The sequence below is a fragment of the Streptopelia decaocto genome (assembly GCF_964273445.1).
Source record: "Streptopelia decaocto genome assembly, chromosome: 1".
NCBI classification, from domain to species: Eukaryota; Metazoa; Chordata; class Aves; order Columbiformes; family Columbidae; genus Streptopelia; species Streptopelia decaocto.
This window is the reverse complement of record NC_138663.1, coordinates 48,404,999-48,477,087: the sequence shown is the minus strand read 5'-3', so window position 1 is coordinate 48,477,087 and position 72,089 is coordinate 48,404,999. Positions and strand designations below refer to the sequence as shown.

General features: G+C 39.6%; 1 long non-coding RNA gene across 3 annotated transcripts; it reads right to left on the bottom strand.

Annotated features, from left to right (window-relative positions):
• Window positions 1-15,049: 15,049 nt before the first annotated feature.
• Window positions 15,050-61,037, bottom strand: LOC309440148. Of its 3 annotated transcripts, XR_014184141.1 has the most exons (5): window positions 60,875-61,037; window positions 46,717-46,964; window positions 34,805-34,914; window positions 23,148-23,406; window positions 15,050-15,088 (listed from the first exon to the last, which is right to left on the bottom strand). It is a non-coding gene; the product is annotated as an uncharacterized lncRNA (long non-coding RNA). The 3 variants fall into 3 exon arrangements; XR_014184142.1 differs by lacking the exon at window positions 15,050-15,088 and having other exon boundaries at window positions 21,248-23,406; XR_014184143.1 differs by lacking the exons at window positions 15,050-15,088; window positions 60,875-61,037 and adding an exon at window positions 47,053-47,147 and having other exon boundaries at window positions 21,248-23,406.
• Window positions 61,038-72,089: the final 11,052 nt, after the last annotated feature.

The following is a 72,089-nucleotide window of genomic DNA, read 5'->3' as shown; positions in this document are numbered from 1 at the left end:
CTAAATCTATTTGCATTCAATGAGGCAGTAGGGTTATCTTTGAGACTTTTTTAAAATAATGAAGATAAGTAATAGAGACCAGTTTATCAAAACACACACAGTGATACAACACTTGAAAACAAAGAGTTTATACAAATAAACTGCTAGTTCATAATCTCTTGCAATGGACATTCTTCAGTATAAGAAGATAGTTCCTCAAAAAGTTTGAAGTCTGTTTTGAAGCCTGTTTATAGACAAGCTGTGGAAATGTTTTCCAGAATAATTTTTCACCTGCTTTTTTATAAACTGTTGAAAACTACAGGCTTAAATCATGCTCGTTAATGAAATCACATGCTCCCCATTATTAAGTAGCTTTACTGGCTGCTTCTGAATGTATGCAAGTTAAACCTGAGGTGTTTGACTGAAAAGCAGTTTCTAAAGGTACCTCCTGACACAATTTCCTAAATTTATTTTAATTCTAACACAGAGAACAAATCAACACTGAATTCAATTACAGATGATTACTGAATATTTACAGGCTACTTTTTGAGCTTTAAAAAAATATCACACATATTAATCACATTATCACATACATTAAAACTCTGCCACAGAATACAGGTGTGTGTCAGCACTCTAAATATGTTGCCAGACAAGTTACGGTTCTGTGGTGAAAGAAACAGGTACAGATTACTTGCACACTGTGTTTTATTATTGCCTTACGTACATTAAATTGACAGATAACTCTGATGTGTGCTCTCGTTTTACATAAACAGAACTGTACCTGTGGCAATCTAGAAAAACTGCAACATAAATGTCTTTATTATGTGCATACCTATAGATCATACTAAGATTATATTAAATATTATAATATTATACTAAATATATGTTGTATATCACAGTATCACAGTATGTTTGGGATTGGAAGGGACCTCAAAAGATCATCTAGTCCGATCCCCCTGCTGGAGCAGGAACGCCTAGGTGAGGTCGCACAGGAACATGTCCAGGCGGGTTTTGAATGTCTCCAGAGAAGGAGACTCCACAACCTCTCTGGGCAGCCTGTTCCAGTGCTCTGTCACCCTTACTGAGAAGAAGTTTTTTCTCAAATTTAAGTGGAACCTCTTGTGTTCCAGCTTGATCCCATTACCCCTTGTCCTATCATTGTTTGCCACCGAGAAGAGCCTGGCTCCATCCTCGTGGCACTCACCCTTTATATATTTATAAACATTAATAAGGTCACCCCTCAGTCTCCTCTTCTCCAAACTAAAGAGACCCAGCTCCCTCAGCCTTTCTTCATAAGGGAGGTGCTCCACTCCCTTAATCATCTTTGTTGCCCTACGCTGGACCCTCTCCAGCAGTTCCCTGTCCTTCTGGAACTGAGGGGCCCAGAACTGGACACAATATTCCAGATGTGGTCTCACCAGGGTGGAGTAGAGGGGAAGGAGGACCTCTCTCGATCTACTAACCACCCCCCTTCTAATATACCCCAGGATGCCATTGGCCTTCCTGGCCACAACGGCACAGTGCTGGCTCATGGTCATCCTGTTGTCCACCAGGACCCCCAGGTCCCTTTCCCCTACACTGCTCTCTAATATGTAATTTCCCAACCTATACTGGAACCTGGGGTTGTTCCTGCCCAGATGCAGGACTCTACACTTTCCCATGTTAAATTGCATTAGGTTATTCCCCGCTCAACTCTCCAGCTTGTCCAGGTCTTGCTGGATGGCAGTACAGCCTTCTGGCGTGTCAACCACTCCTCCCAGCTTAGTGTCATCAGCAAACTTGCTGATAGTACACTCTATTCCCTCGTCTAAATCATTAATGAATATTTACATACATACATGCACAAATATACATGTACATGGTGTATCCAAAACATCAGTATTTTAGGAACTTCCAGGGTTAGTTTTTGCATGTTTGTTATCATTATATGTAGAATGTGAAGATGTCACATTATCTATGTTAGGTATTATATTTTAACGGGCTATGCATTGTAACAGGGTTTTTTTGGTAGGGCGGATAAGTTCTTATGATGTATTTTGGGTTCAATAATCCTTGTAGCAAACCAATAAATCAATAAAAATTTTGTGAATATGTGACTCCAAATGCAATGCATTGATTTTAAGATAAATTATTTTATTCAGGAATGTGAGCAATGTGTTTTCTGAGTAGATTAATTCCAAATAATTCCTGCTCTGTAAAAAACAGTGACCTGCAGTAGAAAGAGAAGTACCAGAAGTTTCCTGTACTTCCATGTACAGAAGCATACTTCCGTGTGCTAGTTTGTAGTAATAATACAACAAACAGCAGCCTGTTTGGCTGACACAGATGTGATGGCACATTCCCTTCCGAAAGGTCTTATTTGTCCTTCATTTGCAGCTATAGTACTCACAGGAAAGTTATCAGTTTGTGTGTTTTGTAGATGAATTGGAGAGAGCAGACTACTTCTAAGTAGAAAGACTCGGGAGCAATTGCCAGGCTAGGAAGTGAGATGCTCTGGGTGAGCCCAATAGGAGAATCCATTCATTTGTATCTCAACAATACATTTATGTTTCCAGCATTTTACCATATATGGTACACCTGCCTCCGCTAGAAACAGCACTAGTGTAAGCACTCTGTTCCTCTCTCTGTCACCTGCAAGACATTGTCAAGGGCTGCACTGCTGATGGTTGGCCAGAGCACAGGCACTGTCAGCAGCCCCAGAACTGCCCTCCTGGCTGTGGGGCACCCCACAAGGAGCAGAAACTGGGGTGGCACCAGAGAGAATGTTCCTCAGCAAGACTATCACCGGCCATTACCTACCAGGAGGGAAAAGTGCAAAGATAAACTTTAGCCTGCCAGGAACAGTGCCGTGGCTGTGCCCACCACGGGTGAAGAACAGCATGAGGCTTCAAACCACTCCTCACCCCCAAAAATGGGACTTTGTAAGTGGGGAAGAAATAAATTCCCACGTGCTGAAGCAGGGTTTGCTCTGGCAAGCAGTGTTGATCTGCTCTGGAAGAGTAATGGCATCTTTCAACGCTGCCAAGGAGGCCCAGCAGTCGAGGTGAGAAACGCAAATATTTTAATTTTCAGTGCTTTTCCCTCCATGTTAACAATCTGAAGGAGATGCTGTTTTATCACAAGTACATTGGTGTGTTTTCTTTTGGCACCAGTTACTATTCCTTGAGATTTCATTTGAAATTAACCAGTTGTCTGGTCGAATTCCCTTTTATTCACTACTGACACAAGTTGGATTTGAATAAAGGTTTAAAAGCATAAGCATCTTTCATTACTAATCTTCTGAGATTTTTTTTATATTATTTCTTTTTTTTATTTTAAAAAATGTGATAAAATATTTATGTCACCTTCTAGCTTCCGAGATGAATACCAGTAATCTGTGCATTTCAGTACATAACATTGCCAGAGGTATTAAAATGAAGGTCTTCCTAAAGGTGTTTGGTGACTCATCTCCCAGTAGTGTTGTAAGAATTAATTAGCTAATGCCAGTACAGCATTATATAAATGCTAAGTATTGTTGTTGACAGCCTCAGGCTGTAAGCGCCAAGTGGCAGCGTGAGCTTTTTTACTGCCAGTTGGCTCCATTTCCAAGCAGAAGAGGCCCACTCTCAGAAATGACATGATAAATCACTCTTCCTCACTTTCCTGTCTTTTTCTCTCACAGAATTACTGACCATGGTACAAGTCATACTGGTGTGTTTTTGTGACACCAGCCCAAATAAAAAAAATTGCAATAAGATGAAAATCAAATAGGTAGAAGTTTCCTCTACCATTAACTGAATCCTAAAGCAATATCTCACAGAGAAAAGCATCAAATCCCATTTGCTATTCAGCAGCCATGCACTGTGCAATCTAGGATCTATAAACCTAAACCTGGAAGGGGCACAAGACACAACACTCATTTTTGCTGTGCCAGGCAGCTAGAAACTGATGCATTTATGGTTTCAGCCCTTAGAAAGAATGAATGCAAGCAGTGGTAAATGTATATTCATCTCATATTCCAGTTGCAAAGACAGCTGTCATCAATCTTAAATTACTAGTTTTAGCCATGACTGCTTAACTGCTCTGATTCAAGTAGCTACTCTCCAGTGTGTTTATATCTTAAATCGTAGTCAGCCAGAGCTGATTTTCTTCAATTTATATTATTTTAGCAAATATAAGCAGCAGAAGTGATGGATTGCTAAGAAAGGCAATTAAAGAGGTTAAAATCTGCAAAAAAATTATAAACAGTCATGTGCACAAGTGTTATGGGCAGTCTCTCTCTTCTTCTCTTGTTTCAGCATACACAATGTGATAAAACATAATTATTTGAAAACTCCCTGACTTCCACTGGGGAAAAATAATGAGGCTGAATAGCACATAGAATTCAAACATGCCAAACTGCATTCTCTTTTATTATAGATTGCTCTCTCCTTCATCCTTTTCTAAATGTCTTAATTTTACATATTTTTCATGTCTTCCTCTGGCTAACGTTACCTGTTTGCGAAGCATGAAAAAATGATAGCATATAGGACACATCAGCATATCTCACAGCAAAATAGAAATCAGGTTTTCATTTTTCACCTGAGAAGATCCTTGGGAAACAATAATGCATTAGCAAAACCATTGCTTAAAATTTCATTTTACAAAAATGCCCACCTTATGCTAGCTCCCTGTCACAACAACAACAACAAATTGAAAATAAAGTTTGTCAATCCAAGTGAAAACAAACAAACAAAGAAAAGCAACCAACCAACAAACAAAACCACAAAAAAAACCAAACCAAACAAACACCACCCCCCCCCAACAAAAACACAGGGGAGCAGCCTAAATTTTGCCTGTTGATTCAAAAGCACAGATTAGGCCCTACCCTCATGATGACCACATAAGATACTGTTCAAAAAGGGGAACTCAGACAAGTAAACTGCATTAAAAATACACCTACATTAAATGCTTGTATAGGAACAGGATATTAAGGCATCACCTGCAGTGAATGCAAAAGTTCTGAGGATGAGAAAAGGAGTCACTCATTGTACAAATCTTAACTTTTTTCTGATTGTTTCAGCATTGGGCCCAATTCAAATGTTAATCTAAAGATATTTTAAATAGATAAATTGGTGTTTCCCTTTGAAGCATTTTCCAGAAGGTAACCACCTTCAGTGCTGGAAAAAAATTGATGATTTCCAATTTAATATTACATGGGTTTAACTTACATCCCTCATTTCTCATAATGCTGTTCTCTGCTAGAATAAAAAACCCTCCAGTTACCACTATTTTCTTCCTACTTGTCGTACTTACACTCTGTAATTAAATGTCATCGTTTTAATAAGCTGAACTCTGAATCTTTACAGTCTTTCCATTTTCTTCATTTTTAAAAATTATTTCTGAGGCTCTTCTTTATGCCTTGCCCTCTGCAGCATCACCCATAAAATACAAAGGAGGAAAAGTTGCCTGCCTTCTACCATTTGTTGTTCTCCTGTTTCTACTTCCAGTGTTATCCTCCATATCCTCACAGCTAAAATCTACTGATTATTTTCTATAATCCCAAAATCCTCCGTAGAGAACAGAAGCCTGTTTCTGAATAGCATCCAAATGCTGGTGAAAAAAAAATGCTTTTATTACATTTGTATTTCCTACTTCTGCATAGACAGTTTAGCTTTGACTGTGCTAATAGATTACTTTATTTAACAGGGACCTGTTTTACTACACAGTACAGGTTGTTTTGTACAACTGTCCTGCCCTCTTCCTTAATTATTGTTCTGCTCTTCTTTTCTTATCTACAGTTTTTTCAGCAGAAGAAAATATTGCATGGCATTATGGCTTAGCACCAATTCCTGCAAACTTCAGTAGAAGCATCTCCATTTGAGGGCAATTCCCTTTGGTGATTGTTTTTTTGGGGCCTGCTGGTTAGGCAGTTCTTAATTTATGTAATGCAGTATGCACTATTTTTTTTTTTAGTCAGAAAGCCATGCCATATTAGCTCAAGTGTCCAGAAAATGACCAAGCAGACTGTGAGTTTGGTAAATGAAGAAGTTTGCATGGAAGTAATCTCCTCAGAGAATGAGAACATATTTGTTTGACCATTTTCTATAAAATAGCATAGAGTTGTACTGATTATACCCATATTACTCAATCAGTGGAATATCAGCTTTCTGATCACATTGCCTGGGAATGAGGACAAGCAGAATTCTCCACAGATATCCGGTTAATCCTACCTGACATTTGGAAAACTGTTACAATCTTAGCACTCAGAATTCTTTAATGTTTCTAGTATGCCACAATTTAGTAATCATACTTAGATCAGAGATTATCTCCACCAGCTTCTTCAGGCTAGTGAATGCGAGTGCCAACATAACATCAAATTTGAATGAAAATTGCTAGTACGCAAAGGTGCTGTGCTCTAGTCCTGTTCCTTTTGATGATCTTGTAACTTCCACTGTATTTATACAGACAGTAACCCAGAGAGCTGTGCTGATATAATGTGATAAAAAACTACTCATAATGAAAGATATATTTCCCCAAAGCCAAAAATGTACAAGCACCATTAGTCTACTGATTAATTTGCTACCTGTGTGTATGAATGAGTGTGTATGACTGAACATGAAAATACTCAGATTTACATGTTTCAAAGTTCGTGCTTTTTTCCCAAGAAAGTTATAAGAAGTTTTTCTGGAACTGTGGCATCCACTTTTGGAAAACAGTGTCTATTTTCTATCCTCTTTTTAACCCCTGTGGTCCCCATAATCCTGCATGGCATTGCCTCTGTGCCAGATTAGCTAAGACACTTTCCACCCTCTTGATCTCCTTCACAAATTATCTTCAGGCAAGATCTCTTGTCCAAATTTCTACTTTAAGTCTTATACTCCTGGACTGCTGCGCAGTCTAGTAACTGTGTATCATGATTCTTACCTGCTCATGATTCACTTTAATTCATTCAAAGAAAGTCTTTTTGTGCCATTCTCTCCAATAATTTGTATGCCACACTGAACATCCTAGAATTAATTTCATTTTATGCAGGATTTTGTTGAAAGCTGGAGTGAGTGTTGCTATACGGAAGACTGCTTTATGGTTATGTGCATCACAGTGAATGCCCACCACCTTGTACTAGGAGACAAGAAGCGTGTGGGCCCCAGTGATGCATTGCCAGGGGATGCAGGGTAAATATTTTCAAGATTAGACAAGGGATACAATTTGTGGAATACGTCTGTATCGCTCGCAGTTAGCGTGTAGGCTGCTGCCAAATGCTGGTTATTGTCTTCCTTCCTGAAGCTGTACCGCTCGAACACTGCAGTACAATGCTATTTTCAGCTCCTTGATGAGATGATTACAATGTAAAGTCATGCTGCGTGACCAACATGCCAGGTGTTTGCTGTTCTAACTCCACTTTTATTACTTTGGAGATGAGAGAATGATGAAGAGAGGGATCGGAGTTACTTAGGAGATTTTCCAACAGCAGGTCAGCTTAGATAGCTGAGCTATTTTTGCTTAAGGCACTGGTATACTCTGTATGTTCTTTACTTCTGTTTTCCATTTTACAAACAAACTGTAGGAATAAAATTAACCAAAATAAAATGCAGTCTATTAAGAATTTCCAAAGCAAAGTTTGCACTTATTAAATGGCTGAACAGGTAGGTTTTTCCTCTGTAGAACAGATATTGAGAAGACTGAAGTGGAACAAACTCCCCAAACTACAGAGCATACGTGCTCACTGGCACACAGTAGGTTGGAAAGGAGAGGAGAGATATAGTACAGATACCTTTTCCTTTCAGATCTTAAGTCCCCTGCCAAGTCTATAAAAAGTGGAAAAACTGCGATTCTGTTTTTTAATATGCATTCTTCTGAGCAGGAATTCAAAAGACATCAGATACACTACTTCAAAATCAAAATTACATAGCTGTAACAAATGGTAATTAACATGTGGGGGTTTTTTTTTCTGAATGTGTCTTTCATATACTACAACCAAAACACATAATTTCCATTCTGATCTTATAGCAGCAAAATTTTCCAATGGGTGTCTCATAACTAATTGTAAGTACAAATATGTTTCAATATATTTATTTTAAATCTAAAACAACTCAAGTCTGACTGTGTTGTTGGATCCAGATGTATTTCTAGATGTCTGTCCTATACCAGAAGTTTCTCTTTCTGTTGGAAACCAGTCAAAGTTCAGTATGAATTTAGGCTCCATGGGGCAACAGCAGATTCTTGCACTGGTTATTGTTTTTTTTTTCCAGGTTTAGGAAGTTAAATACATGTAAGTAGTCCCAATGGAAAGAAAGCACTGAGGATATTAGCTAAAAAGCACTTCAAATATTCTTTCATAAACTAATCAATCTAAGGCCAAACTGATATAAGAAAAAAATAAATGCATGAGACTACAGACAATAAAGATATCTGTAGGAAAAAAAAAACCAAACAATTCCAAAGCTATTTGTGGTATAGTAAAATAGTATCAATACTCTATTACGTTTCAGTCACAGATTTTGATTGCCTTCGAAAGAAGTTCCAGGAAAGTTCCATTATAATTCTAAACTTGAAAAATCCTGTAGATCACAAAATCCTCACACAATTTAGGAAAAAGCCTTATGTTAGCAGGGGTGTCAGAGCAGAAATAAGGTTTTTAATGCTCTATCTTTAAACTACGGTAATAAAACTTCAGTGACCCAACTCCCATTGACACCAAAAGTTTCTTTAAAGCCATTATATGCATTCAAAAGGGCTCTGACAGTGACCAAGCCAGTTTAGCAGCCTGAAACATCTCTATATAGCTTTAGGCTCAACTCAGCACAGATTTATGGTCTTCTAACCTTACTTAATCTTATACTGCACTAAAAGTGGGAACTATCTTTCCAAGGATTCTGAGAACTAAATTCAACCAATCTAGCAGAATTTGGTTATTCACCTGCACAGTCATGAGGATCACTCAGTTGCCAGATTTATGCTGCAATTTGTTGTGGTGAAAAAGGAAAGACAACCTGAGCTGCTTGATGCCGCAATTCCCTGAGCCTCCCCGAGCTGGTCATACCAATTGGACTTCTCAAAAAAAGTCTACATTCCCAGAAAACAAACAAACTTTATAAAATAATGCGCATTTTCAATGAACTGTTGTCCTAATCAAACATTCAGCCACCAATTATTATCTTAACATGTTTCTTTCAGCACAAGGAGCTGTTGATTCTGGCCAGGTTATGTTTCTCCAATGAAATCCTCTGCATTTGCAAAGAATGTACACAAAGTCTTGTTTCACTCAATCTGTCAGGAACAAACAGCAGAAGGTTATTTCCTTGCTCAGAAATCCAGCTCTCCTTTTTCAGTAGGTACTCTGCTCAACCAAAGCTTTTTCTTTTGGCTTTCCCCCTGGGCCACCCACATTGTCTATTTGTTTTTTTCACAGCTTTCTGATTACTTTTAAACACATAGCTCCTATCAGTTGATGTCTCAGCCAGTGAATATATAATAATTTCCCAGAAAAGTTCTTTGTTCTTCACAAATTAGTTCATGCTTGAGCTTTTCTTTGTAGGATAACTGCCTGGGTGGTGGCTTCTACTGTTTTCAGCAATTTTACTTCATATAAGAGCCTAGCTGCTGCTTCTTGTTTAGACTGAATGGAAGGTGCCCACCATAACCAGGGGATTAATGAGGCCTGGAATTTTGTGCAGATCAAAGACAAACTTTATGGCAACCATTAACATCTTCCAGCACGGCAATAGCTTTCCTGAGAAAAGTCAAAGAAAAGCTGATAAAAATTAAGCCACAACATCACCTAATCACCTGTTTCTCCTGATTGGAGTATTTCCCTCAGGCTACTATGCAAAGTTACACTTAAGATAGAAAATCAAGTGAAAAGGGAAAACAAACAAACAAACAAACAAGCAAGCCCACACCCTTTTTAAAGGTAACAGGAGAAGAAAACTGAAGGACATATAAACAAAAAATAGACCTGTGAGGGAGAGAAATAATAAGATTGTAGATTTCCATAGACAAACTTCAGCATGTATGGACCCTGATTTATGCATGGCAATAAATGAAAAATGGCCATCTGCAGCATGTGGTGTTATTTAGTCTTCTCTCTTCTGAGCAAAGCAGGGAGTACCCTGTGTGACACACTGTACTAGACATCAGTGAGGAGCCCAGCTTCAACTTAGTGGAAAATTAAAAATGAAACCATAGTTGTTGGAGAGAACTGAACAAGAGTTTTGTTTTAATGATCCAGTTCAGGTCAGCCATCTCATTGTTCCTCTGAATTTTCAAACTGGATTGTAATTGTCAAGATTGCATGAAGTCATAAGTCCCATTTTTCAAAAGGACTTTAGCCCACATGCAGCTTAGTTATTTTTATCACCTCATTCAGGCATTAAGTTAATTCATATAAACATACAGGCCCCAGAGATTCAGGTAGCAGGTGAGGGAACATTCCCAGCACATAGTTTATTGGGTTTACTGTTTGCTGCTGCTGTTGTGTAGTCTAGTCTAGTCACCAAACTTACTTTGCAAAAGAGGTGGCTAAGTTACTTAGTCTATATAAAAGTGTTTTTCCGTCTGTTTACACTGTATGTTCTCCTTCATATAGTCTTCAGTCAAACAGAATCTGAAATTCTTGTGACTATTGAATTATTTAGTAATACACTTCTACTAAGGCTAATCTGAAATTTAGAAATAATGTAATATAAAGCCCATCATGCATTTAAAAATTACTTCAGAAATTCTTTATTTTTGGTTGCTTTATCCCAGAAGCTTCAGTTATGGGGAGGAAGCCGGAGAGTTTAGCTCCCGTGTTTAGAGGACATAGACTGTCTTGCTCTAGAGTATGTCCCCATGGACCTGAAGCAACATTTTATTCTCAGAGAAGTCTGAAAGTCTTGACAGAACCAGTGCTAATTGGATGATGTAGCTGTCTGAGAGGAGGATTAGGTAACAAGAGAGCTTGAAATCCCTGTGGCTTAAATTCCCTCCTTATACATATTTAGACAATACAGTAATCCCAGTCACTGCTTAGGAACAAATTAAACAGGATGGCACATTATAAACACCTGCATAAATCCATTTTTTCCTGGTTTTGGTGCATTTTTGAGAGAATCTGAGAAAGAGAAAAACCTCCTGGGAAAGCAGGGGAAGAAATCTATTTCTGCAAGAGTTAAGCTGAACCAAGTGGTTCATTATTGTTTATTACTTATCTTCTCTCACTATAGTTTCATGAGACCTGTTTGAGGACAAGAAAGCTGTGTCTCCTACTGTATGGCAGGGAACAGATTGTTGGCATTCAGTAACTAGTAATAGTGATAGACAATTAAGTCTTCAACAAGACACACTTGCTAGCCAGTATACATTTACCTGCCAGGTAGCTGACAGATGGCCATGCACATAACAAGTTAAGATACCTGCTTTCCAGGTCTTTTTTCTCTGTTTGTTTACTAGCAGATGTCACTGCATGCTGGCTTTGTTGGGAGGAACCAGACACAGTGGGACAGGGTATGGTCTTGCCATTGGCATCCATGGGTAATGAATACAACCAAGAGGAAGCTCAGGGACTCCGACAACCAAAATTACCAGCACAAGGGTAAAAATGTCTGGAATGAGAAGTTATCCTTTGACAAAATATCTTCAAGTCATCCCTAGTTTTAAGCTAATGTGTTTAATCACCAACTCACAAAGAGCTGGTGAGGGAGAAGGTTACAATTCCCAATGTGATCATCTTTCAAACAATCTGATATTTCCTAACAATAGAGAGGCAAAATCAACGGCGAAGCTGTTTGCTGTATTTCAGTCACACAGGTCCAGCCTTTCTCACCAGTTATAACATACACAGCAGAATTGGGAACCAAGAGATCTGAGATGCAAGAAGCAGCTGAGAGTCGCCAGTTGAAAAACCGTGACATGTATTCACAACTACGTTTCACAAAGGTTGAGGAAAAGTAGGAGGACTTCAGCAGCAAATTAAGTGTGAACTATTCTCTCTTTTTATTTACTTTTTCTTTTTCATGCTTATTTACACCTGGGTAGAGAAATTTGTTGACTGGATGGGCAATATGACTGAGCTGGGTGTCCTGCATGCACCCTGTGGTATCTCCAGTGCTCCCCTGAAGTACCAGAGCCCACCGTCCATGTACCTTAGTTATTTTACTTCATGGGATTTAACACACATGGATATATCTCCTACCCACCCTCTGCTATCTGCATCCAAGAATTAATCAGGAAAGAGGAGAGACAAGAACTGGCTTCTGTCATTGTTGGAGGAATTTGTGCATGGTAAGAACACCTGTTTTACATGGTAATCCTGCCAATGGATCCCATTAGAGACTGAGTTCCCTTGGACTAGGCACCATACAAGTCTGTGAGGAGAAGCATATTCAAGAGTTATAAATGTAATTGAGAATAATAAGAAGTGGTTGGAACAAGGGAAAAAAACTTCGCTTTCTGCAGGTCACTTACACAAAGTATTCCTCATAACATATTGCTGTGTTGCATCAAAGCTTCATTTTAAATTTTCCATAAGTTATGCAGAATGTCCCACACTGTAGCTCTGTTCTGCCACACAGAGCAGGGCTTTGCTCTACAGTGAGAATCTGTTTTCCTGTGAATTCAGGCTTTAACTACAGCACAAAATATGTTAGCAACCTAATCACAAATCTGGTTTCCAAAAATGAGGTAGACTCAAAATTCTTCTGTCAAAAAGCAAGAAAGCTTCTGGCCTGCTCTACCACTCATTTCTTTCTTCAGCTAAACATTAAGACTCACCATGCTCTCTTCTGTCTTAGGTTAAATACGGATCATCTCTGTTCCTCTGCTGCCCTCCTGATATGCAGGAATTGAATAACTCTTTTTTTTTTTTAATTATTTCAAGAGTATTTTTACTCAGCCCAGAACATGGTGACAATCATGACAAAACTCACTGAGCTAGCTCAGAAGGATGTATATACAATTACGCCCTAACAAAAGCCTCTCTGGAGCGAAGTGACATTGACAGAAAAAAAAAGAAAATACAGGAAAAAGTAAGATCCTGTAGAGCGCATCTTGTAGGGAGAGAATAAGTTTCTGCCAGTGTCAGACCTTCCTTTTCACAAGCCTGTAGAAAGCATTTAAACAGGAAGAGGGAGAAGCTGCATTTTCAAGCAGTGTGTAGGAGGCCTCTGTATGTGCTTCTTAAAGAAGTCACCTTGAGACTCTGTCCTACCAACCTCTCTGGAAAAAAACAACCAGAAACAAAGCTCATGTTAGAAGTGTCTGAACATCGCAAGCTTCCCAGTGATAGTTTCCCGTCATAAAAAAATGACATTCATTCTGGTGTATCCTACCCTGCATTGCTGGGCTTATCTGGCACACCTGTAATGTGAAATGCTGTCCAGGAGAAATGATTTCTAGGGAGCCTTAATCTCTAAATCTAAACCAGGATTTCCTCACTGAGCAAAGGCAGCTCAATCCCTCATTCCACCCCCGCCAGTACACATTTCAGCAGTGATGCAACCACCAGATGGTGGCATTTCCACTACATAAGGTACCGTTACAGCATTTGAATTGGCATGTAATGTGATTCACACCACTGGCAGCATGTGTGTAGTTTTTGCTATAAAAGGCAGCGGTGCTTTAAATGGATCTATGACTGTAAAACAAAGAAAAACAGTTCTGCAGGACAGGTTGAAATTGTTTACAGTTTTGACAATACCATGAAGGCAGCAATTGGGAGTTAGAAAAAAATAGCTCTGACAACCAGCAATGACAGGCAGGGAGGAGCATTTTTCTCCTGGGTTACCTGATGCCATCCAGGTCATATCCTTACTCCTGCGGATGTTTCCCTCTTCATTAGCAACAGGAGTGTACATCCAGCTCAGGAAGAAATGTTGCTTGTGATACAGAACTACAGGTCAGCAGTGGGGACAAGGAAGAACCTGTGTATCTATATATCTACAATCACTTTCTTTTCTTCCTGAGAAGTCCATTAGTGGATGTACCCCACAAAGGGACCTGATGTGGACAGAAGTGAACCGTTGGATACTGCTCCCTCTGCAGCCTTCTGTAAACTGCCACATGCTCCCCCTTTAAAAATAACTTTATCTACTTATTTTCATACTGATTTCTTGCATTGATCTTATACATCATCAGGGGCTCAAACAGCTGCAGCCAGGAGTAACAATGTAGAGTAGCGTTTTTCACCCAGATATTTTTTGGAGCTGAGACTCTTTTCCATTTGACATCCAGGACACAGTACTGTTGTATTCCTAAATTTTTACAATCTTCTGTTGTAAATCCTAAAATATTTATTTGGAACATAAGACTGAGAGGGTCTTTCTGGGTCACCAAGTGTGTTTGTGACCAGTATGCTACTGTCAGTCCCTCAGTAGTTAAGCACTTCTTGCCCCTACCATTTCTCTGCTGGGACACCATTACAGGATGTTAGTCCTCTAATGGTCAGGAATTTTCTTCTGCTTTGAAGACTAAATTTGTTCTTGTCCAGTTTCTACTCTTGTGCTTATGTTAATGTTTGGAGTATCAATGTTTCACTTCTCCTTCCTCATCTTTACCTCCTAGATTATTCCATGGGATGATGCAATTCCATCTCAGTACAAAACATAAATTGGCAGTTGTTTACATAAAGTGAGTCTCAAATCTCTAAGAGCACTTACAGGACAACTTTTATGACTCTTATTGTTCCCACTCTTCCACCTCTTTTCCTCACACATACATTCACTCAGAAACGTACACTCTGTCCATAGTAATTTGGAAGGAAGTTGGCTTTCAACTCCTTGCACCTCTCCCCCAACATAGCCACACCATCTGAATTCTGCAGTTCAAAAGGGTTATGTCAGAAGAAAGAGCTGTTTTACTCTCACTGCTGTCTCAGTTGTGAGGGGTGACTTTCCACAGTTCTGCTGTTGCAGCTTCCAATTGCATGAGAAGCCTTTTGCCAGTGGAGCACACCGGTATTCTCATATCAGCAAAGAACTTCTTGTGTAAATACAATTTTGTTCAACATCCTGGCAACCCTGGCACAGGCTGAATAGAGCAAACAACCTGCTTCCTCACCCCTGAAAATGGATCTGAGCACATTAGCTGGTGCTGTTGGGCAGCTGGAACAGACATTTCTTGCGTGGTACTTCCTGTGTCGTTAATAGGTGTTTTCGAACTCCAGGGCTGTAAGCTGGAACATCGAAAGAATACACAATTAACAACGATTATTTCAGTGCAATTTAACTGAGAACCTATCAACATAATTTCTTCTTAGGAGTTGCATTTGCTATGCTGTTTCTCCAAAGCCCACTTCTCTGTGTTGCACTTGCAGACTAGGAGACAGTGTGAATAAAGGCTTGTAGCTGAACCTGAAGTTTACCTACCTGGCAGCAGAACACTGTGTGCAGGGAGAGGGACATACAAAACTTTCCTGAAAAACTCTGTTGAATAAGCAAAGCTGTGGAAATCTAGGGAGAGCAGAGGCAAATGGCATCCAGTGTTTTTTATTAGAATACCATGGAAATTTGGATAAAGAAAAATGACTCCCCCAAGACTGGAAATCATAAAAGCAGGTATTACTTATCCAATTTAGCAAAACTATTCTTTCTCTTTGAGAGCTTTTACTGACTCACAGGAAATGACTCTGCAAAGTGCAGTTGCCAAACTGTGCGGGAGCTTTTATGTGGAACAACAGTAAGTCTGGTCTCTGCTTTTCCATCTCAAGCGAACTAACAGTGGATACTAGGAGCAAATATACCCAGTGGGACTAACCAGCTAACAGCAGATTTTCTTCTGTGAAATTTATTTTGCATTGTGTACTGGAACAAATGAGAGCACATCCCTCAGAACCTGAAGAATGCTGTTGTATTTTCACATGTAAGAGCAGAACTCAGGTAAAAGCGAAAATTCCAGTGCTTTCCAACAGCAGAGTGCACTGGACACTTAGAAGAGGGCAAAACTTCCTTCTCCTCCATCAGATAATGCAGAAAAATGCTCTTAGAACTAGCAAGAAAATTAAAATTTATCCCTTCTGGAGCTAATATTAAAATCTCATGTTATTGCAGGGCAGCCCTTATTTTACTTTACAGCTGGCAAAATGTCTCTACAACGTGGTAGACCATTACTCTCAAGTACTATTCCAGTTGCACTGGGCTGAAGTCTGCACTTCAAATTATCATTTAAACTTCCTCTGCTGGTTCTCATAGACACATGATATGGCTTTCCTTAACTCAAATGATAATGGACATCCAACCTTTTTATCATGTGTTGAAGCCACCTGTCCTTATCTTTTATATTTTGTCACTTCACTCAGGAAATCAGTGTATACAAAAAAAGGGTCTGTTTTGTATCGTTTACCTCATTGAACCAGTGAAATTATATGTTAGCACCATTCAAAGCACTGGAAATTCTGCCATTTTCTTTAGTGGGCCAGGATTTATCTTTAAAGGTTTGTTTTTGGCAGTTATCTAATATTTCCCATTTTATTATAATGAAATTACAAGTAAGATGTCCATAATTCCCTCTCTTCAAACAGATTGTAGTAAGAACTGTCTCCTTCATTTTGCTGAAACCTGAGCTGTAAAGTACTTAGGAATAAGTTCTTCAAAGCAGTCAGTAGATTCAGTTTCCAGGTCTGACTTCATGTTGTCCTTTCCTTTATAACTTTCAGAAAAATATAATCTGTGCCTGTCTTTGAAATTATCTTTAACTCACTAAACAATAAAAATACCCTCAGGACTTAAGTAGATAATTAACCTGTGACTGCAGGGTGTCAACTGGATAAAGCTCATTAAAAATATAGAAATTCTTAAATTGTTAGTATGGAAATACCAGTATTACAGAATATCATTTCTATAGATGCGTTTACTAACAAAAGCTGAGTAACACTTCTGAAAGAACTGCAATCTGTAGTCAAACCTAGAAGGCCATCTTTTCAGATGAAAATGCACTGAGCAATCGGTTCACTAAAGCCAGAAAAATATAGGGCTTTTTTACTGCTGAATGTGAAAATAGAAAATCCCTGGCAATTGCATTATTTAAGAGCATAGAGGTGGTACAGATCAAGAAATAGCACAGAGTTACTCAGTAAGTAGCTGGGTGGGGATAAAGCAGCATATTTTTATAGCAGCTGAAGGATTGTGTTCAATTTGGCTATCAGAAATGGACAAACAGGCCAGCAGCCAGCAGAGAGGGAAAGATGCTCCATGTCTTGATGGAAAGATAAGGAACTTGGTCACAGAGACCCAAAACCCAAACAAAATTCTCAGAGCAGAAAACAGAAGAAAAAATGCATCTGGGATTTAGCCCGTTATTTTCTTCCCCTTTAATCTGCATGTTTTCCATGTTAGTAAAATAAAAACTAACATATTGCTTAATCTCATGTACAACGTATTTGCACATGTCTGTACATCCGTGCATGCCCTTCAGAAGTGAGACCACAGACTGTGAGTCCCCACTGAGTAGCAGCTCAGGGAAATGTACGCCTGAGCCCCGGGGCAGACATTGCTGCTGGTGGGAGAGCAAAGCAGCAGAGCTTTCATCCCATGAAGGCATAACCCGGGATCCAGGTTACAGGAAGAGAAGTGTTGCTATTTACCTAAATGAGAGAAAGCTGAAGATCAGGCAGATGGGGTGGAATGACACCTACCCAAGCCTGACAGTATTCAAGAAGCGATCAGACAATGCCCTCACACACATGGTGTGAATTTTGGGGTTGTCTTACACAGGAACAGGAGCTGGATGGGTCCCTTCCAACTCAGGACATTCTATGATTGTATGATTCTCTGATATGTGGCAGCCTGGCAAGGGTTCAACTGGGGTCAACGCTGAGAAGATGAAATCTGTACCTAAGGCTATTAAGCACAGTCCCATTTACTTCGGCAGAACTCTGACATTTTACACCAAGGGAGGATGTGGCCCCATTTTCTTCCTTTGTTTCGTGTTCCTATTCACCATCCATGGGAAGGCTGAGATTGTGATCACATTATGCCTTGTTTGAGACACGTAGACCTGTACACCTGCTGTTACTCACTGTACACCTTCCTTTCTAGTTCACCGGGTTTTTAATTGTGTGCTTTCATTTTATGCTCATGCAGGGACAAACATATATCTCTAATTCTACCTATTAGCACTGTCCTCCGATCCTTAAAATAGCAGAAAAAAAGGCAGCAAGTAAAATCTGGTTTGCTTGAATGAATTCAGAATGTATTTTTTAAAGGCAAAACACCAGGCTTTCATTAGCAGAGCAGTGAGTCACCCGATCAACTGTACCCAGAATAAATAAGAACTGCATCCATTGAAATTGAAACTGTGTTCTTTCCCTTAATGGGCAAGTGTTTCTGAGGAGAACCTGGTAGGAGAAAGGGATCCAGCTCTTTGGGATGTCATTCCTTTCTCTTCAGCCATGCCACTGTGAAACTTTCTGAAATATTTTTGTGTGTGTGCTCCTAGAGAGACAAAAGGCACATAAGATGCAAAAAAATACTGTCTGTTCTTAGTTGCTAGCAAAAAAGGTCTCTAGCACAAAAATTTTCATACTGATACAGTCATTCCTGATACCACATCATTTATCTTTCTTTTTATTGACAGTATTTTTAGTGCAGTAATTTCACTGCAAAACTCTACATATGAACACATAGGATGAGTACACAATTTAAAGACAATAAAAATCTGAAAGCAAAAAAGTGAAACAGCATACTAGCAAAGGGTCAGAGTCTCACACACTTGATTACCTTAATGAGAAGTCTCTTATTCCAACAGTAGTCCCATTGGCCATGTAGGTATTTGAGGAGTTAAGTCTTACAGGCATAGCAGAATTTGGCTTAAAGTCTGGATTAAAATAAGATGATTGAAGACTACTCTGTATAAGTTACCTATCAGCGCCAAGGCTACCAAGCAATCACATCAGTTCTCCAGAGCTAGACTTTGGCTGTCCTTTGTTAAAATTTTCACTAGTACACAGCTATGTATTGTGGGGATTTGGGATGTAATTTAACTGAAAGAACTGGCAGAGTGACAGGTCTGTGTCATTATCTACTGGCACTTTTGATACCTGCTTGCTTGCTTCAGAAAGCAGAACCCAGTGACTTACACATTAACCCAGTTACTTACACATTGCATTTAATGCAAAAACTCGGTCAAAAACAAGTTTTTAATAATGTATTCATAATTTTTTTTTTTCAGTTCAGTATAACTATTTCAAAATTAGGTCTAAACTTACCTAGAATGTTAAGAAGTTTATTCGCAGTGAGTATCACGTCTGAATAATGTCACCTACAGTAACTTCAATTCAGTAGCATGCCCAGAGCAAAATGAAAATAAAAACAAACAAACAAACAGACAAAAAATCTTCTCTGGCATGGCAACTATGACCTCTTCAAAGAGTACCATTTTATGTAGTCATTTTATCTTTGTAAGGCTCACAATTTTTACCATTGCACATGTCTGGGATTTATCTTTTTATTGGCCAGTCCAAAGGATTTACCTAAGATCTTGTGAGGTTGTTTAAAATTTCCTTCTAGGGAGCCCAGCAACTTCGGACTTCTACTATTTGTGTATGCACTTGCTGTCATAACAAACCTTGCTGACTGCCAGCTGCTGTATCAATTCCTTGAAATAGCAGACAGGCGGGACAAGCTAGAGCAGTCAGAATGTTGCTCTAATTGAAGATGGGACACTTATTTGGCAAAGGACTCCCTTACTTAGCACTAATTATTCTTTGCTCATTCTGAGTTTGCTACTGCAAAGGAATGTCATCATAGCTGTTTGAGATGGGCAGTCATATTAGAACGTTACTTCAGCATAGAATTAATCTTACCTATATATTTCAGAGTTTTAGTCTGTCTTGTGAACATCTTGAGTGATGGCACCTTCATATTTTCTGTAGGAAAGTACTCCACAGTCTGTTTCATTTAGCAGAGAAGTTGCCTTTGTTCACTTTCTCCATGTAAAATTTTATCTTCCTCTCTATCTAACAAGGCTGCTTAGGAGGGCTCTAAAACCTTAGGATTCTCTTTATGATCTGAATTATATGGGTAACCCCGATACTTCTAGGGCTTTTATCAAAGGAGGCCCTCAGCTCTGAAATTTCCTTCATTTCGAGATAGTTAACACTCCACTTATAATCACACACAAATCCAGATCATAGACAAGGCTCTTAGGGATAAGGTTTAGTGCTAGATTTATGTTATGGTTGGACTCGATGACCTTAAGGGTCTCTTCCAACCAAAATAATTCTATGCTACTTTTAATGCATGCATCCATAAATGATGGATGTGTTGAGAAATCATAGATTTCGTTTTCAGAAACGCAAACTATTAATGCTACAACCAAAAAGGTAAGTGCTCAGCACCTGCGTAAGCCAGACCCTTGCGATGCCTCAGGCTGGATGTTCATAACCTGGGGCAGGGAATAGGTATGGATCTACTTGGAAATGCAGACTTCCCTCTGCTGTGCTACCAACAAAATTACTCTGACAACTATTTCTTCCCCCATCATCTATGATGTTCTCCTCAGTTTTCCACCTAGTCCTGTTAGGGTTTGTAGCATGGATGACTGGGAATTCAGTGCAAAAGTCAACTCGAAACAGCAACCAAGAAAGAATCCCTTCAGGCCAAGTGTTCCCACAGGTATGTAGACTCAAATCCCTCTAATAGCCCTCTAAGCCTAAAGGAAATATTTCAAGTGACAGGAGGGAAGCATTTGTGTTCTGCCCCTTGTAGCATGATTACAGTCATCTTTTGAGGCCTGGGAATTGCAAGGTATGTTTTTCCATTTCAGAGTAATTCTTTCAGATATCTCATCATAATCTAAATTTCATCAAAAGTGGACTATGGCAGAAACGGATGCTGAGATTCACTTTGGGATCTCCTTGTTTTATTTCTAGTTCACTGTCACTTAACAGATGTATTAGTGACATTTTGCAACATCTTACGTCACTTGTGAACTGCAAGCCAACACATGATGTGACTAACAGAGAAGGGAAATCATGCATAATGAGATACAGCTAAGTATAAATATCTACCTTACTTCAAACAAAAAAGAGGACTGGAAAGCAAGGGAATGAAATTCTCTGTGACATATATTTTTAGACAGATTCATGAAAAAGTCATTTTTGGAATGGTTTTGATTACTCATTTTAGTCTTTCAGAGCTTCAAGTACATTGTTACAAGCTGTCTCCATCTGTCAAATCTTTCTTAAGTGATGCAGAGAACTACGCAGACAGAAGAAAGAAATAACAGATTTTCCTTAAAAAGCTGCAGGCTGAAAGCTAACTATTTTAAAAATTATGGTTGGGGGGATTTTTTTTGTTTGTTTATTTTTTGTTTATTTGTTGGGGGGGGTGTTTGTTTTGGTTTGGTTTGGTTTGGTTTTTGTTTGTTTGTTTTTTTTTGGTCAGATGCTGCTAGTAAATTTTCATACATCCAGACCACAGAAAGAGAAATGTCCCTAGAGAAGCTTTACATTATAGACAAACCACCTCCTCAGTATTTGCATGCCCTGCTTAACTAGCTCACATTTGCCAAAAGCCAGTAGTCTTGGACTGATTTATAAAAGTAAAACTGCTTTAAAGATGAAGGCAGAGGTAGTTACTGGGTCATTCCTGGATGGAAAAGACAAATGTGTGAAATGTTTCCTTATCATTCCTGTGTCTTTGAGTGTCTTTAAAAAAAGACTAACCAAACAAATAAACAAAAAACAAACAAAAAACCCCAACCAACCAAACCAACCAACCAAACAAAAGACCCCCTATCAATAAAGTAGAAAATTAGAAATAATTTTCTAAGCTTTATTGAATTTTCTGGCAATATCTGCTTTCAAGTCTTCTACCCTCATATTGATTTCTGACAGTGTGCATATGTAAGAGCTATGTGCACACCTCTGCATGAGTCAGTCAACAAGAGAAAGGAATAACAGCCATGGTGGGAACCCTGCCTCCCACCTCCATGCCTCGGCACGAGCTGCTGAATGCATTTGCAGATTGCTGTTATGTCTCATAGCATAACAAAATAAGCTCCAAAAGCAGAAACAATCAAACGCCCCTCAGCAAGCCACTGCTAAGAAGTGCTTTTGCATTCTTTGATTAGCAGCCACAATATTAGTAGAAAAACAGCCTCTAAAAATAAGTGGGTGAGGTCATGTTACAGAGGTGTTTAACTGGAATCTGAAAATGTGAAACATCCGGTACAAGGCTATCACTGTTGCCTACTGATGGGGAGATACTTCCTTTTCCTTTTCTTTTATTTTCTTTTTTTTTTTCTTTTTTTGAGGTCACATATGCAATTTTGTATTCTATATTGCCCCGCCTAAACAATAACTACAAGAAATGTAAGCAGTTGTTCCTGATCCATTCAGCAACTCTGTAATAACTTCGCTGCTCCAGCACTGACTATGTAAACAATTTTTTCAATCACATAAAGCTCAGTGGATTTCTCACTGAGAGCATCTATTCATTCAAAGAAAATAGTATGAATATCAATGGAAAAATCTAGGTAATTCTAACAAGAAAGAATGTCAAATCTCTTCTACTGAGACCTGGTACTCTTAAGTGATTTAGTGCCCCTCAACATTCACTGAAATCCGATATTCAGTAAATGGCAAGTAAAGGTTTCTAAATGATAGATTACAGGGAAAATAACAGACAGGATGTCAAACCCTGAAAGACAAGCGATTTCTATTTTTTGTTATCAAGGTGTTTTGCATGAAAGTCTTTTTCATATAGCAAAATTAATATCCATTTGCTGTGACTTCCTCCATCTCAACAAATAACTTTGAAACTGCTGCAATTCCTTGGCTGCATTTAAACCATTTGATAAGCAGCCTTTCTTTATATACCGATATACAATTTATATGGCTGAAATGTGCCTTTAACACAAATCAGAAGTGAAGGGATCAAATAAATCTCTGGTATAATTACAGGGCTTTCAAATGAGCTACAGTAAGATGAATTTGACTCGAGGCTGTATATTTAGCCTGGAAACAACCAGCCTGGGCATCTCAAATCGGACAGACCCGGCACACGTGCAAATGCTGCAGCTGCCAACGTGATGCAGATGCTAATAATTCAGCGGCTTTGTACCCTGTGATTATGCATGTGCTGTGTAGCGGTTCAGATTAAAGAGTTAAACAAAGTTCTTCTCCCTCCCCTCTTGGCGGAAAGATAATTCAAACCCATCTGATATTCGCAGACAGTTGGACGGCAGCTGAGGTTTCATTAGGAATCCCACGTATGGCCAGAAGCAACATACACCTCGGTGTTTCCGGGAGCCGCAGGCAGCCAGAACAGATGGTAGAAATCATCATCCCCAGACAGTCATCAGGGGAACCTCAGGCCACATGCTTGAATTTTTCTCAATGAACCGCATACAAGGCAGGCATTTGATCCATGTGACGGCAGCTGCTGGGTCCTGGGGGAGCGGGAGGCGGCGGAGTGGAGGAAGGCTCTCGCAGGTTATTAACAGGTCATGCTGTGACATTAGCAGTCCGGAAACATCGCCTCTCCCAGGGGGCTAAAACAAAAGCAAGGGAGAGGTTCCTCATAATTCACACACAGTTCACTGCTTACAGATTACAGCACATAATCTGCTTGGCAACAGCACAGCACGCAGAGACACTCTGCTATCTGATTTCCCTCTTTCTTCTAGCTGTTTCCATTAGAAAGGTCAGAAGGAATCCTTGATGCAGTAAATGTCCTATGCAAATCTTGAGAGAGGAACAGCGCAGCTTCCCTGCAATTTTCAGAATGAGACACAGAGGCAACCCTCATGGTGACGGCTGAGCTCCCTCGTTCAGATGTCCCCAATCTTTTTGTTCCGTTCATGACATCCGAGACACTGCTTTACTCATTGATCATTACCGCCTGTCTGAATCACCGTGCCCCTTCTGTGAGCAGAGAGACTTGCTGCAACTGTCTGCCTCATTAGAAAGAAAATTTCCTTGGTGATATTTTGAAGGTAACAAGGCATTTGGAGGAAGAATCTTAAAATACTGCATTTGACAATGTAAATGGTTTCAAAAATCATTTCCCCAGCCCTACAACAGACTACATCTTCACTCTCATCCCAGCCCTCCTGTGCATAGCCAGCCGTGCACACCAGTCTGCAGATGGAAGGTCTCCAAACCCCCTGACTGCTTTAGACATTCTCTGTCCAGTGTTGGCAGGTCAGGGCGATGGTAGTTGGCCAAGTACTCCAAATTACATCCTGTAGAGCACAGCAATATAAATACGTATACGTGTGGGTTTCTGTGTACAGAAATAAACGGGTGATGGTGTGTGTGTGTTTGTAAATACAAATATCATCACTTCATACCCGGAAGCTACTTTCTTTCTGATTGCTTACACATTCTAAGTATAAAATGGAGTTTATCAGAATCTGAAGCAGAAAGATTCTGCAAATAAATATGTTTTAAGGTTTTTGTTATGTTGAGTGAAGCTCTTCACCAACCACATTTCTCTATGGAAAAATTGGGTTATCTATCTCCTTTGCAGCACTTTTTTCCTCCCTTGCACAGCAGACAGACCTCACCCACATTCCTGGTCTTCATTCTTTTCTACTGTGCTAGATGCTGTATTTCCCACTCTGTTTCTTGCCTATCCAACCAAGGTAGCTCCTGGGTAGGCAGATCTCAGCTGATGCTTGTCAGTTTCTCCAACAAAATTGCGTGCTCACCAGACCATTGCTTACAGCAAATCCTAAGTCCTATCCTAAGAATCCTTTCCAGTACATCTGTTGTGTTGTACTGTGAAACTGAGAGTGTGAACTGCTCAGTGTCTGATACATTGGGGTTTTTCAGGATCTACTGTATGTGAACTTCACAGATTGCCTGACCAAGCAGCAGAAACCTGAATCTCCCATACAAACACTGACCATTTCTCTGGGAGTTCTAGGAGCCACAAAAACGGGCTAGGCAGAGAGAGAAGTGAAGATGTACTTTGTACTGTAAATTGTTTACAGCACTCAGCAGTCAAATTGGCCTATTAATCCCCTTTGGAAGCATTTATTCATGCCTGCAATAGGGGGTGAAAACCTGGAACCTGAAATTACTTTGCCACTTTGTTAAAGATTAGCTATCCAAAATGAGCAAGGCTGTCGATCTTCTTATATTGGTAGTCCTGAGAAGAAGTCAGATTCAAACTGTTCAGCAGCTCAGGGAATCCAGCAGGCATCCCAAGATGTCCCCCTCGCACTGTTATCCTGGATCCCCAGCATCTTTTGGAAACTGGCAGTGCCCCAAAACCTTTACTAGAAGTGACTGGGGGCAATTTAAAAAGGGGTATGTATCAAATTCGGGATATTGAACATTCCTACACTGAGCTGGTGTCTGAAGAGGGAATCTAGGCAAGAATCTGTGCCGGCAGTGCAGCTGCAGTGAGGCTTCCCTGGCCACTATGAAAGAGGCAAGGGATGCAGGGAGAGATAACATTTTTTATGTGGCAACTGTCAGCAGTGGAAAAAATCAGCTACCCTTCATACTCATAGGACCCTCTCCAGGCCTGAAGCTGAAACAGGAACTCTCTGTGTAGGAGCAACTAGCTGTTAACAGCCGTTCTTAATGTTCACGACCACTAAGGTTTCTGAGATTGGAAATGATGATGCATTACATCCTCGTGCCAAAGTCTCACACTTGCCATCCTTTCAAATCCTCCTATTGTCTGTTCATATGTAAAAGACCTCAGCTTTTACAGACTGGAGCTTGTGCTGACTTGTATTTTATGTACTGCTCTCCCACTGGCATTTTTTTAGAAGAATATGTGGTGGAAACAGTAAGGACTCTTGTCAGGACAGCAGATTAATAGGAAAGCAAGTGAGACGTGTGTTTTTTATCTGGGGCTGCAAGAAGTGTGCAAAGTTCAGCCATCACAAAACATTACTGAAGAAAGTGTTCTTTTTTATAAAGACAGTTCCATTAAAAATATTTTTTTCTCTTTAACATAGAAATTACTTTTATCTTAGCAAGAATTATCTACAGTACTAAGTCTAGACACGTTCTTCTTTATTAGAGAATGTTTTTGTATGAGCCACTTTCAAAAAGAGGCTTTTATGTTCCACCAACTGATGAGTGTTAATGTCAGTGCAAAGAACAGGATTTTTAAAAGAAAAAAGTTAATGATGTGGGATGAAATTAAAATTTCTGAAGGAAGTTAAGCTGACAGTTCCCCATATTCAAACACAGATTGATGCAGACCTACTGGGAACAAGGACCTAATGGGATGCTACATCCCACCCTTCTCCCACCCCTAAGGGTTATTCGGTGCTGCAAGTGTTCTCTAGCCCAAAGTCCCCAGTTACTGTCTCACATCGTACTTCCCCTGGTCCAACCCCATTGATTCTGCAGCTACATCTGCTCTGGCCCAGGTAAACCCAGAGTTTTTCCATGCTGTCCCATCAACACAGCAATTGCCCACTTACATCAGATGTTGCACATGAAGTCTAATAGCCTGTTCAACAATAATCAGTGCTAAAGGTCTCAGAGGTGAATGCAAAATTGACAGATACTCATCATGAAGCATTTAGGCAAGTCCCTAATAATTCCAACACAAGGAGGATATTTTTAATTTATTTCTAAATTTGTACTGGCCAGGTTCCCTGATAGTCTCTTTTTTTTTTTTTTTTTAAAGCTAGGGTAGCTAAGGTTATACTGACCACTCTCAACTTATTCTTGTTTAAAATCTCCAGTGGAGTGAAGTTTCACAGGTTAATTATTTTCTGCTGTATATTGACACCAGTTATAAACTTGTTACCTTTAAGGTTACTGTTCTTGTACTCCTGTGAATAGGAACACTAACCAACTTGAGGTCATTCAGTCAGTGCCGTTCAAATTTTATTCCACTGCCATGTACCTATTACCTTCCTAAAATAGTTCTGGTTTTTATATGGAAAACCCTTAAATGTAATCTTCCTTTTCTGAAAGGATTTCCAGAATCATAAATATTTTGTGTTGTTCCTTTTTAGACTGGAAGTTTTGCTTTAGAAATGAGGGGGTGTGGTGGGGTCAAAATAATATTCTTTTCAAGGGGAGATCATAGCCCCTTTTTCTTTCTTTCTTTTTTTTTTTTTTTTTTTTTTCCAAGGTGAGAAGATGTGCAGTTATCACACATTTATTTTTATACTCTGGTTCAAGATGTCAGCTCAGATACACATCCATTCATTTCCTGCAGGCAATAGAGGTATTACTGGTGAGCAATTTATCAATGGGAATTGGACAAGGCTATTCAGCTCATTTTACCATATGCCGCAGCCTCCCACACACAATAGCGCAACATCACGTCTTTCCTATTAATATCAGCTGAATGTCCAAGTTCTGTCCTGAGAAGAACTCATACAAAACCAATAAATGCATGGGTAAAAATCTTAGCTTTGTAAATAATACCTGCATGAGGTACTGGGCTGCACAGAATGGTAAGGGAAATAGTAATAACAAGGCTGAGATGTTGGATCACGGCAAAAGTATGTGGTCACATACCACATATTAAGGGAATAGTCTGTGCCAATCCTGTGGCATTAGCACAATATGAACTTCTTGAAGCAGAGTCATGATCAGCACATTCCCTTTGGCTTGCTATAGTGAAGTAAAAGGACAGGGCTTCACCAAAAATGTATGGGCTCATTTGCAGACAAAGCAGGGAGGATATTATGGCTTCTGGCAAAGCAATGAACTATGCAAGGCCAAGAAAGAGCAAACTAGATCACAATAGGGAAAGAAACTATCTCAGAGACAAGCTTATGCTGTTTTCCTACCATGACACAGTATTTCAACAAATCCTTGGAGTGTCAGAAAGAAGCAGGCTGAGAAAGGTGACGGGAGGATAGCAGAGATGCAGCATTAATTGTGTGATCCATGACTCAGTCACTGAGCTACCGATTGCCAAACATAACCGTGCACCTTTAGAGAATATGAACACACAGAAAGCTTTAAGAAAAGCAAAGGTACATTAAAAGCACGCATGAGAAAAGCAAACACTGAGAAAATAGGAAGGACAGAGAATGGCAAACAGAAAAGGAAGCAGCAGAAATAAAGGCAAATATACACAGAATGAGCAATGGACAGAGAGAAAGGTAAACACATAAGCAAAAAGTAGTGATTAGAAGAAAGGTTATCCCATAAATCTTTCTAGAGTTTTATTGAGCCACTGAAGAAGGGATTCAGTTGTAAGAATGACTTTACAGAATGAAGACAGAACAGATATTAAAACCTGCTTTAATTAATAGCTATTCAAAATTTGCAATTGGAAATGATAGACTTCTCTTTTTATCTTGGTTGTCTTTCACAGCTGCAGAAAAGATTCTGGAGATGCAAATGACAAAGGGTCAAAATCTATGAAGCAAATAAAAAAGGTAAAATATATACATTTTTTTTTTTTTTAAAACAAACCTTGCATGGTGGAAACAGTGAAAGTACTGTAACCTTGCTTTTTTATCACTCTATCAACTGTAACATCTTTTCACATATGCAAATACTTATGCATTGCTGATTGACTGATGTGAGAGCGGGAGGAATACTTGGTCTTTTGAAGTATTCTCTCAGCTCACGATTACTGGGTAACAGTCAAGTTTAGTACAGTATGATTTCGGTTTACAAAATTTTGCAGTTTGCACCAACACTTCTGGCAGCCATTGGAAGTAATTTCAGATAGCGTAGCCCAAAAGACAGGAAAAATGAGTTTCTGTATTTTTCTAATGCAGTGTCAACCTGAAATATTAACAGTGCCTAAAGAAAAACCATGTTGCATGTCTGCAGGAGCACCCACACACAGATGTAGGTATTTTCTGTTATGAAAAATTTGCCATCTGAATTGGTCTAGAAAACTTCTAAGTCAGAACTCAAGTTAACGTCTTAAAAAATATATTCTTGACAATAACAAATAAATCCAGTTGTTTTGTTGCTTATTTAAAAAGCATAACAAATCATCAGGTGACTACTGTCCCACTGAACAACCAGTTTTGACAGGAGATTATTTTCCAGGGTCACTACGGTTAAGCAATTAAACATCTCTTTCAAAATTATCCTGGGATTATTTCTATTGATTTAGAAAGCTATAAATGGGACCTGTGACTCTCCACCTTCTCTCTCAGTGGTTCACAGGAGGCTGAAATGTCAATAAAAGTGGAAAGGACTTCCCCTGAAACAAATGAGGACACATGCTGCTTATTAAAGGACTGCATTAGGTACATCTTTGTAGACAAATACTGGGAGATTTCATGAATTCTAGCAAACATCAAAGTCCTAAAAAGCACTACGTGTCTTTTTCTAATACCTAAGCTAGGAACGTACCATAAATGATAGAACTACTCTAAAATAATTGCAAGCAAGCTGTCCTTCTCCTTCCCAACATTAAAGTCTTTGAGATAATGAACTATAAACAAATCTGGCTTGTGTGTTATATTGTAGACTTTGAGTAACTCAGGATACAGTCACTTCCTGCTACACAACACTTTGTGCTGCCAGTTCTCTTGTCAGAACCACAGTCTATGATACCACCAAGGTCATCACAGCTGCTCTGAGCCTTACTTGGTGCAGAGTGGAATGTCTCAGAAAAAAATGAGGGATTTTAAAATATTTGCTCTGGACTTAGAAGAATTCTGCTACAGCAACAAAAACTGCTCTCAGCTGGAACCAAAATATACCTTTAGACACAAAAGACAATCTTCCAGCAGCCTGAACAACACATGGCAAGGTAAGGAACATAACTTCAATAGGGGAGAAGTGAAACAAAGTTGATCTCCAGCAGAGGTGATTAAGAAAGAAATACCCTAAGGTCTTGCAGAACTCCACTCCAGGAGCTGCCACTGGCAGTCAGCTAGTGATAAAATGTCCTTCCTTCCCATAAACGGGTGATGTAGACCATTTTAATTCAAAAATTCTAATTAGCATATGCTGTACAGCAGGTGCTCTAGCAACATCATAGATATCTGAATAAAAGCTTAAAGGCCTTGGATTATATTTTAACACCAGAACAGGAGGCTTTAATCAGGTCTGCTATGCCTGGCACACACTGAGAGTTAATTAGATTTAGCAATAGTAATCATAATGGAAATGCTTGAGTTTGCGGGGCTTGTTTTTTTTTTTCTTTTTTACATCAGCAACAAGACCTGAGGGGAACTCAGCTTACTTTTTCAAGGTGATTTCTGTGCTACCTTTGACAATCTCTCTTCCTCTGGTCTTTTCTGGTGGCCAGATTCCAGACGGTAGGTGTTAACTGTCCACAGCCTCTCGCTTTTGGGTAATCACTTAAATGCTTGGATGTATCATAGCTGGAACATGTTACCAGATTAAAACGGAAATACAACACGTGTACTGCTGTAAATAAGCATGCAAAGCACACACTTTGTTTCAAGGGAAAAAAAAAAAAAGTAAGAAATAGCATCTAAGAAAGGACGTGCCTGATTCAGGTCCTCCATCATGATCTCTTAGTTAACCCAAAAAACCCTTTGCCTGAGAATCATGTTTTGTGTTTATTTACTGCCAGTTGATATATGACCCAGTTCCCAGAGACTTAAATCCACTTGACTTGGGCAAGGATTGCAGAATTGTTCCCTCAGGTTGCATGCTATTGTCCTGACGAGTCATTAAATCTGTTCATGACCTGAGGTGCTAATGCAGTTTCTTCACGTTTCCAGTAAATCAGTTTGCAATGCATTAATATAGGAAGCATTTGATTTCAAGTTAAATCATTTCATTTTCCTTCTTAACCAAAACAACTTCTGCACTGGAGAAACACGCTTAACAACTTCCTTATTAAAAATAAATTTGTGCTTCAGCACAGTAGCACCAAAAGCAAACAGCCAAACAATAGGACAAAAAACAAGCACAGGGACCAGAAAATATGAAGGCAGGGGGTGTAAGCAGAAGGAGCTAAGCTACTTCCACACTAAGAACTGGCCTCCCAAAAGAGACATTGAGTACTTGCATGATTAGACCAATGAAAGTGATTTCGCTTTGGAAAGAATTTATGACCCACTTTCAAATCCCTGAAGAAAACAGGGATTTAAAATGGGAAAGCTGAAAAACCACAACAGCAGCAATGCAAACGTCTGCTCTTTTTCTCAGTCTTATAATAATGTCATGGCCCTGATGTTGAAAAAAACACAGACTATGTCAGCAACGTGCTGGAGGCAATGGAAGTTATCAATCAGTAAAGTGAAGTGGATTTAAGCAGCTTAATAGAGGGCAAAATTCAATTGATTAATGGTTAGGGAAGTACTCACTGACGTGGGGGTTTCAAGGAATTACAATCTGATTAAAATTCCATTTTAGAAATGAAGGGATATAGGATGCTAATCAGTCTAAACCACAGATTATTAGTGCCAGCTATTTGTAACAGCTGGGACTATTGTGATAAAAACAAAACGTGACTCAATTTTGATGAGCAGGGGATCATTTATTTACTTTGAGAACTAGAGCATATCAGAGTAAATAACACCCATGCACTAAGCTTACTAGTCTCTGACTGTCATTTAACACCTGAAAACCCCATTGTCTTTTGAGCGGCTTTGCTGGGAAAGGGAAAACCTGGATCTCTTCAGTTACCTACAATGCAATAAGGTTCTGCATGTTCAGCAGAGCCACCTCAGGAGGCTTTCGAGTCCTTTACAGCACTTCAGACTAGCGTGCTTTAGCAACCAATATGGATTTAGAGGTCCTGCCGGCAAGACAGGCTGCAAGAATGTTTCTTTCAGAGATGTTATGGTAAGATAAAATCGGTGTCTGTAGTCCTAAAATATTTCTTCTCCTTCTTTTTTCTTTTTCCTCCTTATTTTAAGATGAACATCTATTTGGGTTAGGAATTCAAAAACTCAAGAAACCTTTGAGCAACAGTAGCTGAGATCTGCCTCATTACGCTTATGTCCCCATAAAGTGGCAATCTCATGGGCTTGCTTGAGGAAGAAGATTTAAGGCAGTTTTTCTCATCAGCTCCTAAATTGAGCAGACCATTAGTGCACTGCACTATTTATATCATGGTTTTAGTAGCCTCAAATTTGAGCTTTTCCAAACCACATTTGTACTGTTTCTGGAATGCAGTGTCTTGTGCTTTGTATGTTTTCTTTCAGCTCCGCTATTGTCGGTATTGGTTTGCTCTGGCATGGCTTCTAGTTATGAGTACAAAGAGCTGTGACATCTCAGATGAAGATGTGTAAAGTCATACTTAAGATTTAAATCCTTTAACTGGAGCCAAACATCTGTTATCAATTGAAGTTGTGTGCACTGATCCAAATTTGGAGTTATTCTGGCAAATTAGGTCAATTTCCAAAGATTTATGAGGACAATCTCTAACTAAGGAGGTTCGGTTTGGTAAGAAACAGGCAGAATATATTAATAACTCCTAGTTTCCTTGTATTTGATTCCCCTGGCAAGAATGGTGTTCAGCCCTGGGGAAAAAATTAAAAAAAAAAAAAAATAAAGAGAGATTTCTAAAATAAAATATTTTCAAGTATCTACATAAGGCATTCTAATAAGCCAAGATATTTATCACATTTTATTATTTTATCTGTTATTAACTTTTTCAAAAAACAATCAGTTCCCTGAACTTGATGAATGTAGGTTCATTTGGGTGAGATGTCAAACCTACAAAGGGAGAATTAAAAACAAACATACAAACAAATTCCAGTCTGTCTCCTTCATCCAGCAAAGATCACTGGCATTCAGACCTCCATGGCCTAATTTAGGCAATCTTTCACTTCTGGACCTGACCTCATGTACGAAGCAGAAGATACCTGGGGCAAAATGAGCATCTGGTAGACATGAATGATCTTAAAGACTCGATGAACTTAAGGGTCTTTTCCAACATAAACGATTCTGTGAAAATATTGGATTTTCCTGACAGACTTGTTGCATTCCTGCTTAAAACAAAGAATATATTGTATAACCTCAATCAAGCTAACAAATCACTGGGAGAAGGTCAGCAGTTCTTCACATGTGCCTAGCTTTGCAGTTCACATTTCCAGGTAAGGAACAGTCTTTTTATGTAAGGGGCTACTTGTATTGACCTTATTGCCACGGGAAAGCTTCTGACTGGAAACTGGGGAAACTGGGATATCCCTCTCTCAGGCACCCACTGACAAAGGCACTTGCCAGATTTTAAAGACCTACTGGAAGGAAAAATACATGGTAGAGGTGTTTCAGCTGTTTGGGTAGAAGCTGGTTTCAGAATACATTATTCAATGACACTAGATGGCAGAGCAGCTGTTTTGAATTAGTTAAAATGACATCTTCTGGAGTGGGTTGCCGCTATTTTATTTTATGATATTACAGCTGGAAATGGTGTTGACATATATCCATGCTGGCTTTTTATTTTAATGAATTTATTTGCTATAGGCTGATGTCAAAAGTGTAAGAGGATCAAAATGAATTTTTTAATATAGTCCAAGGGTGACAAAAGACTAAAAGCGGGGAACAGAAAGTACCGTCCAGCAGCCATTTGGCTACATCAGCTGAATCTCTGTTCCTTTGACAAAGGAGTATATGAAAGTCTGGGGTCTAAGAGAATCTGTTGAATTAGGGAACTGGAAGATTCTGGACAAGACCCTGAAAGAAAAGATCAGAGCACTACAGAAGGATGCAAGAAGTTTGAGATTAAAAACATACAATGCTGGGTCTGGGCTTCATGACACAGAGAGTGGTTCCATCTGCTCCCATGGCCTGGACAAGGCCATGTGCCCCAGCTGTGGGAGCCCTCCGAGCCTGATGGGGGTCTTGTCTCAGCACTACTTGCATGGACTTCTATGGACCTTTTGCTGGCAGTACCTTCTCACCATCACTACTGCCAGCAGGCTGGTTTTCACCTCATAGTTATCATCCTGAAGGGCAACTTTTCCTTGCACAAATCCATATCAAACCTAAGGCACTTGTCCACCATGGCCTGTGGAAGGGTGGATGTGATGTGGCTGTTTTCACCCTCCATATCCCAAAGATGAATGATATATGCTAACATAACCAATTGCTCACCCAACATAGCTTAAAACTGTTCACCTACAAACACTGAAGTTTTACAGGAGTCCTCATAGGGATGAGATCAGTATTAATCCATCATTACTGCCATCAGACACAAGTCAGAAAGACTTGACTACAAGGAACCAGAGATATGACGAGGAGCAGAGACTCCCAGATCCCTGCCCTACCCACTGAACCATGCTGCTCAGTCATCATGTTGCAAATCCCAATCAAAGGTGGAGCCATTGGATCTAAAGCATGTTTTTACAGCCACAAGGCAGAAGGCAGACTTTTGTAGCAAAATGCAAATCATTTCCACATCTCCCTCAAATCCAGCTGACCTGGAAGTGTTCAACAGAGCCATGTAGGTAGCTCAAACAATTTTCCTTCAGGATGAAAAAAAGCAATTCAGACAGCCTTGCGCCCCCTTTCTTTCTCCTTCCTTCACAGAGCCAGGTGAGAGTCTTTTACTGAAATGAGTGTTTGCAAGTATAAATTTCAGAATTGCACCATTATGTCCCAGAAGACATAGAAATAAAATGTGAACAAGACCACTTTTACAACACTGTACTATGAGATGAGGTTTGCCAAGGCCCTTCTGATATTTTTGGGTCAGCTGGAACATGAGCCAGAGTGCAAAGGAGAGAACAATTCTCAGAGGATAATTGCTGTCCTTTGGTTCCATGCATGGGGTTAGGGTCATCACTCTCTTCCCTACTTAGTGCTGCTGCTGGCAGAAGAAAGGATGTACTTTGCTGCCAGAACAGATTGCAGACACACATCTGTAAACACAAGCTGTAAACACCACTTCACACCTCTGCAAACTGGACAAAGCCCATGAAGAGAGCTGAAATAATGAACCAATGATTTCAGAGAGATGCTGGCATGGAAGTTGCTATGGAAGCAAAAAGAAATATTTTTAGGTTGTTCTTGCATCACATATTCTCCCACACAGAAACTCCCATTCCCTCAAATTACCTTTAGTGAGGAGTGAAAGATGAGCATCTCTTCACTTCATAATCCATTCTGCCTGTTTCCTGAGCTGGTAGTGAGCCCATGTTGGACTCACACTGCAGTCCCCCAAGAATCTGAAAGTTATTAAAGGACAGAAAAACGTATGTGGCTGCTCTCAGAGAAGGCATGATTTTTTTTTGTGCTTTAAAAACCATGGCTAACTTCTGTGCATTCCTGTAATGAACATTCATTTGTTTCTTTCTTCTGGAAGTGCAGCTGACATGATATTAACTCAGATATACAAGAAAAAATGAAAAAAAAAAAAAGTGCATTAGTTAAGTTAAATGCATTATGCAGAAAACATAAACAGCCACATGTTTGTGCATAACTGGATGGCTCCCTAGGGAGTAATTAGCATTTTGGCAGAATAGCTTGCAACTATTTCTGTTCTTCTACCAGAGAAATTTCATGGGGAGAAGCCTGTCTTGGTTACTAAAAACCAATTTATTGTATATTATTTTAGTATAGCTACATTTCAAGGTAGATAAACCAGCCAACTTTGATATTATCTATCTACCAGTGACCTCCTCCCTCATATTCTCTTGCCAGTTTTAATGACAGTTTTAAGATAAAATATGAACCGGAAAGAAAGAATACTGCTCATGGATGGTCTTTCTGAAGTGTAGCTCCATTTTTGCAAATCTACATTTTTAAGCAAACATATTATTTTCCCCATAATTTTGTCATGCAATAAAATTGATTCAAAGTAGCATTAGGGAAAACACTCTTTCAGGACTGGCAGATATCTTACTCAGAGGAAAGGACTCCTATAATATCTACAAGGCAACAGGCTGTGGGGCTGTACAAAGACCTACACAGAATTGCCAGGCTGCAGATAAGGATCACTTTCACAGAGCCTCTTCAACAAGTCACAGGATGGTGGGGAGAGCGCCTGAGATGTCCGGTTTGCACAAGTTCCTCTTTATAGTCACGCTAAGAAATGCTACCCCTCAGATAAGACTTCCCACAGCAGACATTTCTTCCTAGATCCAGTGCAGTGTGTTAAGAAAGTGCCAACAAGCACCCCGACGCAGCTGGGGTAGGTATTCTCAAAGCCTTAATGTTTGTTTTTGCAACAGACTTCTTTAGACAAAGGCGGGAGGAATAAAATAAATGTTATATGCCATGAAACAAATGGGGGAATCCCACACTTGTTCCTTTCATCCTGCAGCTGTACGTCATAACCAGCCCTTTTTCCCCATCCCACAGGAGAAAGCAAAGATACTGAAGCAGAACACAGGCACCTGCAATTTCTGTATTTCTTAAGAGCCTGGGAAGGCTCCCAACAGCCTTTCCATACCAACAGAAGTACCACCACCCACCCTGCCCACAGCAGTGAGAAACACCAGAGCAGCGTGCTGGAAGCGGAGGATTTGCTCCAGCAGCAAACAGGCTGCACTGAAGGAAACCCCTCAGTAGAAGGAAGCAGCTCTGTGATGAGAGACAAGCAAGGTTCAGGAAGAGAGCTGCTGATAGATGCCCAGTGAGACCAGTCTCATCCATTCATCTGTCAGGAGACTTCAGTTGTTTACCAAGGCCTCATCCTCATTGTGTCAACCAATGTGTTTTATTAATAGGGTGAATTAGCTTGCAGCTCTCAATAAATTACTGGCTGACATCATGTATTGGCTGCTTTTGATTTGATATAAGGAGAGAGATGCAACAGTAATCACCAAAAGGAGTAGATATCGCTGTCCATCACATGACAGGCTGATTAATGGAACTGCTTTGAACTCTGCCAGTTAGTCCTAACCAGGAAAAAGAAAAGCAGCTTCTCTCTGCAACCCTCACTGGGACACACCTTCTCTAGAGCTGCCTATATGGATGAGGGGAAGGAGACCTGACATGGCCTCCATCATTGAGAGGAGGGAAAACAAATGGGCTCCACCTCAACATCAAAGATGCCCAAGGGAGCAGAAGTCCTTAAAGCTTTCCTCTACCTCAGCAGGAAGAAGAAATGTTTAGAGAGGGGTGGTTTGGTCCTGGCACCCCTCATACTTTATAACTCTGAAGCATGCTGTACAAATATGAGGCTAAACTTTTTGAATGTAAATGACTTCCAGTTTGAAAGCAGGGTTCAGGATTACCTATATGGTACATGCTGCCTCTTCAGGGACAATCTGCTAAAACATGTGAGAAGTGAAACACACAGAAAGCTTTTCACAGCCTCTCCCTGCAGATTACTGAAAATGTGTTCCTCTGCTCAAGCCCCCATCCTCAACAGTTTGCTGTCTCAAGTTCTAATGATTATACCTTCCCTCAGTGTTTTATAAACCTTAAACAATATTTTCTCTTCTGATTACACTTTAAAGCAGAGCTAGATCCCCTTTTTACAGTTCAGGAAAAGCCTACTGCCTTGTTGCCACTGGTTTGGGACAGGCAGTGTTCCCACCAGGCTAAGCCATGTCTGAAATAAATATCCAACAGACCATCTCAACTCACTGAAGGGGGAAAGCATGAAACCCAGGTGGACAAAAATGATTTGTCTGTAGCAACAAGTGTCCCTTGAGACAGCAATTATAAGTCTATAACCAAGACAGGTTAATGAGAAAGGTAATTCTAGACTAGTTGGTAGGCCAGTGGAAGGGGGACAAGAAACAAAAAGCTACAAAAGGTGGTTCTGCAGCATGACAAGTTTGTTTGGGTGCTGGGAACAGCTAGGGTCTGCAGTGGTGAGACTGATCTGGAGAACAAATAGATTCAAATGAATGGTTTAGCAGTGCCTGGCAAGTAAGCACCCAGAAAAAAAACATCAAAACTCTCAAAAAGTTTGCAGCAGCAAAGAACATCTGTGACTACAGCAAGTGATGATGTTTTGTTCTGCAGGGACACCTGGGTTGGGCAAGGGCCACTGGGGTGATTAATCAGGTGAGAAACTTAATCTACCTACTTAGGCCATGGAAGCTAGGAACACTGTAGTACTGCCAAGGATAGTATTTCTGGGTAAAGTGTTTGTTCAACTCAGAAAAAGGCTGCATTGTTCTAGAAATAAAGAGCATGTTGTCCAGATTTCCACTGTAGTACCTTGCTATACCTTTCTCACAGCCACATCACAGAAGCAAAAATCCTGCCTGAGAGGTGTTTGTCCTTTAAACACCTCAGGAAGAAAGGGAGGATCCCCTTCAGACACAGGATGTGAGAAAGACCAGAAAATAGTGCAGCAGTATCCATTCCTGGGGCTGAGTCTTTTTCTCCCTGGGAAGGTGTTTGTGCTGGCAAGAGGCAAGAAGATCATTGCAGATAATTAAAACAGGACACGAGTTTGCATCTGCTAACCACATCATGCCCATTTACTCAGTTCCTTCTGCCTTTCTCACTTAGTGCAAGCAGGACAATGGCCCAACAAAACTGCCCTGAATGAAGAAGCATAGCACAGAGGAAGCCACTGTGGGCACAGATAGTCGTCTGTTACCCGTGTTTCCAGTACAAGCCCTGCAGTTCTGCCGTCAAAGGACAAGAGTGTGATGATGTGGGAGGCACTCAGGGCTCTGCCTGTGCTCAGCTGGCCCATGGTCACCCAGGGACAGAGTGCATTGTAGCAGTAATGGCAAAGGGGTTGGACAGCAAACTAAGGACTCCAAATAATTCTACTTTTATTACATTATTTTAAACAATGTTGTGCTTCAAATAGGCTTTAAGAGACAGCTGAAGAATGTTGGTAGAAGAAATAAGGCTGCAACATGTATTGTACAAAGCATTTTAGCAGAGCAAGATCAGCTGTGCCAGTGCAGACAGAAAAGAAAGGAGTGAGATAGCCAGACATCAGAACAGTGAATTTTTGGCTTAAAATGATGGTCATCGTTTTCTTTGCTTACTGCTAACTCTATTCCTGGCTAGCTCTGTGATAATTGCTTTTTCCATTCACCTCATCAGTCACTGTATAGTAGGTATTATATGAAATAAAACTGTCCACAGTGGAAGATCCAGACTCTACTGTTTTTGTTGTTGTGAGGAAGCTAGCATCAGAAATGGTTCATTACCTGGTTTATCTGCCTCCGTGATCTTACCTTGACTGAAGTGAAAACTCTTGTTACAAACTTTCAGTTCTATTCCCTCACGCTAGTGAATGCTGAAAAGGACTCTGTGGATGTTAAACACGTTCAAAGGTAGATTCCATTACAGATATTGTTAAGTGTTCTTAATAACAGGACAGTGATTAAGAAACTTTGCTTCACTTTACAGGCTGTAAAAGATGTCTATTCCTCATTAATGATAAAAATAGATTTCTTCCCATCATAGATGATGGTCTTAATGTTCATTTGTTCCCTTTGGTAGACATATTCTTATATAAGCTAAAGTATACATACATTTTTATGGAACATTAAAGTGAGAAATAAGGCATTTAGGATAAGGTCAGACCATTCAAGCTGGGACTGCAGCACAGTTTAGGTGTATTAATCCTAAACACCAGATCTGGAAAGCCTTCCTGCCGGTACTGCTTTACATCAGTCATATTTACAACTCATAGAGAAACTCCAAGCTGAGCCTTGGAGCTCTCAGGACCACAAGGTTTAGTTGCTTGGGTGTAATTAACCATACATGATGAGCCTGGTGCTCAGTCTAGCCTTTAGACAAAACCTATGTTCCCTGAGGAGATACATTCTGCGTGGGCTTAAGGCGGTGACCACAACAGAGCACCAGAGCTATAGTTAGTCTGGGCAGGATTCACCTTCAAATTAAGACCCCTAAATGTGTGTGCCTACTTCTGTGTGAGGTGTCAATATTCCCATCATACTCAGCAGACATCTAGTCATGTAGTCAACAGAGGCAGGAGATTGATCTAGCTAACCAAAATTTGACACCAGAGATGGACTGAGCTACCCAGATGTAGATGTCTACTGCTGTTTTAGTTGCTGTAGGATACCCTCCCTGACCTCTGGCTGCCACTCCAGGAGATGAAGAACTCCTGTAAGTCATATGTCATTTCTGCCAGTACTCTGCAAACATTTCAGATGCTCTGAGGATCCCAAATGGCTCTGTGTGGGCAACTGAACTGCAGCTCTAATGGCTGGTTAGCTGAATACCTCTATCAGCTACAGCAAGACCACACTACAATTAGATCTAGCCTAACTGTAATGGGACCATAGACTCAGGTACTTTAATCTCAAAGGGAAACTGACCACTTCATTAATAAAAACAACAGCTAATGGCAATATCCACTTATACATGACTACTTATTGGTCAATAGTCTTTCAGGGAAGTGGAAACTTGATGTGAGGTTTTGTCTAAACCCAATTTTCGCTTGATTAAGACTTAAACTTCCAGAAAGACAACCAGAGTAGGTAACTTACAGCTTCTCCTGGAAGCATCTTTCTAAGAGTAACATTGTATTCATTGTTAAGAAATATATGTCCTCTTTTCTGTTTGGATTTGACCAGCTTGAGCTTGAAAACATTAGTTCTTGTTATATTTTTGTCTAGTAGATTCAATAATCTTTTAGCAACCAATTTTTCCTTGCTGGTTCTGATTAACAGTAACTGAGACATTTCTTCTGATTTGTTCTTTCTCAATATTCACTGCAAATCAGCCATCCTACATCTGAATGGTTCCTGCACCTTCTTCCAATCTTGTTAACTTGGTTTAAAACTGTCATAATCAGGTCTTTATCTGTTCTCACCAAGAGTGTATGAAAAGGTTAAATCATGTCAGCTCATTTATACATCAGACATTAGCTCCTTCAGCCAGAGTATTCCAAAGGGAGCTTGTCTGGAGTTGTTTGTTGCTTTCTTTTTGCTTCTCTGTTGCCCATTGCCTTGTGCCCAGGGGTAGACACTTTTGAGACTGTGCATGAGATAGGAGAGAGAGAAGGAAGGAAAATAACAAGATGCCCTCTGCTATGTGAGGCTGGCTGACATGGCTCTTAAGAAAAGGAGCAGCAATGGCTGGCAGTGATGGGCACTGAGAAGTTAGAGTCCAGAAGGGCATGCAGCAAAAATAAGCAAACAGCTTGTTCCAGAGCTGACTGTAATTTGAAGAGCTGATTGAACTGAATGGTTTCTGATACAGTTCTGCCTCCAGTTCCTCTGGGTTTAAAATAAAGAACAAGGAGGATTACAGAGTGGTATTGCCATTATCAGCCCCCATGCTACAGCTGTTAACAGGGAGTTAGCTGATGAAGTGTATTTGATGTACTTGATGAAGTGGCAGCACAGGCGAATGAATTTGTTGTTCACTCAGGCATGTGAAGATTTTGACTATAATCCCAGCTCTGACTGTTCTTCTGCTTCCAAAAGCAACTTAATCATAATGCATTTCTGTTTCCCCAATATCCTTTCCCCCCTTTTTATCTAACTCTATAAAGCCAGGACTTAGAGTTATCACATCTTTTAATAACGAACCCTGAAGCCCCTCATAATCTCTAGGTTTTACTTTCTCCTCTTTCCTATTCTTTCAGCTCAGAAGTGACAATGGAATTAGGTGCAACATTTCTGCCTAATTCCTGTGAGTAAATATTCATCCTGCATCCAGATTTCCACATGGTCTCCCATCCCAGTATAGGACAGACCCATAATTCCCTACCCCGTGGCTATACGTATCTAGGAATAGCTCTAGTTAGTAAATATTGTATTCACCCTGACATCCAAAATACCACCAGTTTCTTTGATGTACTACTGTGGGGACAAAAATGGCAAGAATGTAAGAATCATTAAAGTGTAAGTTAAATGCCGTGCTTTCTAGAACAGGCACTTCAGGCAGCTGCCGAAATAGCTCTGCTGAAAAGCAGACTAGCATACCAATTTTCAGATTTTCAGATCTTACACTGTGCAAACCAATGCATTTGCAAATTCTTTCTCACTTATGCAACTGTATTATTATACATGCAAACCTCTAATTTATTTAAAAAAAAAAAAAAAAGCTTAAAACTGTTTTTTAAATAATTCAACCATGTAACTATGTAGGAAGGTCACAAAGGTCACCGATTTTAAGTTTTGCCTGTATGAGACAGAATAAATTTTGCTATTTTATACCATGATCTACAAATAAAGTTAATTTATTTCAAGGGTTTAATATATCAAACTTGAGTTTCATGTCTTACTATGTCATCAAGCTCCTAGAACACGTTTTTTTTTCTGTGACTTACAGCAATGTCTCAATTATTCTGATGATTATACATACAGAGGGGGAATAAAAGAGAGAACAAGGTTAGTTTTACTAGACCCAAGTCACCCACTTGGTCTCATGCCAGCATCCACAATAACACTTCGGGTAGGAATGAGCCTTAAAGCATCACACTTGTCAATTTTTCATCATAAAAATACAGACAGTATTAATAGCTACTAGCATTTCCGGAGTCACACTTGACTTCTGGAAGGGGATCCCCTGCCACATTCCAGAATTGACGTCTGCTGGGGACAGCCGTCTTTACAAGTGCCAACTGAGTTCCTGCAGGGAAGGGCCCGCATCCAACATCCCATCTATCAAGCAGAAGGCAGACAGAATTAGCAGTAGGGTGAAGAGTAGATGTCAGAAAATCTTGAAATCAGCATGATATTCTGTTGATGAAAGAGAAGGAAAATATTAAAAGAAGGGAAAAAAGGCAAAGAACTCTTGGTTTGTATGCAAACAATAATTTTGTAGTTTTATACATTTTTATTAAAAAAATCAATAAAGATTCAAAATTGAAGAGAAAAAAAAAACAAACCTTATATGCATTTTATATATGTTTGCCTCTGTATGGCAAAGTAATTCTTCTTGTTCCTTCCCAAGTCTTGCATATTTGTATTTTTTACACATCTATTTATGGTTAGAACAGTCTAATGTAACATTAAAAGAATTAATCTTATCACACTGAGGAAGTACTGGAAGATAAAATCAGGATTGCTCTTTGATCATTAAATGGCTTTAGAATTCTGCACACAAACAGATCTCTCTTTCCCTTATCAAATGTCAGAGACACAGTTATGACTGCTTGTGAAAGATATATTTTTTCCTGCTCAAACATACAAACAGAGATCTCCACATGGGACACATGCCATTTTATTTTTAAGTCTTTTCTCAGCTAGATAAATTGGTTCTTCATAGGGAGTGGGAGAGAAATTTTTTATTTTGTTTTCTGTAGGAGAGGGGAGAAAGAAGAGTTGTATAGCAGCAAATTAAAAGAAGGGTCTGTATGTCATACAGAGGTGTTTATAATCTTGGAGCGCAACTACCCAGTTTCAGGAAAGTACTCTTACATCCACAGTACACACCATGATCACAATATATGGGGGGGCGGGGAGGGGAGGGAGGTAAAGTAGTGTACCATTATTATAATGACTTGCAAGTAAATTCATTAACAAACATGGAAATATTTTGGGTGATGTTTATATGCATAATGAATATGCTAGTTAGGATGCATTTTAGGACAGAATACACATGTTCACTATATATGTGTATTCATACTTAAGTGAGGCATCTTTATGATTCACTATAACCAGCCCCAGGTTGGGGCTGGGCCATGGTGCATGCAAGACCAGCATGAATGGTGGCAGGTTGGTTGGGAGAGCACGGTCACAGCAGCATCTGAGCTGTGAAGGAGGGAAATGGAGGTGGAAGCCAGAAGCCAGGGATGGGAGTCTCAGAGTAGGTGATTAAAATGTCAACATGAACAATCTCTTTCTTTCTTTCTTTCTTTCTTTCTTTCTTTCTTTCTTTCTTTCTTTCTTTCTTTCTTTCTTTCTTTCTTTCTTTCTTTCTTTCTTTCTTTCTTTCTTTCTTTCTTTCTTTCTTTCTTTCTTTCTTTCTTTCTTTCTTTCTTTCTTTCTTTCTTTCTTTCTTTCTTTCTTTCTTTCTTTCTTTCTTTCTTTCTTTTTCTTCCTCCCCTCCTCCTTTCCTTTCCTTTCCTTTCCTTTCCTTTCCTTTCCTTTCCTTTCCTTTCCTTTCCTTTCCTTTCCTTTCCTTTCCTTTCCTTTCCTTTCCTTTCCTTTCCTTTCCTTTCCTTTCCTTTCCTTTCCTTTCCTTTCCTTCTTTCCTTTCCTTTCCCTTTCCTTTTCCCTTTCCCTTTCCCTTTCCTTTTCCCTTTCCTTTTCCCTTTCCTTTTCCCTTTCCTTTTCCCTTTCCTTTCCTTTCCTTTTCCCTTTCCTTTCCTTTTCCCTTTCCTTTCCTTTCCTTTCCTTTCCTTTCCTTTCCTTTCCTTTCCTTTCCTTTCCTTTCCTTTCCTTTCCTTTCCTTTCCTTTCCTTTCCTTTCCTTTCCTTTCCTTTCCTTTCCTTTCCTTTCCTTTCCTTTCCTTCTTCCCTTTCCCTTTCCCTTTCCCTTTCCTTTTCCCTTTCCTTTTCCCTTTCCTTTTCCCTTTCCTTTCCTTTCCTCTTCCCTTTCCTTTCCTTTCCTTTCCTTTCCTTTCCTTTCCTTTCCTTTCCTTCCTTTTTGTTATGGTTTAACCCCAGTTAGCAACCAAGACTACAATAGCAGCTCACTTGCTCTCCCCTCCCCCACCCCACAAAGTGGGACAGGGGAGAGAAGTGAAAGGGAAGAGAGAAAATCTGGTCCTAAATGGCCGATCCCAGTGAGAGAGCAAACAGGCAAAAGGCAGAAATGTCCAAACACCAACTGGGAAACAGCAGAATGGCAAAAGGCTGAACTAAAACCAAACCCTCAATGGAATGAAACTCCCAAACTGAACTAATGAGCTGGACAACCCACATGGAACTAATGGAACTAACTAGCCCGAAAAGCTGGCTCCAGTTATATAAAGAACATGAAGCTATATGGTAGGGAATATTTCCTTGATCAATCTAGATGTCAGTCAAGGCATTGTCCTGCTTGTGGCCCACTCCTACAAATTTGCACCTGTAACTGGAGGGCCAAAAATCCTTGGTCTTCCTGACAACTGCCAAGATATCAGCAAGTTCTTACACTCTTTTCACAGACTCAAAACTACAGCTAGTTACTGAATGAAAAACATTCACTCTATCCCAGGGAAGAGCAACATTATCTCATACTAAATCCAAACCAAAAGACTGTGCTAGCTATGAAGAAGGAAAAACTCTATCTGCATGAAGAAAATTAACTCATTTTCAGTCAAACTAGTACACTTGTTTGAATTATTATCAACAGTGTTTATGTGCTGACTTAAATAACCTCAGTAGAAGTCTAGAAAATTGTCTTGGATTGAATGGCCAAAGGTCAAGTAGGAAAGGGGACAGATGAGGAGACTCATAGCTCATCTGTTGTACATCAGCCCCTGCAATTCATGCTTACTGCTCACTACTGCTCACTGCCAGACATGGTAACTAGATGAGAAGCTTGTTTCAGTGAATGAGAAGGACGTTTTGTCTGGAATGTAGTCATAAAAAAGATATGATGATTTACTGCTTTTCTATAAATGTATACTTTTCCCATAGCCCAGTGTCTTCCTCACCCCCTCTCAGACTCTCAACAGAAACAGAAACAGAAATGGCTCCTGTGTCTGTTTTGCAATGGAGTATTTCAGAACTTGTTCAAAAACTCCATGGTGTGTTCTGCAACACCCAGTCATAACATGCCCTAACAGAATGATGCAAAAATTAAATTCCTAGTCTTTCCTCAAGACAGATTAAAAAAAAAAAAAGTAAATAAATTAAATTTTAGATATTCAAAGGTTTTTTTTTTCCAGGAAAATTTTTTTTTCATTCAGAGGATTTGACTCACTAAAGCAGATACATACAGTTGAGCAGACCACTAGAGCCAATAAATGAATCAATTACTTTCATAGTTGATGTCTATATATACTTTCATATGCACATAGAGACATAAACATGCACTGCTATTGCTTAGCAAAGGCTAAGAGAAACCCAAAGAGGCTGCATGGTAGAACAGTGGCCCTGGTAAAATTTCCTCCATTTTCTGACAACAGGACAATAACATATTTCTTTTTCCTGGGGAAGACACGCACACCCACAATGCCACTAACCTGAATAAACCTGGCAGATGACAGGATCTAGCTCAGCACAGACCCTGGGCATGGGGCACGTCATAACAGGTCAGCTTAAAAGTGACACTTCCCAGCACATGCTCAGTGCTCTGAGGTGTTTCTTCCAAATCTACGTACAGAATTAAGTCAGTGGAATTACACCAGGGATGAATTTAGCCTCATAACTTTACTGATCTATTTCCTACAATTCTCTTAAGTATTGAGTTGCTTCCTGCTAATTATTTTTGCATTATTTTACAGAGGGCTAGTGTGAGCCACATGGGCTTTTGTAAAAGGTTCTTTAATCATTGTCCCTCAAAGTAATTTAAGTTTCTGAATGAGTTTATACAGTAGTAAAGAAGCTGTTAGAGAGAAGACAATGGTTCTGGTCTTAGGAGTTATTAAAGTGAAGCCTGTACTTTCCATACAAATCTCCTTAACAATATTTTGTAAAAGCTCATGCCAAGCTGAGTTTGTGCTTTGGTGAAGTTAATGGAGCTCCCCAGGCATTCATAAGAGCCTGGCCTGAATGGGCTCAATTACTCATGTAAGGAAAAAAAAAATGTTCACACCATGAACTACGCTTGCAAAAGGCAGCTTTGATTTTTAAGTCTAACCTCCAAAACTCTGTTTCTGTATGTCATATAATAGCATTTTCTATTGGCAGGCAGAATTAAGTATGCATCTTGTCTCCAGGGCCTTTCTATCTTTAATTAGTTTCGTATCAATGAAGAGTAGGGCTGGGGTACTGTGAAAATATGTAGAAGTATAAAGATGGCTGCAAAGCTCAGAAGGATTAGCCTCCATTGGGGAAAAACAGTTTATTACAGGTTGCACCTTGTACATGGACCAGTTTCTGCAAAGTTACGTAGTACTATGTAAGATATGACAATGGTGACTCAGATATTAAGCACAAGAACCGTTTACTTTATGTACCCTGTATTAGGCATAGCATGGTTCAGCAAATGACTGAAAAATATGAATAATCTAAAGTTCTCCACTTTTACCTGCATGCAGCCTTCTCAGAGTAACTGTTTCTTTTCTGAGTCATCTTATGTATGGATTAATAGTAGAGTTTTCCATATTCCTTGCAAACTACTCCAAATATTGTCTTTACTTAAACAAGCAGACGAATCCAATTCCTATTCAAGTGCTTTTTCATTCTGAAAGATGCTAAGATATGGTCCTGCAATTGCTCCCCGTGTTGGGTGGCTGGTTTTGCCAGTCGATTCAAGCAAGCTGTCAAACACTAGCTCTGAAACAAATCAAACAAGAGAGAGGGAAAAATAAACAGATAGGCTTTACCTTGCCAATGTCATTCTTGTAAATCATCCAAAAGTTACCTTTATTCTAGATGGGTACTTCCCTTAAATTTAAGAATTTGCTTATGTAAATTCTGTATTTAGTTGGAGGCCTGCTATGATTTCTGTGACAGGCCAACCACCCCTTGCCATTACAATTCAGGGTTCTTTTTTATATCTGTTCCAGCAAAAGTCTCACAGCCACAATGACAGTTGCAATTGCACAACAAGACATTTCAGTAACTGAGCCACAGTCTGAATAGAGGCCAGCTGATCTCCTGGCTTCTTTTCCAAAGGCTGCATTGCTCTTATTCAAACAGCCTCTCTCTGCAGGTTATCTGGTGTTGATTTATAATTTACCCCACTAGACACCATTCCCTTAAGTATTATTTCCCAATCAGATAATTACTCCATTCAGCTCCTCTGAAATATTCTTTGCTGCTTTGAAATAGGAGAGGCTGGGGTGCCGAGCATATAGTCTTTAAACTCTGTTCATGCAGCTGAGAGAAATGACTCACAGTGCCAGTGTGTATTTACTCATTAGGTCTGTTGTGCTAGTAGATGCTCTGGGGGAGCTGATGGTGACCAAATATTTCCTTTTTATCAGTGCAGCTATTTCTCTCTCATCTTGATACAGAGCAGCTTTGGTTGTCATTGGTATGTGCTGCAATCTTATCAGATCTGCCTTCTCTTTCTTTCCTCCTTTACTCATGAAAAGTTACTCTACTGACTTTCTCAAAGTACATTATCAGTGCTATTTCACAACCCCATCACTTTAATTGCCAAATGCATACAAAACATTTTGGTCTTGAAGGAGATAAAAAATATTCAGAGGTGAAGTGAATAACACCCACACATCTTTAAAGATCTTACTGCACAGAGAGTCATCATTTTGTCCTTTGATATGGCTTTTAATATTAATTCCGGTCCTGATCTCTCAAATCATTTGCTGACTAAAATCCACAAACCTCAGAATAATTGGAAAATTTAACTTTTCAAATCATGCTTTTATGGATGTGTGGAGCTGAAAAACTTCACTCTATCTTTTACCCCTTTTTGTCTTCATCCCACAGCAACAAGCAGAAAAACCTCCCAGTGAGAAAGTCAGTGACTGATTTTGTGATAGGCTCCATATTCACCAAAATACTCTGCTTTCACTGGGGACCTGGTCTGGCATTAGGGGCTTGACATAGGACTCCACGTGGAGAGTCTGTGGTGCCCCATACAATGTTGCAAATGTTAGGCTCTTCTTATGCTGCTTCTCTCAGAAATTGCAAGTGTGTGTATTCAGTTCATCAAACTCTAAGACATGATTAGGTCAAATGAGTTCTCTCATGAGTAATAACACATGAGTTAATAGCCAGTGACTAACAACTGATCATCAATGATTTTTTCCAGGTTAAGTGGAGGATGGTTTTCAAGAGCAAAGGAACACTGTAAGAACCTCAGCAACAGTGTGTCCCATTTAGATAGTGAGTTTAAATAGCAAGGTTGTCTGGGTAAGGAGAGAATTGATGGAATGATAAAGTACTACCCAATTACATCAGAAAACTGTCTGGTGTTAAGATTTCAGTATGTCATATAAGCAAGAAGTTCAGTTACACCAAACTGAAGAGCTTTTGACATGAGGAAGGATTGAATGTTCCATTTCATGAAACTGTATCTATGCTTTTAAACAGAAATTCAAAATATCTAGTCTTATGGCAAGCAATATAGTCTACAACAAACCGTTCAAAAGTCAATCAGCAACCTGGTTGTTTTTTTCTTCTAGAGCAGGAGAAAAATGCTACAGGATATAATTTATTTTTAATGACCAGTTTTTAATTTTCTTTCTATGTCTTTTCATCAGGATAGATCTTGTATAAGTGTAGGGGAGCTCTTTCATGTTCTTCTTTATTTCTTTTAAATTATCCCAGTGTTCCACAGTGCTTAATCTAGAGAAGCCTCTGGCGTTTATGCAACCAAAACACGTTTCCTCCTTCTGTGGCTCAGTCATTACATACTGATTGTAATACGTAGAAGAAAGTCTGTCTGCACAAAGGAAATGTCCACAGTTTTCAAATGTGTTTTTTTCTTCTCCACTCTGCCCCATGCCAATATTATGAAGAATATGAATGATGATTTTCAGTTTAACTACCTGGCTTCATACTCGGCATCAGATACAGAACACAGCTCTTGTGATACACACCAGGGAGATATGCAGACATCAGCATCACAAGTTGCTCGATGATCATAAACACTTTTTAGGGTTCTTAGACTACAAATTCACCTGGGCATGTAAGCAAAGCTGTGGTTGTGATTTTCTGGAATTTGTGATTTTCTGTGCTTCTGGAATCTATGGTATAGGCACTAACTCATTATAAAGACAACAGCACTATTGCACACAGACTATCTTAAAACCTTCATTCATAGATAACATCGGCTTGAACTGAGACAGTAGAACAGAGGAGCTGGGAGACCTCAAAATCTCGTTAACCAAAAGTTTGGAATAGTATTTTTCTCTCAGTGGAGATCCCTTAATAAAAAATGCTCGACCCCCATTACCACATATTCATTGAAAGACATTTATTCTAATAAACTTGTTCAGCTTCTTTTAGCAACTCATTATAACAATCACTTTCACAGCAACACAGAAAAGAGGGCTGCAATGGACTTTGAGGACATGTCTTCAGTGCTGAGTAACAGAGAGACAGGGAGGAAGCTTGAACACTGGAGCTCTGATTGTCCACACTGTTTTATTGTTCACTCTCTGCAGCTAGTTTTCTTCAAGACAAATCTGCTATAGAAGGAGCAGGACATGAGCTAGTCCATGTGATTTAATCTCAGGACCAGAAATCAGCCCTGAGGCAAATTAGGCATAGCCCAAAAGGTTATAGAGCCATCTTTTATTCTCAAAATAGAAAATATCTTCATGCAGTAATTTGTTCTGTTTCTATATGAACCAAATCTAATCAATGAGCTTTGTGGGCTGAACACTCCAGGGCTGTGCTCTGCCCAACAACTTTCACTATTTCTGAATTTTGCTCTGCTCCCACTGACGTTAACAACTCCTCATTGTCACAAACCGGCATAAACAACTTGCTGTCACCCCTCGAAATTCTCAAGTTATAGTATTCCAGTAAATCCATACTAAATTATTCCTTTGCACCAGTTACAAGATCCTAGTGAGTTTGCTTGTATACAGTTTTTATATGCTGAGAATAACAGATGCACCTTCTCAAGACTTAGGGAAGAAAACCCTATCAAGGTAGCTCTAGTTGTAAGGAGCTGTTATGCCAGCTCCCTTCATAGACAGCAATCTATGTATCTCCACCAGAATGATTAGGAAAATAATTCAATACAGTCATTTCAAAATTCTTCCTGGGTTGTGATCCTTGGAAACCCCTTGGGAATGTAGGAGATAACTCCAAGACAGAACCCTTCCAACATTTTTGTAGCCTATGAAGTACAGCAGAATAAGTTTGGCTTAGACGATATGTGGAATTGGTACTGTAAGGCATCCATGGCACTAATATCTCAATTAGACCACAGTACCACTCAACATCTATAGTCAGGCTTTATGAAATTAAATGAGGGCAGAACCTGGCCTTGTAATTCTATCCCCTAAGCTGAAGGAGAAGCTCCAATTACAACCTATTAATATTGCTACCCTCATTCAATACATCCAGCCACTAAGGGACAAAGCAAATATAATTAATTGCTAAGGTAATACACATGCCTTCATATAACAACTCACAGAAGCAAATATTTTGAACTTTGAAATGGTGCATTTTTTACTTTATCCCCCTGCTTGAGATCTACTCAAGCAGGGAAAAACTCTGGAAAAGTCCAAATCCTGATAGTAATTGATTTTATTTTCCTGAAAGTAGTGGGGGTACTTTGTGGGTTCTGGACCTGACTTTCAGAAGTGCTAGGTGATTATAGCTCCTATTCTATTCAGTGTAAGTCCTTGCTGCTCAGCTTACAATGAAAGTAGGTCTTCAGGAAAATTTGTGCTGAATCAGGCTTCTGAAAACTTGGGCAGCCATTTTGTTATAAAGAAAAAGACATAGGAAATTGTCTGTGTATGCACAGGTAGACATGGATTTTTCACTTCAGTTTTGCCGGCTTTTCTTCTATCCTATATAACTTTATTTTTTCTAACACAAATAACTTACAGGGATAAAACAAGAGGATAAAGCACATGAAACAGGATAACTTTTGGACTAAAATAAATGTGCCCAGTGAACGGAGGGAAAGTTTCACTTCTGCTCACAGCAGACAAAAGTTCCCAGAGCAAGCAAGATCTCTACATAGGAATTGTACCTGCAGATCAAGCCCCGAGTCCTTTCTGTTTCTCAGGCCTGTGAAGTAATGAGAGGAAGAGCAGAGGTAAAACTCAGGAGTGGAGAGTGACTAAGTCCCCTGTCCCCAGCACTGTCATAGCATCAGTTCCAGACTCCAGAATACATTGTTATTTTTACCAGGTTTGTAGTATTAGTACCAAAAACCACCTTCCTGTGAGACAGTCCCTCCTCCTCTATATTTATGCACAGAAGTCTTGCGGATGTCCCAGGATGCTTCTCAGCTGGTTGTGCAACACTCAAAGCCCCTGTTGTTACAAAAGAGAGTCTTTCAGTTCCTCTCAGCAGACTGCTACACTATGGGCCTTCAAATCAAGAACAGACTTGTCCTGGGTTCCTCTTATTCTTTTTAATGTGCCTTTTCCCTAGAGACACTTCCCCTCCCCACGTTCAAATTTCCTTTCCTCTTTTGCCAGTGTTAAAGTTATGCATTACATATTTGGCACAGCTGTGATATGTATTTCCTCCCTCCTAACTTCAGCCTGTCTTTTGTTCCTAAATGAAAGCGGACTTCAGAGTACCTGCCCCATGTGGCCAGCCTCTCCATGCTACACCTGTTTACACCTCACCCAGATCACAGGGAGCCATGAGCAAAACTTCTCCAAAAATGCCAATGTGTAATTTAGACTGCCATTAATAAATTACCTGAGAAAGTATGGCACTGCTAGAGGGTTCCTGCTCATGTAACGGAAAAAAGCGTACCTGTCATGCAAGTACATCGGAATGGAGGGCTAGTACTCACAATATTTTTCTTCTAGATCATATATTTCTGTTTTGCAAACTATTCTGAAGAGTATTCTGACCTTCTAATTCTTTGTTCTTTTTTAGCTTGCACAACATGGACAACATGATGTCCTAATTGTCTTTTTCAAGTCTCCCATCTCTAACAATAGGCAATCACCATTTACAGAACACTTTGTTTAAGAAGTTGTTCCTCTCTTCTTTCTCCAACTGTAGGAGGCTGAAGAAAAAAAAAGAGTAGGAGCTGTTGGAGGCAAAGTTAGGCTCAGACGAGAAGGGCCTGAGGCAATAGCAGCAGCCACCGTATCATATCTCACCATGATGTCATTGCCAGTCTGACACATATGACACCATCACATTTACCATAACCGAACAGTCAGGATTGTTACAGAGATCTGCTGAAAATACTTTGTCAATACCTAAATTTCAAGATATCTTACCCATAGGATGTTTTTTTTCTTATCTCCTGCCTTTATCAGCTTGCAGAAAAACACCCATACATGATTGGGCTTGGTAGACTCTGCAAATGTGTTTATGTCTTTCCTGTGGTTATTATGGTGTTTTGCTTTGAAAATGTGATCTGCATGTGATGGCAGAGGGGTGGATGTGGTCTACCTTGACTTCAGTAAAGCTTTTGACAGTCTCCCACAGCACCCTTTCAGCTAAACTGAGGAAGTGTGGTATGGACGTTTGGGTAGTGAGGTGGGCTGTGAACTGGCTGAAGGGAAGAAGCCAGAGAGTCATGGTCAGTGGGGCAAAGTCCAGTTGGAGGCCTGTATCTAGTGGAGTGCCTCAAGGGTCAGTACTGGGGCCTATATTATTCAATATATTCATCAATGATTTGGACGAGGAATAGAGATACCAAGCTGAGAGGAGTGGCTGACCGCCAGAAGGCTGTGCCACCATCCAGTGAGACCTGGACAGTCTGGAGAGTTGGGCAGGGAAAAAATTAATGAAATATAATGAGGGAAAGTGTAGAGTCTTGCATCTGGGTAGGAACAACCCCAGGTTCCAGTGTAAGCTGGGGAATGACCTATTAGAGAACAGCGTAGGGTAAAGGGACCTGGGGGTCCTGGTGGACAGCAGGATGATCATGAACCAGCACTGTGCCCTTGTGGGCAAGAAGACCAATGGCATCCTGGGATGTATTAGAAGGGGAGTGGTTAGTAGGTCGAGAGAGGTTCTCCTTCCCCTCTACTCTGCTCTGGTGAGACCACATCTGGAATATTGTGTCCAGTTCTGGGCCCCTCAGTTCAAGAAGGACAGGGAACTGCTGGAGAGATTCCAGCGCAGAGCCACAAAGATGATTAAGGGAGTGGAGCATCTCCCTTATGAGGAAAGGCTGAAGGAGCTGGGTCTCTTTAGCTTGGAGAAATGGAGACTGAGGAGTGACCTCATTAATGTTTACAAATATATAAAGAGTGAGTGTCACGAGGATGGAGCCAGGCTCTTCTCGGTGACAACCAAAGGTAGGACAAGGGGTAATGGATTCAAACTGGAACACAAGAGGTTCCACTTAAATTTGAGAAGAAACTTCTTCTCAGTAATGGTATCAGAACACTGGAACAGGCTGCCCAGGGAGATTGTGGAGTCTCTTACTCTGGAGACATTCAAAACCCACCTGGACACGTTCCTGTGTAGCCTCATCTAGGTGTTCCTGCTCTGGCAGGGGGATTAGACTAGATGATCTTTCGAGGTCCCTCGCAGTCCCTAACATTCTGTGATTCTGTGATTCTGTGATTGTTATTGACACTTAGTCTTCACTTTTGAGGAGGTTCCCACCGCCCTGACTTGTGTGGAGCAGGGAACCACCAACTTGTCCGTTGGCAGTATATAAAAAATAAGCATTTGTAACATGAATTGACAAAACTGTCAATGTGTAAGAGGAAGAGAGTAGGCCCCATTTTCCAGCTGGGGACTAGAGGTGTGAGAAACTGACTTAGCCAAAGTGGAGTGGAAGACTGGCTATATTTTCCTTTAACACTAAGATGAACACAATTATTTCATTACAGCTGAATAGATAGGCGATATTCATTTGGCATATGCCCTATATTCTGTTGAGGAGGTAGAAGGCATAAAGGTGCCTTGGGCACTCTATTGCCAAAATCCAAATTTCTGGAGGTTAATACTGCAGCAGACTGATTTCACCAAAATTAAGGGTCCTCAGTGAGGGCACGTGTCCGCTCGTGCTGCTGGAGCCAGGCCTCAGGGGGACAGCTTAGTCACAGCTCAACGGGAAACCAGGGTCAGCAGGCAATGAGTTTGCAGCACTGCACGGGGATGTGGTAAATGATCTGCAGTAGCTGAAAACTGGAAACTGGAGAAAAATAGTATAAATACTAGCTTTTCAGAGAAGAAGTACTTTAAGGTGGAGTTTTTCAAGAGGAGAAAATTCAGATTTTGGTTTTCAACTTCTCATGTACCTAGGAGCAGATGAGCAGCACAGCTGGCTAGACGGTTTTTGTCAATGTTTATAAGGTAATAAAAATTCATTGGGTGTGTTTGATCTTTCCTGTTAATGTCATGGTGTTTGTATAGGAGATATCCAAATCTTGCAAGTCTGGAGCCAAATATTATCTGTATGAAATCTTTGTCTCAGAACTACATCCTCCCTTGTAACATCATTCACATGTAGTTGTTCTCTTGCCAAATTCTTCAAAACTCCAAGTAACATCCCTTTCACTGACTCTCAGCCAAATCAAGTAACTGAAAGTTTGCTGTGTTTCTTGAATTCGGGTTATAAACTGCCATACAATGCTACTGATTACATTTACTTCAGTTCTCCCTCTTCCTCTTACGCTTCCATATGGGCCAAACTTCCCTTCCTTCTCTGCTGCCCTCCCTTTCTCCTCTGGGTGAATAACAGCACATGTCTCAGCAAAACACAAAACCACCTGTTTTTAAGCGTGGTTTGTTACACTTCCTCCCCCAGCTTCCATGTCCCAAAGCCCACATGTTCTATGGGTTGTAAGGTAAAATCTGCTATTGATTTTAAATGGCTAGTCAAGGACCTGGGCTGGCTTTTTTCCAATGGGAGGGATGGAGATTCATTATGGGCGAGGTGACTGGCATAAAAACAAATCCTTAGCCTCCAAAAAAAAGGTCAAAATTGACCAGTACAGGAACCGGAGGGAAATGGAGAATAAATCAAAAGCCACTGCAGTAAATTACAAGTTTTCCATTGACTAATAAGCACTCAGTCAAGCCTTAAGAGTACAGAACATGTTCCATTTTTAGAAAAGAAAAAGTAAAGCTGGCTTAATGTGACTCATCAGGTAGGAAGTCTCCAGATCTAAAAGAGTAATCAAACAGTCTTATTTTTTTTCTGGGATGGATACTAGAGCAGTGATAGCCTGTCAGAGCAGGGTTTGTTCAGGAGATAAGGTCACCAGTGACCAGTACCGTTTACTCAGGTGGCTGAGGGTTGTGCTGTCACTATGTTAAGACTGACTGCAAAATATCATGACTCTCAGCGATAGCAGTGTGTTCTAAGAAAGGTCCATTTCTAGGACCTTCTCATAGGAAACTATCAGTGACAGGGACCTCTACAAAAACATCAATTAAGGAGAGACCTCCTCCTGCACATTGCTTAAGAGAGAAGCAAGTACGAAAGCTGCAGATGAGGAGGTAAAGAGAGGAAGGAACCAGTCTTGGAGCATTACAGCAAAAATCTCTGTCATAGAAAGGAATGTAAAGGTCCAGCTAAGCAGTTTGTCTCTGCAGATATGCCTGAAATAACCATAAGTACTAGCATCATCACAGTTCCCTTTGCTTTTAAATAGTGTGAAATAAAGCAGTATCTTTTTTTCCTCTGGAAATACCGATGCTATAGATTTGCAAACCAATATGGGCATTGTAGTGTTGACAAAGGCAAAAAATAGACACTCAAGAATATTGGCTCCAGAAAAAGGAAAATACATTTTTAGAAATCTCTTCAATTAGAAGGTAGAATTTTGGATTAGATATGCTAAGGCATAGACTGAATGTGCTAAGACTGTAAATGTCTCTGCACTTTAAGTCTCTAAAAACCCATGCGTACTTTACATGCAGAACACATCACCAGTATTAGGTCTATGAGCTCTCATTTTTGGAACAGAGATAATCACAGAATCACAGAATGCCTGGGGTTGGAAGTGACATCAGGAGATCACCTAGTCCAGGTCCACCTAGAGCAGATCTCACAGGAATGCATCCAAGCAGGTTTTGAATGTCTTCAGAGAAGGAGACTCCACAATCTCTCTGGGCAGCCTGTTCCAGTGCTCTGTCACCCTCAAAGTAAATAAATTTTCCTCATATTCAGATGGAACCTCCTATGTTTCAGTCTGTGCCCATTGCCCCTCATCCTATCATTGGGCACCACTGAAAAGAATCTGGTCCCATCTTCTTGACACCCACCCTTGAGATATTTATAAACATTGATGAGATCTCTCAGGCTTTTCTTCTCCAGGCTTAACAGAACCAGCTCTCTCAGTCTCTCCTCATAAGAATGATGCTCCAGACCCCTCATCATCTTTGTAGCTCTCTGCTGGGGTCTCTCCAGTGATTCCTTGTCCTTCTTAAACTGGGGAGCCCAGAACTCAACACAGTACTCCAGAACTGTTAGGATGTGATGCGACAATATTTCAGTCATACTTTACAGTGGTGTAAATGACTGTAAGAGGACTAAAATGGTGGCAAGCATGGCTGAGGTAAGATAAACCTGAACAGATATATGAAAAAGCTATCTGTATAGGGAATTAGTATTGAGTTTAATCTTAGCTGAATGTTTTATCATCCACGCTCTAACCTTCATAAGTACGCACATATAGAACATAGCCTACAAACATGCAGATATTAATAACATCTATGGCTTTCTAGAAAACTTTAGCTGCACCTTGAAAGATTCAACTTCAAACATGCTAAACCCAAACTCTTTTAAAATTCGTTTTGATCCAACCATACCCATAGACTGCTACGGAGCTGTATTAGCCTGATGACTTTCATACTTCAAAAATGTAAATATTTTATGAGAAATGTGTGCTCAGTTTGCTAATATCTAGAAAAAAAACAAGCAGACAAAAGAGCAAGTGATACCACATAATGTACCACGAATCATTCCTTCAATGACTATTAGTTAGTTTTTTTCCTGTTTGCCAGTCATTCAGGAACACTCCCTGTCTGTCTGCAATTCTGGGGGTTCACTGCGTGATTTAGATAGACACATCCTGCTCTGCAGATAGTCTGCCAGGAGAACACTTCAGCATTATTCACTGCGTATTGTTAGTGGTAAGGAACATGTCATCGAGACTATACAATTTTGTTTGTACTATCTGGTTGTGCAACAGCAATGTTGAAGTAATGAATGATGAACATACTTCTCAGATGAAGTTTCACATGAATGACTATTCATGGTAACTACCATAAGACTTTTGTGATTTACTTATGTTTTCCATGAATATGCTTATAGTCATCCAAACAATGAATTTAATAATCAGAAGAACAAACTTGTTCTGCAGATTCCTAGAAACAGATTCATGTCAAGAGTTCCCTGAGCTCTAAGCCCTTTTCAATATGCAGAAGTGAATTTCAGCATTTTCAAACCCTGATAAATGCTTTCCTCTTTTTTCCTTATTTTTTGTCTCCTCGCAGAGGAAAAAAAAAAAAAAAAAAAAAAAAAGAAAAGATTTGATTAAAACTACTGTTTGTTTTCATGCAGTCCACAGAAGACAGGAAGATTGTGAACAAAGAACTGGAGGACAAGAGCTCCTGAGATTTAAAGCAAGCTCCAACAACAACTGTTTCTGTGACTGTTGGTCAATTATGTGTTGTGACTTGGTTTCCCTGTAAGTGTACTCAGAGTGTTTGCTTGCTTCAAGCAAATAACAGGCAAAAACCCCCTTCTTTGATAAAGCTGGTCTTTTGCTTGTGACATATCTGTCATCTGTTTGCAGTTTACTCATGCTATTAAACTTCTGCCTTACTTTTTTCTGATTTTTTTTTTTTGTAACTGTGAAAGGAACACAAGACACTCTTTATAAGGCTTTGTGGTCAAAGGTGTTGTATAACCATCAGTTATTTATTATGAAATGAATGTACTCTTGTTCAAGCGGATTCAGCATGAATATCATATGACAGGACTGAGAGGAAGCTTGTTTATTCTATAGACCAAAGTAGTATTTGTCTTAATAAAATGATAACATTGTTCATATATCTGTAGAGAACTGATCTGCTAAGTCTCTTGATTAAGCTTCAAGGCCAGATTTTTCAACTCTGATTCACCTTGTCAACTATTTATTCATGTGAACAGTCCTACATAAAGTTCAGATCATATTGTGTGTGAAAGAAAAGGAACAGCTTATGTGTTAGTCTCTTTTCTGGGAAGCCCTGGGTCTAGCAATGACATTGACTGGGAATATAACTGCAATAATCTAGGCAATAATGGAACAACATTGGAAATACGGTGACATTAACCAAAAGAAAAAGCAATTAGTTTTAATTAAACTAGGATATGAGGAAGAGTAAAGACAATGGGGGTTCTTCCTGTTGAAAATAAAATGTTTCAAGGTGACCCTAGCAGAAGTTTACATAGCAATAGCTTGAAGCAAAGGATAGATAAATTATTAAAATAATCGGCTAAATATTTAGAAAACTAGAGTAAATAAGAAAGTAACACCACAATCAGTCTGCAGTGAGAGTGAGCTATGGTGCCTTCTTCATTGCTCATGTGTTTTTTCTCTACGGGTCAAGAAAAGAGCAGAAAGAAACATACCTTCATGTGTATAGGAAAATGTACTCTTTTAATGAAAGTGTTTTCTGATCTGCCAATATTGCTTGTGCAAGAAGTTCTTTGTGGAATACTGTATCCACAGTCCTTAAATGAAGGAGTTTCATTCAGCAAATATTGAACTTGATGTGGGTCCATGGGTCATGACAATCAGCAAGAGTTAAGAAATTGCATTTCTTATGAAGTCATGGTATACACATCACAAAGAGGTTGCATACATGATACTTAAAATGCGTGGTTTTACCTTCTTCTGAGAGGCCATGTCCAGGCCAGTGCTTGGGCTAAGACATGAGGCCAGCATGGCCTAGCTCACGTAGCAGATCCACATTAGATCTAGTTCTGAGGATTTTTTTTCCACACACAACCTGCAAACAAACTAATCATCCTTAGAACTGTTTGTTACTGAATTCACAATAAGAACCACAGCTGCCAAGTGTTACTACCCTCAAAGCATGAAATTTAAATAAGATAGACAACAAGTATATCAAATCAGAAAGCAAAGCAATCAGGAAGAATGCTTGCATGAGCTTCAGTAGGGCCGTGTTTATTTTTGGATTTTAAAGTTTGGTACCTGAAAGTCTCAACTCTGTCTCCTACGCACATACGCAACATATAGCTCCAGTTTCATGTTATGAAAACACCACTCTGATAGCCTGTAGGCCAGTCCCTACATTAATTTTTTTTCCAACTGAAAAAAGCTCTCAAACAAAGTAATTATTTTGCTTTGCCTATATTATCCTTTGAAATTTTTTTGCATTTATTTGACTCCCACAGGAGCTCTAGTAGAGCAGCCTTGTTTTATTTAGAATTACAGATGTAACCAAAATTTCTCTACCCTTGACATAGAGTGCCTACCAAACTGTGACTACCACAGTGATAAACATGAAATCTGCATGATTTATAATGTCACTGCAATTCATAGTTTGAGGAATATCTGCATGCTACTGCAACCCCCTGCATGTAGCACTTAGTCCACAGAAGCAGGATTCACCCTGAGTATTTACAGCACTTCAACTGAGGCTTATGATTTTTTGGTTTTGGAGGTCCCAGCTTCAGCTCTCTGCAGTTTGGCCAACATGCATTCCTGTGTTGTAAATCCACCTGGCAAGTTATGACCATGCAGTGACACGGTCATGACTGTGACTATAATTCTAAGCCCCAACGCTGTTAGCAAGCTTCCTTTTCTTTACTGCTGCATTTTTAATGCTTGAGCTAACTAAGATTATTCGAATTGCTTAAACCATGTAAAATATTTATACTGCTACGGAAGTCTTAAGGTCATAAAGAGATTGCTACTAATAGAAGCAACATATTACTGGAGTCAGTGTTTGCGAGTCTTAACTTTTTCCTGCTACATGACTCACCGCACTCAGTTATTCAGAATCAAACATTTTTTTTTAAATTACTGACTTCCTCACTGAAAGGGCTCTTTGCTTAGGTACAATCATAGTAAAACAGATCAAAAAAAGCTGAATTGAGGGAATGAATCAAAAAGGAACCTGTAAAAACTGATTCCTGTATTATTGTTTTCAGGCATTCAGTATTGCACCATATGATCTGCCAGAGAAATCCAAGGGAAAGACAGCAAATACAAGAATCTACATTCAAAATACATGCAAGACTTGACCTGGAAACTTGGTTTCTAAAATAGCTGAGACCAGAAACATCTCCACACTTACAATTGGGAGTATCTGTGCAGAAGTTGTCATTTGCTCTGCTGCATTGCTTTGGAGGGAACAAAGAGGAGGTCTGCCTCCTGTAGCACACCTGCATTTCGTAGTCCTCCCCCAGCTTTTGAACTGGATCAAACCTCAATCCCAGACTGGAACAGGCAAACAGAAACCTGGAGGTGTACAGGCTCCAGATCTGGATCTGTTATTCACATTTTATACAGGTTTCTAACCCCAGGGAAGAGTAGGAGAGCGAGGGTAGCTTTGGATCTGCATAACACTGCAGGTTAAATTATCATAACAAATCTTTCTGATGCATTTCAAGGTACTTAATCTTATTTCCTTACCTCAACTCTCTTCCTCCAGCCCCCCAGCTCAGCAAGGGGGGGAAGGCACTGTCACCCCACACTACTCCCCACGGTGCCAACCAAACAGGAGGAGGAAATACATCTTGTGATCAGAGGAGATATGGTTCAGCAGAGTCCTAAAAGCTGTGTGTGAGTAGAAGCAGCTGCTGTGCGGGGAAGCCCAGGCAGTGAACTGCTGAGAAGCAGGATCTGCTGGCAGATCAGACGTTGCCCCAACAGGAGGTTTTGCAAGGGCAGCCAACCATCAGGTTGTAGCCGTGCCTTTATGTTTGCAAGGAGGAGGGGTGTACCCTTTTACAAAGGTATTTTCATGTGCCTACATGAGATATTACATCTGGACAAAACACTATTTTTTCTGTTTGCATTTCTATAGATCACTTACAGTAGTTTTGTATTCATGAGCTAGAAGGTATTTTGAAATCCTGTGCAGGACTCTAGCCTTGTACCTGGAGGAAGACAGAGTGTGCACCTCATGGGAAAATCAGCTGCAGTAGGAAGGGTTGTAATAGAGTGAAATTTCTAGACCTAGAGCTAACAGAGAAGGAGAGAACAACTAGAAGTAATGAGGATGTCTACAGATTGTAAACTGTGCATAACTCTTGAATTGTTGCACCATGGCCCCTGTGGTAGGACTGCACTGCATGACTGGCAGTGACACTGTCCTGGTGCTGTTGGCACCATGATTCCCAATATGCGGGATAAATTAGCAAAGCCTACTGCATATTCATTGCAATGTGTCCACAAAAGCACGTTAGGAAGCCTCTGTCACCTCCATCTATAAGCACTTCCCTGTCCTTTGGATCTCTGAAATAAGCAGCATGTGGCTTGCAGCTCCCATGTCCTTTAAGAGCAGTCCTGTCTGATTACAAGAAACAAATGTTAGATGTCATGTCCTGGGAAATGCCAATCTGCATTGCCAATGTGATACTTCAAATCCACACCAGATGTTAACAGCTGTGTACTCACAGGAGCAGTGAGGAGCCATGGACATGGCTGTGGTCACAGCAGATCATGTGGTGAGCATCTGTGTTTTTAGCAACTGACCTCTCTGTCCCATGTGTAACCAGGATCCTGCAGAAAAGCATGTCCTAACATCATTTTCTTACCTCTCAAGCACGGGCTCTAGATGACTGACAGAGAACAGCTCTGCTGGTATCCAAGGTTTGCAAGGGCACGTCTGACACTAAAGGAGAGGGTCTCCTTTGCCATGAACACACCTCCTGACCTGCCTGGGGCAGGTTCCCAGCAGCAGTGGAGATTTTCTGCAAGTATCTGTGAGGCTGTGACTAAGTTAGTGTCCATCTGAACATCACTGGTGCATGACAACACTGTTTATGGTCTCAGCAGTGATCTCCTGCAAAGCTTGTCCACATATGTTTAAATGAACCCGGGCTCAACATGTACAGCTGCATGTGAGCTACTGCTGATCCCACTACAAACCTCTTAAATGGCCATTTATTCAGAGCAGATTAAGTATTTGTAAAATAAGATACACAGTCTAACTATCTGCTACTTATACATTTTTTCACCTCACCTTAAGCCTCTATTCATTTCATTTGGAACAACCTACTTCCACCTTAAACAGTTTTTTTTTTAGAAAAAAAAACAAAACAAACAAACAAAACCAAAACAAAACAAAAAAAAAAAAAAAAAAAACACACCAAAACCAAAACCCAGAACACTCTCTTCATATTTGCTGGATCATTTCTGTAAATGTAACTTTTTGATATTAGCCTTGAAATTTTACTCTAAATTTGTTTGCTGCAATCTACATGCTGTCTTTTCTGCAATTTATGTTATATGCTCTACTCTATCCCATCAATTAATTTCAGGATACATTTTTCGTGTGACATAGTCACAAAACACATCTGTATTATATCTAATGCTGCCTAGGCTCAAAGCCCAAACAACCATGATGTTGTTTAGTTAAAAATCATCTGGCTTACCCCACAGAGACATTTTTGTAGTCTCTTTTTAAAAATTTGGTCATTATGCTTGTTTTTTTAAAGTGGTGTTTTGAAATGTCATCATTTGTCCATACATCATAGCTTATCAGTACAAATCAATTTCTAGTCATAAAGCTTGAAATCAAACTCAAAGTCCTAAAAGATTTTGAAGTACCTAAAGTATTCAAAGCATTTGAGTGGATTTCCAGCATCACTTGTTATTCATGAAGGTTTATTTTTACTGGAGAAATAGACTGTCTTCTGATCATCACAATATAGTAACTTTGCTAAGTACAAAAAGTAGTAAAACTATTTTTCAAGCAGAGGCTGAAGAGTGCAAAATATGGTGCTGTGTTTTTTTCATTCTTTTTCAAAATCAAAACAAATATTGTAAAAATTTTGATTCTACAATATGTAACTTCCACTTATGGAGTTAAATTAGTTGTAGCACAGACACTGTCCCTCAGTGCACACAGTATTTCATCATTTGAAATCTGTTTCCTATGAAAGCTTCCAAGGCTCCAAAATGTGGTACATCAGCTGAAATTGTCGATGTCAGCTGCATTTTAGATAGTCTGACATGAGGCATTTGCCATGCTATAAACATCCTATAAATGTTGGCCTGTTAAGGTCTACCTAGCTTTATTTAGCAATGGAAGCCACCACGGAAATATTTAAGTGATTAGAAAACATTCCTGGATTTTAAAACTCTGTAGTATAAGAGGTAGTTTATAGTATAGTTATTCCCTGATGGTTCTGCTCTGTTTAATGAGTGTGTATATGATGCAACCCATCAGGTCAATGAACCCCAGCCTGGCTTGAAATGTTTGTGCTGCTGGAACCAAAAGGACTGTATACCCACAGGTGATCTTGGAGGGCTCAGCACCGCAATGATCCAATGTGACCAGCCCTGGAAATAAAATACATTAACTGGGTCGGATGGTGGCTTCCTTCCTTGCCTTGTAGAATATAGAATATTTATGATTAAGCTTTGTAACTGAAAGTCGGAGCAGTGTTTGTGCTCATTCAAGCTGCACAGTCTTATTCTGGGTGATTCATTCATTGAGTCAGGCAGCCATGCATGCAGTCATTCATAAGTAATGCCACGCTTCCCTTCAGCGTGCAACAGCGATTTACCTCCCTGCTCCCTTCAGTGTTTGTTCAGCAAACACACTAAGCTAGACAGTTCAAATTTCAAGCTTTACCCCTATTTTTAAAGAAACAGTGTTATTTAAATGCATGTATACAGGGTGCTGTATGGAGAACTGAGCACAAATGTCAATAAGAGATGGCTGCAACCCACAATATCCCTCCCAAAATATTCTGTGTTTACCTGACATCTATGAAAAGAGGCTTGTACTTAGAAGAAAGATTTCAGCTCCTTCCACACTCATGCCTTGCCATAAGTAGGCCTATAGAAACAGACCCATTTTAACATCCACCAGGACTCCAAGAAAAGGACTGATAGCTCACCCCTAGCCCTATGCAATAAAGCCTGGAGCACCAGCATTTGATTATCTGTTATCAGCATTTTTTTGCTAATTGCAGCTGCTAACAGGAAACAAAAACATTCAGAAAATCACAGACCAAGGAAGAGCTTTTGACCGGTGTATTTTTAAGGAGCTATGAAGATCTTGCCAGAGCTGCAGATTAGGCAATAACAAGTGCTTGATTTTTGTAAAATCATGGCATAGGGGATTTGTCTCATTCAGCTTTACACAAATAAAAGTAACACACCCAGTCTAAGCTAATTATTGCATTACCCTCCCCACTTAGAGAGAGACAGAGTAAATTTACATGGAATGAAAGCACTATGTGACACTGCTTATGTGATCACTGAGTCTTCTGGCACCAGCTAATTTCTGCTTTTAGTGAAATTACAAGGTCAATGCAAGTAAATATCAACAAATATACAGCTCATGGCAACCCTCACAACTAACAAAATCCAGAGTGCAGGCACACTTTGAGTGAAGTAAAATGGTTATGCAGTATGGTGTCTCTTCCATCTTTTGGGAAGGAAAGAATTGGTTTTTTTTTTTTCTTAATTTCTAAACAGAATTCTGAGCTGAATACATTCCAGTTGGGAAAGCTGGCCTCAAACAACGTTTTATTTCATGCAAATCTACAGGAAAAAAGGAACAAAATGTTAAAAATATTTCTGGGTATGACATGTTCATACATCACAAAGGTCAGGGGTATCACAACTCAAACACCTTTGTGGACATATTTTTATTAATCACAAAAAATACAACTATTTTTTTCCTGTTTTCTCAAGTTTTCAAAGCTCTACACTGTATTGCTAAACACAAGTTATTAAATTATGTTTCAAGCTTAAGGAACCTGATGCTTTGAAACTCTTTTGAAGTTAGGAGATTATTTTATTTCTCTGGGCTTTTTGTTGTTGTTGTTGTTGTTTTGTTTTGTTTTATTTTTAATTTTGGTTCTAAGAAAAGAACTTCAGTTTATCTGCCATTATTGCTTTCTTTTATAGTTTACCAAAGGACATCCTTATGAAAATGTACATATTCATGTTAAAGAATAATGTTTTGAAACACTCTTCTGTATTTTGAATCTTTGCTAACAGCAGGGCTTCAAAAATACCTGTTTAAATTATTTACCTTTCTTCCTTTTAATCGTATTTTCAAGGAAATTAAAATTGTTTTCTTTGAATTTTTTGTTTCTTTACTTTTTGATGTATTTAACATATTGTAACAGAAAAGTAGTAATATTTTTCCGCATTTTTCTGCTGTCTTTTAAGTTCTAAAGCTTTTAAAGTATTCACTGTATTCAGGACAGTGTGTGGCTATTATTCCAAGTAGCAGTCTATTGCTGATCTTAACTGTTTATAAGAAAGAAAAATGCATTTGCAGAGAATACAGGGATTGCTATTTTATGGATTTACTCAAGTGTCTGGCTGAGAATAATTTTTCAAGGAAAAGTGAATTTTTCACTAAGCGATAAATTCTGTAGAGTGGCTGGCTAATGCAGAAAATACTGATTGTTTGTCAAAAGAATCAAACACCCCAAACACCAAACCTGAAATACTTTGGTTATGGTACTTTGTGTCTCTGTACTTTGAGTTTTGAGTCAAATTTCTTCCAAGTAATTAAACAAAATATGCATGCTAGAACTATAAATGTTTCATTTTTTATTTTAAAGGATTTCAGCTGGACTTCATGTGCACAAGAAACAAGAGAAGCAACCTTCCGTTGCTATGAATATATGGCACCCAGTTCTCTGAAAGTTCATATCACAAGCTGATACTCAGCAAAACAAATCAAGGGACAGTGCAAAGTGTGGATGGAGTAAGAAAAAGATGAGCCTTGTAGTGTAGCCATGAACATGGGGTTCTGCTAGAGTTATTTGGATTCAAGACCTATGACCTCACATGCTTTCTATAAACTTTTCTGGACTCCGATTGCTCACATGGCCAAGCATTAAAATCCACTGTAAGTGACCGTAACTGATAGTCCAGAACACGAGGCAAAACCTTTATGCACAGCAGTCATAGGTTTAATTCAGCAATACTACTATGTTATATAAAGTGATAAGTGCTCCAGTAAATGCAGTAGCTCCTTTTCTGTTCAATGCTTTGCACCCAGCTTGGCTACATCTCTACGTAGCTGGGTACAGGTCTACAGTTAGAGTGTGGAATGTAACTTCTTCCTGTTTAAAGAGTATTTGTAAAATAAATATTAACCTGACAGAGTTTTGGTGTACTGATTTTACATATCTACTTAGTCAAAAAGGCTAATGTTCTCTCTGTGCTTGAGGCACAGTGGAAAGAACAGTGGAAGCACAGTCAACTCCCAGTGTCTTTCCTGATGCTACTTAACACTAACACAACTATTATTGTTAGCATTAAGCAGCAATAATCTTCTCTGCGGTTCAGTGCAGAACCTTAAGTGAGGTTGGATCACCCTGGCACAGGAAAAACTGGACAAGATTTGGGTCCTCCTGAAGGACCTCACAGCTACAAATGACAAAGATTTGGAAATTTTGTAATTACCTGGTTTTTTTCAGATGAGGAAATTAGACAAATGAAGCTAAAGCCTGCATTGGCTCTAGGAACTGAACCCAGAGCCTGTGATTTCACTAAATCATTGTTTGGCAGGTAGTCTTCTGCCAGTCACTTATGTAGGCTGGTGCAGTAACTCCTGCCATTACCATTTTCTTTATCTGCTTCATTTTTAATTGCCTCTGTTCACCTTCCTGAAACTTCAGCAGTGTCCTGCTCCTTCTGTTCTGACCTTGTGCTCTTTGCAGTATGGATGGCTGAGGAGAAGTTGTGGCTGAGCTAGCTAAATGCAAATTGGCTGCTTTCTTACACAAGAGGGAAGGAGCCTGCCATGACTGAAACATATAAACAGACAATATTTCCTTCCTCAAGAATGAGCTGCTCTTGTTCTTTCTGCGGCAAATTAGACTGTCTACACTAACTTCATATCTGAAAGAAAATCCCTGGTGATAAGTCCTGGAAACACCAAACTCACCTACAAGATAAGAGTCTTTAGCAGGATATGCTGATGAGGACCATTGACTGTTAAAACCATTCTAACTTGTTATTTGGTCTTTGTACTGCAATGTGTGTCCCCTTATTAATTTGCTGCATGCTCTTTAAATCTCAGGTTGAAAATCTTGTGGAGCAGATGTTCGTTTAGGATTATTACTCTGGACAGCACAGGGAGGGTCATATCCTCTTTGGAAGCCTGGCCACAACAAAGAGCATGAATAATCACCAGTATGAGTCTACAGAATGAGCACGTTTTACACGCCAGCCCCACTAGAAGCACAAACAGCTCGGTCATCAATGTGCTGTTCATCAAGGCATTTCCAAATAACAACTCCTCTAAGAATCTGGGTATTATCGGTTGAATGGCATTTCTGCTCTACTTTTCTCTTTCACTTTGAATCCATTCAGGCACCTTGAAGTCACATGTAGAAGCTGCAGTGACACTCGCTGGAGAAGGCTGAACTGATTACTTTCTGCTTCATGGGCTGCTGAGACTCTAGGCACCAGGTTGTTTATGGTAATGATTACACTTGCATTTTAGCCCATTAAGCATCGCATATCTGCTGAGCTATCCAGCTTTTATTCAGAAAGCTAAAAACCTGTGCATCATCCAGCACTCTGCAGATGCCCCAGATATTACAGCAGCACAATCGTTCTACTGTTTAGAGTACTTTGTTCCTGTCTCTCTGAATTATGGGATGTCACATCATGGCATGTGTTGCTAAAGTACGAGGTAACCCAACATGACATGACATAATGGGATACAGCCTGTGGGTGCAGGGAGAGAGTTGGGAAGGGAAATACAACTGGATCCATATATGATGAAAAAAAAATGACCAAAACTTTAGCCAAGCAGTTCCTTGTATCATACCAAATTATTCAAAGAAACAATCAAATTTTTGTTGCACAGTGACCTAAAAGCAAAGTAACATGATTACATAGCTGCAGAAAATTAGACTCAACATCTTTGTTTGTATTTCAAATAATTGTAACTTTTGCTGATATGGATGATGCCCCACTTTGTCATCATTAACAACCTTTGCTAAATTGAAACATTCTGCAGAAGCCCTTCAGTTTCACCAGTTTTGAACAGAACAGGGGTGAGTTTCAAAATCCATAGGTTTCTGTCAAAAACATATGTACGATTTCCTGTCAAGCTTATCTACCACTTCTCCCAGTAATGCAGCTCCTTGGCAGCAAAAGGTCCCCAAGATCCACCAGTCTGCTGTGGGTTTAGAGCTTCTTTTGCTTTCAGAGATAATTTTGGCACTTGTGGTTGTCAATCCATGGCAGAACAGAACCAAATGTCAAAGTGCCAAAATCCTTTGTGAAATGGCTTTACCTTCCTTCAGACAACTCTACTCAAATGTTATAGGAAGAACCAAATTAACTGCAGAACCACTGTTGCAATGACACCGAAAATCAATTCCTTGGGTGACATTTAGTGTTTAGTCACACACAAGGCTCCTGTCCCTTTTCTTGCTTCTTCACCTACATCTAAGTACTCTCAGCAGCAGGCAGCAAGGAGTCTTTCAAGAGAGACGTACATTAATCTGCAGCCTTACTGTTCTCAAAGGAGAAATACTTTCCCTGTCCTAGAATAATTGTTTTTAATTGCAAAACATCCTCTGCCTAAATAAAAATAAGATTCCCCTTGGCAGACTCAGGCAGGCCAATGATTATTTATTACTTGCAGTACCATTACACATAGGAACTCAGTCATGAATCAGAATCTCAAGGGCCATCTTGCTACTTATAGATAAATCTAAATGTACTGTTTCATATCCTTCCATTTCTGACTAAGTTTTTCAATAAGTGGGTCATCGAATTAAAGAAATTGGTGCAGATGGCAAAGAGCACTGGAAAGCCATTCCCTACAAAGTGCTTGTCTTCTATCAATGTAGTACTTACCCCACTAAGTGTTTTTGAGCAATAGGTACAGGGTTAGTTTCTGAGAGCAGGAAAAGGGAATTGAAGAAACCTGTCAAATGGCTGAGAAGCTTTCAGAGAACTGAGAACAAACAGGAATCTTTCTCCTGCTAGTTAAGAAAATGTATTATATCCTGTAACCTTACTAGATGTAAAAGTTTCTGTTCTTATCGGTATAACACTTATTTCAGCTCTATTTTTAGTGTTTTCTGATAAGCTTTGAGAAAAAAAATCAGGATTCTCTTCCATGATTTATCAGATCACTGGTACCCAATCTTTTCTCACAGCTGTTTACCTTTTTGTGAAAGGTAAATCAGAACAAAACTACATGCTGGTGTGTCACTGCACATTTAATGATGTCTTCTCCACTCCAAAGCTGCCAGCTCCATCAGGTGCACACCAGAAGGATTCATTCTAGTTCTCTGTCTAACCTTATACCTACAGCAACAGAAAAATCTCTTCCCAAACACTGATTACCTCCACAAAAAGTTTGGTGACTGTATGCTTTCCCTGTAATCTAAGTGTTTATAAAATCAGTCCAATAGGCCTCCAAAGTCTGTCTATAAGGGCACTGTCTGATGACTCACACTCATGTTACAGATGAGAACTAAGATGAAACAGAATCAGCAACTCGCTGCATCTTTGCTGAGTTGGTAGAAAACTCAGAAATTGTAGCTCTGGATATGAGAAAACATAAGCAAAACAGCAAAGTAAGTCTTCCTACTCTCTGTATAAAACAAACTTCACTCAACTTTGAGAAATTATTAATGGATGTCTTCCTAGATGGAAGTTAAAAATGCATGTTAAAGAACAAGGGGTAAACTCACTAGTATTTTATGCTTCCTGAGCTAACCCCACCCCCCTCAGCTTTGCTCTTGTGTGAATGTTTATAGTAGACATCAGCTCTGTTTTTCTATATTTTCCCATCTATTTGCTGGTTGCTATGTGAAACTTTGCTGTGTTTTGAAAAGGTGATTTAAAAGGATCAACCAGATGTTCCTTTTGGGTTGATTTTCCAGCCTGGGTGAGCGGAGGATGAATCTTGATCCTGTGACTCTTAATAGAATTCCATCCTTCCTTACACATAGTCCCTCCCATGGTGGGGAAGTATTCTCTTCTCCTAACCAGCATCTGAGACTGGACACAGAAAGGGAAGGGGATAGAATGAATTTTCTCAGATGTCCTGCCTGTGTGCATTGCTCACAGGCCCAGGGACATACAGGTCTCCAAATTCAGAGTCAAGGAAAGAATTCCTTCTTTTTTTCAGTTTTTTTTGGGAGTCTGAGAGGCTGAGGAGAGTAGATTAATGGCCTTTTTATGCATCATGCTTCACCAGCTGCTGTGATCTGGGTGTTTTTAAAATGATACTTTTTTTGGCACTAGTGACGTTTTGAACTCTTAGATCTTCACACAATGGCAAATCTGGCAGGTTGGTCTGTTTAGTTGGGTTTTGAGAACTGAGGCATCTGATCTGACTAATGCTTTCATAGGAATGGAGTACATTGTGTCAGAGCAGGTGAAAGCGGTGCTGGATGAAAGCCCCATAACCAATTCTCAGCAAAGGCCCACAGTGGTTCATAGGTGAGGATACGAGAACCAGATAAGCATTTGTAGAGGCATTATTATTACCCCACAATACTTTCACAGCCTGCAGCAAACTACCATGCGGGGAATTCTTTAACCAGAAACACTGTCTCTGTACTTAATAAGCAACCTAATCTCGCTGGGCTTTTATTTAATGAACTGAATGTAACCAATCACTTCTTGAATGTCCTTAATGTGTCCACAAGCGTCAAGGAAGACTGACAGTGCCTATGGGGGTGAAGTTTAACAAACTAGGTAATCTTTAGTAGTTTCTTTAATTTAAAAGTTGTGAAACTATTTCACATTACTGTTAATTGGCATCTTATGTCATTCTCAATATCAAGGACAAAAATTTAGTGCCAGCAAATTTAATCACATTCCATTTTCTCATTAATAAATAAATAATTATTCTGAATCTGTGTTTTCTCTGTAAAGCAATATGGAGATGCAAAGGCTAAAAGCCCTCTAAGCTTATGTACATACTGTATTTGTTGCTTTTCACATTCTCATTACAACATAGTGTAATCGAATCATTCCCCACTCTTTTATTTTGGTCACATGCAGATTCTGAATGGACTTTTCTTGGATTGCTTGAAGGAAATTCTTATTAAACAGGATGTGCCTCTTCCTCAGGGTGACAGGTTATACACAAAGATTTTTCATCAAAATGAAAACTACTTTATTTGCTGCCAACCATATGTAGAGCAAGAAGGAAGGTCTGGCCTTCTTAACTCCTAGGAGACTGAAAATGGAGACTAAATGGAAAACACATACATTATAAATGTTCTTTTTAAAACATAGTTTTACAAGACTCTCAAAATGTGGGGAATTGAAAAATATATTCAGAGAGCTATGTAGTCAGGGAAGCAAGCATATACAGTTTTGAAGATCATATTTTGAAGATAGATTGGTGGATTTTAATTCTAGAAGGGGCAGTTGTGATCACTTGTCTAATATCTTGCGTACTACAGATGGACAGATGGGTGGGAGGAATCCATTTCTGCTTTAAGTCCAAATTTATTCAGAATGACAACAGTTGGTCCCATGTACCTGATGATCTGAAGGGCTGGCTGGTTTGGGAAAAGAAGCATGTGAAATTTTTCAGCTGTTTTTTCAGCAAGTCCTTCCAGAGTCCAGAGTATGTAAAATAAGAATTTTGTCCAAAAAGACCAACTTCATCTCAAATGCTGATGATAATGCTGGATCTCTAAAGCACTCATTC